The 72,089-nt window shown below is 35.6% G+C and overlaps 4 protein-coding genes across 4 annotated transcripts in view; 3 read left to right on the top strand and 1 right to left on the bottom strand.

The window, feature by feature from the left end:
• Nucleotides 1-4,304: 4,304 nt before the first annotated feature.
• On the bottom strand, nucleotides 4,305-5,383 carry LOC105056761 (uncharacterized). The gene has a single exon (XM_010939064.4). The coding sequence runs from the start codon at nucleotides 5,302-5,304 to the stop codon at nucleotides 4,723-4,725; it is 582 nt and encodes a 193-aa protein (XP_010937366.1). The 5' UTR covers nucleotides 5,305-5,383; the 3' UTR covers nucleotides 4,305-4,722.
• Nucleotides 5,384-51,569: 46,186 nt separating this feature from the next.
• LOC105056696 (protein WHAT'S THIS FACTOR 1 homolog, chloroplastic) lies at nucleotides 51,570-59,119 on the top strand. The gene is made up of 3 exons (XM_010938998.3): nucleotides 51,570-53,532; nucleotides 54,944-55,068; nucleotides 58,764-59,119. Exon 1 carries the CDS (start codon nucleotides 52,158-52,160, stop codon nucleotides 53,520-53,522), a length of 1,365 nt encoding a protein of 454 aa, XP_010937300.1. The 5' UTR covers nucleotides 51,570-52,157; the 3' UTR covers nucleotides 53,523-53,532; nucleotides 54,944-55,068; nucleotides 58,764-59,119.
• A 3,845-nt stretch (nucleotides 59,120-62,964) lies between these two features.
• Nucleotides 62,965-68,039, top strand: LOC105056695 (3-ketoacyl-CoA synthase 10). The gene is made up of 3 exons (XM_010938996.4): nucleotides 62,965-63,503; nucleotides 64,088-64,713; nucleotides 67,255-68,039. The coding sequence occupies exons 1-3, from the start codon at nucleotides 63,093-63,095 to the stop codon at nucleotides 67,799-67,801; spliced, it is 1,584 nt and encodes a 527-aa protein (XP_010937298.1). The 5' UTR covers nucleotides 62,965-63,092; the 3' UTR covers nucleotides 67,802-68,039.
• Nucleotides 68,040-72,077: 4,038 nt separating this feature from the next.
• The window catches only part of LOC105056694 (protein FAR1-RELATED SEQUENCE 5), a 7,838-nt gene continuing 7,826 nt past the window's right edge, over nucleotides 72,078-72,089 (top strand). Inside the window, exon 1 of the mRNA XM_019854601.3 lies at nucleotides 72,078-72,089. This exon is cut by the window's right edge and continues 140 nt beyond it. The gene's annotated coding sequence lies outside the window, so the exon portion shown is untranslated.

Genomic DNA, 72,089 nt, shown 5'->3' with positions numbered 1-72,089 from the left:
TATTTATGCTTGAATCGGAGAAGGAGATCTAGGAGCTAAAAATTTAATCTAACCATTCAATTGATGGGCCGGGGGTATCTATAGTTCCATATTATCGAATAAAATGTGTAGGAACAATCTGTTCGAAAATCAGAGGAGTGTATCGAAAGATACGCCTCTGTATCGAAACTTATTAATAATATTTTATTTTTTTTCATTTCAGAATGCTGGGATATCCGAATCTCACCATCAATTGCTAAAGAAGAGCAAGAGGACGAGGAGGATCTGACTGATTTTCTTTTGTTTTGATATATTATATTTTTTTTATACTACTTATAAAATTATATAATTTATATTTTTAATATAATATAATATAATTAATTTTTTATTTGTAATTATCATATTATCTTTGTATTTTAATTATAACAGGTATTAGGAACCATAATTGATTGTGATTAATTAAAATAGATTTTAAAAAATATTATTATATATTTTTAAAAAAATAAAATTAATTATTACTGATGGCATTAGCAATGACTTTAACCATCGTTAATAATCAAATATTATTATATTTTTTTAAAAAAAATAAAATTAAATATCATCAATCGCATTAGCGACAACAAAATCATCGCTAATTTTTTTAAAATTTTTTAAAATTTTATTTAAAAATAATAAAATAAATAGCGATAAATTTTAGCCGTCGTTAATATCGTTACGAATATCGTTACTAGTAATGACTAGAATATCCATCGCTAATAAAGGTAATTATTAGCGACTATAATTTTTTCGACCATTAATTAGCAATGGGGTACCGTCACTAATGTATTCTGTTGCTAATAGTATTAGCGACGGCAAAACGACTATTAGCGACGGCTAATGATGGTAATTAGCCATCGTTCATAGTCAAATTTCTTGTAGTACTATTAGCGATGGTAAAATAATTATTAATGATAGTAATTAGTCATTGTTAATAATCAAATTTCTTGTAGTGTTATTAAAATAAAAAAATATATTTGATATTATATTTTAACTATCTAATAATTATAAAAAAGATACAACTCAAATCTAATCTAAAATTGACCTTCGCATGATTTAATGGCCGGTTCATGTAAAGGAAGGTGAATCCTTCTTTCATACGAAAGACACAACCTCTGTCGCTAGCAACAAATACTGCACCTGATACATTGACTGATATAGTCGAGCCCTGCAAACATTGAACTTTATTCTAAAGGTAACTCTCAAGATGGAACATTAGAGAGTGCAATCCCCCTTTCCTTATATGTTTTTCTTAGAAGGAGACTAATGGATGAAGCCTACATTAGCCACTAGCATTTATTAGAAAAATAAAAGGGAATGCAGCCCCTCCTTTCAGCAAGTTATTTTTAGGACTTTTGACCTAGTAAGTGAAAACGAAATTGACCATGTAGACTTGGGATCCTGGTGCATGTTTTACACCTCAAGAATATACACTCTAGGATGGGTTTCATATCATTCATGCCAAAGAAGGATCCACCTTTTTTTAGTGCGAAGCCGCCGCCATGGACTCATGTGAAGGAAGGCGAATCTTCTTTCTTGCAAAAGATATCCTCCTGATCCATACATACAGCCGTATCGAGGCTAACAGCTATCACCCATCCTCGTAGAGATCCAAATTGGGTCAAAACACTTGAAACCTTTCACTACGACAAAAATGACTATTCACGATATTTTTAAATACCATCATAAACTAGAAAAAATATTATAAATATTTTTATCAATATTTTTATAATATTTTTTATATACCATCTTAAGATAGTATCGATAATTAATTTTTAGTATTTTCAAAAAATATGAATCAAAATTTTTATTTTAGCTGTATACATAAGTACCTTTAAAGTTTCGATTTCATTATATGTAAGTATCTTTAAAATTTTAATACCGATATTTTTTATATACCGATAAAAATTATCAAAAAATAAACTATACATCCTATAATTAAAAATTATCAAAAAATAAACTATATATCTTAGATTAGAATAAAAAAAATTATTTTAACTAATGATTTCTTATTTGAATGGCAAGCTCTTAACCACGAAACTATAATTTATATTATTAATATACAAAAATAATTTATTTAACTTATTAACATGCATTCATGTCATTAAATAAATAATACTAAGAATAGATATGTATAATAACATATTTTATGAGATTGGTATGACTAAATCAAGCTCTATATAAAAATTAATATTAAGATTTAATGATAATTTTTTTAAAATTTTATAAATTATAATATTATTTATCAGTATATTAGTTAAATGTCATAGTAGCGGTTCTGATTTCCAGTATGTCAAGTTATATGCGGTCAAAAATAAATTTATAGTGGCATTTATGATAAAATATCACTTATAAAAAAATATTTATTGAAAGATAGCGGTATTTTTATCAAAATATAATAAAAAAGTAACGCTATATAATAAAAAATGTTACAAACAATTTGTTGCCAAAAATTATTTTTGTTATAGTATTTGAAAGTGTTTTTCAAGTGTTCGGATGGAGTAATCCTCGTATCATTTCTTTAAGCTAATGCTCTTTACTTGTAATTACAATACTTCTGCTGCAAAATTAGTGTGTACTCATTCTCTTCCTCTTTGGAGTTCAAAAAAGAATTTGGAAAGTGTTTCTGTTAGACAAATGATCCATTTTCATCATTTTTTTGGTGGCTAGCCAGCAATAATAAACAAAGTACTTGTACATCGATGAAGTGCTTTCCAGGAGATGAGAGCAAATTAATCAAGGATGTTTTTCTGTTCCATGATCTCCAAAGTTGAGTTAACATTTCTAAAATACCAGAGAGGTTGCCAGAAGTAGATGAACTCATATATTAATTAAACTCTACAGATCAGACGCGGGTCTTCGCTTAGTTGAAGGCCATCTAAGTGGACGGATGGAAATATGTTTAACGACTTCGTGCCAATTTGGAATCGGCCTTTTACGATAATTCTTTTAGTCTATGGCCTGAAAGGAATGCTAAAATCTCTTCCAAGAAATCTTGGAGTGTGAATAGAGTTCTTGCCAGCCATCGAGTGAAGTAATCTGGAGTGTTATTTTTGGAGAGAGGTTGGTTGACCTGCTCTGTCTATCTTCGGTGTGTGTGTGTATTCTCCTCTTCATTCATTTTATGAGCTTGCTGGGTTTAATTGTCTCTCCCTTTTTCACAAAAAGAAGAAGAATCATGAGGACTAGGAGGTGGAAATCCCTCTCGCACTTTAGTATCATATCGCCTCTACCGAAGGTTGCAATCAGTGCTGGAACTTTGCCTTCGCAAAAGAAATAGATTGTACACTGTTCAATCAAAATCCCAAATGCATGGTTTGCAATCTGTTTTTCATGTCTGTCAGATTCCACTCTCAAACAATCTCATACCCTAGTCAATCGTTTGTTTTTGTATTTTTAATGTAATGGGTGTTTTATTAAAACAAAAAAGACAGGTTTGAGTACAAAATCAATGCTTGGCTTTGCTCCACAGCAAAATTGGCTTGACATGGATAAAAAAAGATTAATTTTTTTATTAGGATAACCAAATAATATGAAAAAAAAGAGTACGGCACACAAAAGTAATATTTTTGATAAATTAGATAAAATCAAACTACACAAATATAAATACATCCGTAAAAATCAGCAAATAAAATATTTAACAAAAAAAAACTAGAAAGATATGTCATAGAATCCTATACAGTTGAGTTTATGTGATTGGCCACATAAGAAATCATTCAATCAACTGCACTACTAGCTTCTTTATAAATATGAGTAACCTCAAAAGAGAGCCATGAATGAAACAATCTCCTAACAATCTAGGAGAATGGAATTAAGTAATTGTCTAGACCGTCTCCTTCCAAATAAATATTAGCCGTCTTCGATATTTGAATAGCATGAGAGAACCTTCCCATAGTACTGCATGCAATTTTATCATTGGAGCAATTGTATTATTGGTCCAAACACCATCTGAAACTATTAAAATGCCAATAGTACTTCTAATGATAAAGCTAGCTCGACCAAAAATACCGCTCTCCTATATACTACTATCAAAATTGAGCTTGAGTAAGCAAAAAGGGATGGCTTCTAAGTAAAATAAGATGCCTGTGAGGACATACAAACTGCCAGAAAAATTTTGCAGGTACATAAAACCTTTGCATGCATGAACTATTCTTATGTCTGATAATTCATGTTATACACCGTGCATCTCTCTTTGGCGTGCCACGGAAGATTTTTTGTTCTATTTTTCTTCAAAAATTCAAGAAATTCACCGGGTGCATGCGCAATTCTACCAAAGCTGAGACCGAAGGTCAGCGTCTATCAAACAAAATATTCATTATATCACTTTTACACTACTCAACATCTTTTATTACATTATATATGACTCACTCCTTCTTTTTTTTTTTTTTTTCGGTGAGTAAAGGACTCGTACATTGTTTGGAGCACAACGTGCACCCTTACTTCTTTTCGCGGCAGCTTCTTGAAAAGTTTTGTCAGCTCAATTGCCAGCAACCTTTTCGAACATTATTCCAACATACTCCAAAAAGCTCATTTTTCAGCACTTCCGTAGGTTGCAACATCCAGCAGCCGCCCACAGTTTTAAAAACGTTTAAAACCCAGATCACATGCCCTCACAATACCCATGCCCTGAGAATTAGGTCGAACCATTTTGGCTCATTCGCATTCCCATGAAAAAATCATGGGGACGACCCAATCATTTTAATTCTCTTAATCAAACTCTCCGTCAAAGCTCCAAAGACGGAATGGTCGATACGTATCTTCATTTCCACCATCGTCATTGTTGTCATCATCGTCGCTGCCACCACCACCACCACCATGACTGCCAGTACCTGTGACGTCGTCGCACCTCGCCGGCAAGTAATAAATCTGCGGCGAAAGCAACTCCCGCGGCATCGACGTCGACGTTTGCACCACCACATGATCCTCCGCCGCCGCCGCCTGCCTCGCGTAGCTCGACCCCGCATCACCCTGCGGCTCGACTCGAGGAGCCTCGTACGCGTGCCTGGTGGCCGCCGCCCGGATCTCGTCTCTTGTGAGTCGGCCTGGTGATCGAATGTTGGGCGGGTCGGCGGGGAAGTTGAGCGCCGCCGTGGTGCCGCGGAGGCAATACGAGGCGGCATCGTAGGCCCGTGCCGCCTTCTCGGCGGTGTCGTAGGACCCCAGCCAGATCCTCTCCCTGCTGTTGGGCAGCCGCACCTCGGCCACCCACTTCCCCCACTTCCTCATCCGAACCCCTTTGTACTGGTTGCCACTGCTGGCCGCCCTCGGCCCAGACGACGGGTTCTCCATGCACGAATCTCCCTCCAGCTGACCGGAAGAATATTCCTTCTATTTGAAAGTATTCTGAATCGCTATCCAGTTGAAGGAGCGGAGGCAAGGGGGTTATATATAGAAACGGGGGAAACGCGTGGGGTCGCTGTTACGTGGGCGTCCTTTGACGTTCGAGGGACCAAGTATACCGACCTGGACAGCGGGTTGGAGCTGGACGCGAGCCCACGCGGGAGCGCATGTGGACGGTGGGGACGTGGAAGCTATTGGGTACTGTTTCTGTCGGGAGCTTGACTCGGATCCAGCCACCTGGGACGGCAAAGGTGAGTACAGCGCCTGGGCGACTGGTTCCGTACGCCCGCCAGAGTACTTACAACCGACGAGCGAGATTTCTGACCGAGAGGCGAGCGATGTAACACGGTTTGGCTCTTCGTGATGGATACCGGCTGCAACTTTCGCGCTGAAGAAGGATTTGCACGAATCCACCGTTGGATCGCGCAATGATCGCTTCCAGAGCTGTGCAAACAGACGATGTAAAGTGTTCGCGGTGCCTTCCGATCCGTGTGGCGGGCGATCCGATGGTCGAAAGAAGGTCAATCATTCTTTCGCGCGAAGGGTGCAACTCTGAGGAGGAGATGTTCGGATAAATCAATTCCAAGTCGCCGTGGTGGTTATGTGGCAAATGAGAGTATGACAGCTGTTTCATTCGCTTTGAAGGGTATTAAACCGCGTTGCACTACCCCCAACACCCTGAATGGGGACATTAGGAAGTTGAAATATATATGACCTCATGGCTGACGTAAGTCTTGAATCGTTCCTATCATCTATCTTCAGATGGTGGAACTGGTTTCAAAATTTAGAATCTGATTTCAAAATTAAAGTTAGCAAGGAAAGACCCAAAAATAATTCAATACACGCAGAAGAGAAAAGAAAAAAATAAAATAACTTGATGTCACTATATTTTTAAAAAATTTGACTTCAAATTGAACAAAATAGAGAAAAATGATCCATGTAACCAACAACAACTAGTTTGGGATTAAAATTTAGTTGAGTTGAACTGAGTTGTGCAGTGATTACTCCAACAAAACATCCAGATCACCTCGTGGGTTCATCAATAAATTATTCTTATTGGAACCTCTCTCACTCTTCTCCACTCCAGTTCGGGGTCTTATTCATCAACCATGACTTTATAACATCGCTTAATTAATTGTGCACGTACTTTTAGATTGGTAGCTCCCCAAAAACTTAAACATCAAACATTCATATAATAAAATAATTGGTATGTGCAGACATTTCAATGCAGCTGCAAATGACTAAGAGGATAAATAGATGTTGGTCGCACTCTTCTAGGTGGATAACTTTGACTCCCAGGGCTTGCCGTCAACTCGAACGTTCGAATAAGCTTTTTCCACAAATTTATGTAATCTGGGGGAGCTACATAGATAGTTGAATAGAATAAACAATGTTCAGATACTAGCTAGATATCGCTGACTCAGATTAATCAATTTCTTTTTAGAAAATCTTAGGTCAAACAATTTCAGTTTGTAGATTCAATCCATTTCAATTTGGAACATTCTCTTTTGGTGAGGACGATATGCAACTATCTCTGGGATTTTTTTATTAATTAGCATCCAAGTTTGAATGCACTATGACTAAATCACTTTAGCTTCTGACCTCTGATTCCTACCAAAGAGTTGCGTGTGCTGTCACGGTTGCGTTGCGTCCCTTTGTCGTCTTTCCTTTAATATTTGGTTACTTTTAATCACTATCTCGGGTCTTTTGTCTTTCTTTTAAGAACCAAAGTCTTTAATACCAATCCAAAGGATTTTACCAACTGCATTAATGGGCACATATTTCTTCCGTGATCCCATTATAACATAATAGGGCGCGGATTCTTTGCTGTGCACTAACTGTATTGTATGATGCGACGCATCATATGCATCACCTATTTATGTGGTAGATAGCCACATACGATCGTATGCTGCGTGCATCGCACAACTACTGCACGTGCAATAGTGCATGCGGTGCACCGCAGGTATAGCGCACAGCAAAGAATCGACACTCGATATAGCCGGCCGTATTCCTTCGTCATTTTTGCTCTACAGCATACTTGGTTTTTGCTAACAAAAAGCCTCTTTAATAACAAAAATGGACATAAACTATATACAACTGCTATCAATACTTCAATTCTGGGGTAACAATATTATTTACAGTGAATAAGGCTTACTCTACTTCTATTTAGAGCAGAAGGTAAACAAAAACTACATGATCATTCTTCTAATATATGCAATCCAACATGAGAAAATAAAGCTAATTCTCAAACCATATATCTTTTTAAAGCTTCACATTTTTAATTTTCTTTAATAGAATTTAGAATATCCAGGCTTGAGAAGATGGTGGGAATTAATCAACTGAAATCAAATAGAAATAAATCTAAAAGAGAAAATGGCGCTATCAAACTAATCACAGACATCAATGTGCTCGAAATTGGCACATGTTTTCGTTATAGAAACACAAAATCGGTCAAAAATATTTGTTTAGGAAAAACTAAACCTCAAAAATATTTGTACGTGGCAGAAGAAATGCTGGATTGGAGAACCAGAAGCCCTCCAGTGGGGAATGACTGTCGGAATTTTATAGAAAATAAAGAATCTGATGTAATTATATGTTCTATTGGTACCACAATGAAATATTCATTTTATGCAAATTTGAGCTAGTCCCAGGCATGCTGGTTACCGGTACTAGTTCAAAGTTGAGAGAAGAAACATTGAAGACAACTCCCGGTTGAAGACAGATGTCACAGCTAAGTGGCTGATACCCCAGCATTTGCTTTTCTACGTCTAGTTCCAACTGATCATAAATGTAATTATTTCATAACCCCCACCCTAACAAATATAAGTGCTACAAATTAACGATCAACCAAATCTGTCTGTCAAATTATGCTCGGGGAGATGCAAAGTATTCTATTTATGCTATTTATTATAATAGAATGCACACATAATCGTTTGTTATTTCATATTAGCCCTTCATGACCAATCTAAACTCATAGATCTAAGCTCGACCTTTGCTTGAACTGTGTTATTAAGTCTAGGAAATGGTGTGGACATAATTGTTAAAGATACTTTTTTTTATTTATATTATAATTTTATGTTTAATACTTAATTTATAAATTTCTATATATAATAAATTAATTAATCAAAGTTTGATGTTATCATATGCTTTGGAAGATACTTTTCTTAGAGTAGAGTTTGCTCTATCTAAGTGCAAATAGTTGATGGCAGTCTACTTCTAAGATACAATAAACTACTTCATATTTTTTTTAAGTATACTCTAACAAAATAGAATCAGGATCGAACTTGAACGAACCAAATTCAAATGTATTGAAAATTAGCAAACTTGATTGAAATAATTTTTAGTAATTCCCTTTTATATGGGTACAATTGTCTTCTCACGTGCTTACTAGGTGCACTTGAGTTTACTCAATTAGTATTCTCAATTCTCCTTCAGATAGAAAGAAATATTAATATGATGGATAAAAAATACGATTCTTTTCTTATGAAAGAGTGAGTATAATTAGATGTTTAGGCATGATACACTACAGCAAGAAGGGGGTTTAGCGACCCTTTTTTGCCGACGCTTTTGGAAAGCGTCGGCAGATTGCGCTGACCTGCCGATGCTTTTAAAAAGCATCGTCTTTTAACGATGCTTAAAAGCGTCGTAAAATTTGAGCATTGTCAACGCCGACATTTTTAGCAAAAGCATCGTTAAATAAAGTAAATGTCGACGCTTTGTTACGTCATTATGTAACGACGCTAAAAAGCGTCGTTAGGTTCGTTTAATACCCCCAGCCTCCCGTGCCCTAATCTATCTACCGCCGTCCCTTTCCATCCATTCTTCCGCCGACCCCATCTCCACCGCCGGCACCGCACCCGCCGTCCATGCCGCACCCGCCGTCCACGCCGCACCTATTCTTTCGTCCTCCCGGATAGAGACATTTATTTTCGTCCTCCCGGTGTCCCATTTTGCTTTCGCCTCTCCTCCCAAAAATATATTATAATCTCTCATATCCTTCGCAGCATCGATTTGCATTGCGAATCGTCCAGGATTTAGCTTCAGACATTTGTTTCAATTCTTCGTCGCCAGTAGTCGTCGGGCCTGAAAAGGTAAAAATTTCAATTTTATTTTGATTCTGGCATTCTTCTCACTGTGATTCTATTCTATCGGACGCAGTTTTCTCGATTTTTTTTGTGGAGGTTGTTGTGATTTTAGGACGAGAGGATGTGGAAGTATTTTATTTTTTTAAAAGAGAATTTATTGTCTTATGGATTTCTTTAAGAAACATATCTTTATGGATTAATCTCAAGATAGAATTAGACTTCCCGTATGTTCGCTTCTTTTTTTGGGTTAAATTTTCCTTTCAGCGTCCATTGCTTTATTGCCAGCATGTGTGCGTTAATGTCCATAGTGCAAACATTACAGCATGCACAAGTCAGTCGAGAGCAATCTATTTTGAAATTTGAATTTGAAATCAAGGCCATCATAATGTTTATGTTATGATTCCCAAGCAAATCTAAAGTTAAATTTAATTTGTAATGCTTACATTACAGAATCCCAGCTGACTCTCTGGAGGTATTGTTGTCATCTGGCGAAAAGGGTTGGGGCAAATAACCTATATGCATGTTAACCGCCAAGTGTGTTTTGGAGTCTTCTCACTATTTTTAGGATCTATCTAGATACTGGGAGTTCTATATGCTAGCACTAATGCCTTAAGGTGCAGAATGCTTTGAGAGTCAATTGATCATGTCTTTTCTTTAGGTCCTCCCCTTCTATTAGTAGGAGACTTCAATTGCATCCTTCATTCTTCTGACGAAAAAAGAGGCAGACCTGCATCCTTCATTCTTCTGACGAAAAAGGAGGTAGACCCTTTAGGGTGAATAGGGACATTAGAGAATTTCGTACTTGCATTCAAAACTCAGGTTTGATCGATCTGAGCTTTGATGGCCCTTCTTTCTTGTTTTTTGATAAGAGAAGGCCCTTCTTTCACCTAGTGTAATAATCAATATGATCTAGTTAGGGTTTGGGAGCACCTCAACAGAGCCTTTGCATCATAGGGATGGCTCACTCTTTACCCTGAATCTAGGGTTCTGCACCTTGCCAGATTTGCACCTGACCATTGTCCTATGTTAATGGCTCATTAATATCAAAGGTGGCACTGCTACCCCTTTAGATTTGAAATATTTTGGATCTTGTGTAGTGTCCAACATGTTGTAGCAAAAGCTTGGAAAGGACATGATCACCTGCCTCTCGATGATAGACTATCTATGCTTCTAGATAAAATCAAATGAGAGGTTGCCAAATGGAACAAATTTTAAGTTGGTAACATCTTCAACAAAGAAAAGGAATTATACCAACAAATCTTGGCGTTGCAAGCTCTTGATACGGAAAATAACCTTCCATTACAGATAATGAATCATGCACCAGTCTCACCATCCTTCCATTACGTATCAAAATTCATCTTAAGGATACCACAGGGAGTAGGTGTCCAAGAAATAATAATTTAGGTTGATGAAAGTAAGCTTACAGAGTTGCAGATACCTCAGTACCATGGTCTCATTATGTCATTGAACCCATTTTTTTTTCTGGCATCTAAAACCTGAGCAGTAAGTCTGTGAATTAAATTGGATATTTACTTGGGATTGCTCTGCTGACCTTATAGCCATTCATTCCTCTTCAACCATAGAACCCAGCCGACATGGCTTATCATTGTGCTTTGATCTTCTCTTGTCCTTTGATCAGTCAATGTATAACTTCTGGTCAAATTAATGGCTACCAAATAATGCAAGGATAGACTACCTTTGAGTACTTGGGGCTAAATATTGCTTTGTTTCTATCCCCATGTATTTGAAGGATAGGAGACCAGATCTTGGTTGGCTTGGTCCCCTTAATCTCTGCTCATGGGGTGTCTCATGTTCCATTAGTAATTATTCTTTGATGTTTGGATTTTTATGAAGTTGCCAGACACATTCTTCTGGTAGACACCTTCATGATCTGTGTAAGGAATCTAATTGCATGATAGTTTTTTGAATAGATGACAACCGAGATAAATTCTAAGAGTTTGTTCAAATATTTAATGCAATAGGATGCACCAACATTATGGTAGGAAAGGAGGATCTGATGCCCGTGAGGAAGTGCCTCACATATACCCGACATGAACCAAAGAAATGAGTATGTTTTAATATGGTCATCTGTTATGTGTCTATTCTTTAACAAATATCAATGAATCAAAAACTATGTTGTGGCAGAAGTCATGAAAATTAGAATACAAAAAAAGCCCGAAATGAGTCATTGCAATGACAAACATTTGCATCAAAGAAAGAATGTATCAATATAAAACATAGTAGATATTCCTAAGAACAAATAAGAGCATCGCAACTCATTTATGTCATCACCGGTTGAAAATTTAAGAATCTTAACCAAAAGAATGGAGCATTTGGAATCACATGTAGGTGTTGGCTGTCTAATCCTCTCCTGCATATCATGTCCAAATAGATAATACCACATCATCCAAAGAGGAACATAAGGTCCACCAATTTATTCCTACAGGCATGCATTGAAAACTTTCATAGCAATTGAAAGCAAGGAGTTCCCAACCACGAGGGACAGCCTATCCAAAAATCGATAATAAGTACAATGAGCTAGCTACATAATTCAAGCTGTTTATTCTTTTAACAGACATGTTACAGATCTGTCTTGCTTTTCAAATAACTTAGACATCTTATTGATCAAAGAAAAACCTTAGACATCAATCTTTGTTTCTGTTATCACACATATTTGTTTATTTTTTATACATGATAGCAAAATGGTTTTGTTGCCATTAAAAATCAGCTTAACCAAAATGCCGAATTGATGGGAGTTGCTAGAAATCTCGATTTGTTTAGATGAAATCTTGCATGTCTTTATGGTGATATTCTGGTGGCTGCTATGCTACAATATTCTTCTGCTAGGTAGGCAGCTGTTTCACGCTGTTCATTTTGAAAAAAAAAAAACTAATTAGCATGGATTTAAATTTTAAAATCCATGCTAAGTAGATTTTCATGGGTGTTTTTGTGATGGTTGTGAATTTCATGCCAGGCAATGTTAATTATGAATTAATTTTAAAAAAAAATAGCATTGCATAGAAATATAGACCCGTCTTTTGATTAATATACATATTCTATTGTATCTGTATATTTATTTATTTTTGTACGGATAAAAAAATTATGTATATTGATCAATTGATTGTCCAGTATGGACAGTTTGAAAAATGTGAGTAATTCTATAGGTCATTACCATAATCAAATGGTATGCTGAGGGTTCGAAAAAAATTTTGGATGATATTTTCCTTTTGTTCTCCCTATACGGGAGAACTAAGGAAAAATACCGTCGAAATTTTTTTCGGCTCTTGTTGCATATCATTTGATTTCTGTAATTGACCTATAGAATTAATATATTTTCTGAATGGGATAGGACTTTCTTTACCTATTAGTTGATGATAGCAAGCATTTACTATGTAAACTTTATCTAGCTGTTATTTTTTTGGATTTTATGAAATAACTGATATTTTTTACTCATTGCATTAATATAGATTGTATAATTTTTTTTTATTTTTAGATAAATTGCAAGTTCGATCATTTTTATCCTACAATGGACAAAAGTTGGATAAATAAACCAAGAAATAGTAAAGAATATTTAGATGGAGTTCATGACTTCATTAAATTTGGTATGGAGAAAAGTAGTTTGAATGGAAAGATTTTATGTCCATGTCGGAAATGTGTAAATAGTTCTTCTTTAGATCCACAAATTGTTGAAGAACATTTGGTATGGAATGATTTTTTAAGAGGTTATACCGATTGGATTTTTCATGGAGAATCTATGTTGCCATCATCATGTAACCAACCCCTGACTCATTTTGGATCCACTAGCCTACAAGATAATTCTGCAAGAGATGATGATATAAGGGGTTTGATCACAGATGCTTTTGGATTTGGTGTTCAAAATTTAGGAGAATCCAGTAGTATACAAGAAATAGTTGGGATGTTTGATGGATGCACGCATACGGAACGTATGCATATTGAGGAGCCTATACATACATCTAATGATGAGACAGCTCATTATCACACCTTAATGAAAGATGCAGATGAAGAATTATATCCGGGTTGTACGAAATTTTCTAAGATTTCTTTTCTTATACATTTATTTCATATAAAATATTTGAATGGATGGTCTGAAAAGAGTTTTACCATGCTGCTCAAGTTATTAAAGGATGCATTTTCAGAAAGCACTCGTTTACCACCATCGTATTATGAAGCCAAAAAAATAGTAAAGAAATTGGATCTTGGATACGAAAAGATTCATAGTTGTCCGAAAGATTGTATGTTATATCGGGGTGAAAATGCTAATCAAGAGTCATGCAATATATGTGGATCTTCAAGATGGATAACACAAAAAGAAGATCGAGATGATGTACTGAATGAATTGGATGCAACGCGGAGTAAAAAGAAACCGACCAAGGTATTGCATTACTTTCCTCTTATACCTAGATTGAAAAGGATTTATGCATCATCAAAAACAACTTCATCAATGAGATGGCATGATGAAGGATGTACAAAGGATGGAATGTTGAGACATCCAGCAGATAGTCTTCAATGGAAAGCATTTGATGATAGGCATCCTGATTTTGCCTCTGATGTTCGCAGTGTTAGGTTTGGCTTAGCTTCTGATGGCTTCAATTTATTTCGGACTCTAAGTTCTACCTACAGCACTTGTCCAGTCGTTTTGATACCTTACAATTTGCCACCGTGGATGTGTATGAAACAATCATCACTTATCTTGTCAATGATTATTCCAGGAGATAAGGGTCCAGGCAATAATATTGATATTTTCCTACAGCCTTTAATAGAGGAATTGAAACAGTTGTGGGAGGGTGTTGATGCATTTGATGCTTCCAACGGCCAAACATTTAAACTACGGGCAGCTTTGTTATGGACTATTAATGATTTTTCAGCATATGCCAATTTATCGGGCTGGAGTACAAAGGGACGGGTCGCATGTCCTTGTTGTGGAGATTCAACACATTCAATTTGGTTAAAATATGGAGGTAAATTTTGTTACATGGGACATCATCGATAGTTGGAAGCAAATCATCCATTTCGATTTCAGAAAGATTTGTTTGATGGTACTATAGAATTGGGATGTGCCCCTATTCCACTTTTTGGAACTGATGTTCATAGACAAATGGATGGCATCAATTACAGCTATGGTAAGCACTCAAAGTCCTCTAAAAAAAGTGAAAGGGATGATGTTGAAAGCTCAGTGCATGAAGGGTTACCAGAGGAAGTCAGTATCAGTACTATAGATGCAGAGGTGTTTCAAGATTCAGACAATTATTTCGAGGATGAAAATGAAGAAGATACACAGATAGCATCTACACAACAGCCCAGTAAATATTTATGGAAAAAATGAAGTATCTTTTTTGACTTACCTTATTGGAAACAAAATCTTATTCGGCATAATCTTGATGTCATGCATATAGAAAAGAATGTTTGCGATAATTTACTTGAAACATTTTTAAACCTTGATGGAAAGAGCAAAGATAACATGAAGGCACGTCTTGATTTAAAAAAAATGAGTATCCGACAGAAATTTTATCCTAAAATGCTTGCTAATGATAGAATTTATGTGCCTCCTGCATGTTACACAATGTCTGCTCGAGAAAAGGATAATTTTTTGGAAGTTTTGAAAAGTATCAAGGTACCAGATGGATATGCATCAAATATTTCACGATGTGTGCATCTAGAGGATCGAAAACTTTCAAATCTTAAAATTCATGATGATCACATATTGATGCAAGATATTTTTTCAATAGCTTTAAGATCGTCATTGCCGAAACAAGTTGTTACAATTGTACTTCGATTATCATCATTCTTTAAGGCATTATGTTCAAAAGTTATTGATCCTCGAGAACTTGATCAGTTAGAATCCGATATTGCAATTATACTTTGCCAGATGGAAAAAAATTTTTCTCCTGGATTTTTCATTATTATGGTACATCTACTCATTCACCTAGCTTCAGAAGTTAAAGTTAGTGGATCGGTACATTATAGATGGATGTATCCTATTGAGAGGTATTATTGCAAACCTTAAATCTTTTGATAATTTTATTAGAAACAACAACATACTGATATTTTAATAAATATTTAATTCTTGAAGGTATCTTGTGCGTCTTAAAGATTATGTGCGAAATAGAGCCTATCCCGAAGGCTCGATTGCTGAAGCATATATTGCGGATGAATGTTTGACATTTTGTTCAAGATATCTTCAAGGTGTAGAAATTATTTTTAGTCGACCTCAACGGCATAATGATTTTGTGGAGAATACAGAACTGTATAAGTTCTTAACTGCTGGAAAATTCTTGGGAAGAGCTGAAAGTATTGTACTTGATCAAAAATCCTTAGCACAAGCACATCGTTATGTGTTACTTCATAGTGACATAATATCTGACCATCGCAGGTTAGTATATTTAAGGCATGATATCAAGATTTAAATTTTATATTAGATATAATAGTCTATATGATATATTTATATTTTATGCAGTAAATTTTTAATTTATCAGAGACGAGCCAATCATAACATTCGTCCTAATGCAAGGATTGAACAGCGATGGTTGGTCGAGTTATTCCCTATGTGGCTTTCGAATCAGGTGTGATTTATATTTAATTATGGGATACATTAATTTTTGATACATATTTAATATCAGATAACTCAACAGCACTTCGTTATATCATTTTTTTTAGGTATCAAAGATGATGGAGACAAATAATTCAGATGAAATAAAAGCTCTTGCTCGAGGACCTAACAAGATTGTGAATAGATATAACGGTTTCATAATTAATGGCTTTAAATTTCATACTAGAGAATGGGAGAAATTTAAAAAAATACAGAATAGCGGTGTTATGGTGGAAGCGGATGGAAAATCCTATTATGGTGCACTTAAAGATATCTATGAGTTGGATTATTATGAAAAATTTAAAGTAGTATTGTTTAGATGTGATTGGATAGACATAAACTCACCAAGGGGTTTGAAACAAGATACAAATGGATTTACACTTGTAAATTTTTCAAGGTTGATACACACTGGTGTGTTATTGAAGGATGACCCATTCATTTTTTTATCTCAAGCTCGTCAAGTATTTTATGTACAAGACGCAAAAGATAAAGATTGGTTTACTGTCATCAAAACAAAACCTAGAGACTTATATGATATAGCAAATCAAGTGGAGGATGATGACGATGACACTTATACACAATGTATGCCCTATAATTTTGTGCCAGCTGATGATTTAAATACTACGACGATGTTGGTTAGAACAGAATTTGAAGGAAATACTATTGCTTGATTGTTACTGGTAATAATTATTTATGATGTATATATTTTGCATTAATTATTATGTTATTTTACTCCATATATTAACTGATTCTACCTTTTATTTATATAAATGCTAGGTGACATCATGCGTCGCAGGGGACGATATACTGGTGTGCAGTTCCAGTTTTCACAGACAGAGATTGGTACGTCTTCTTCAGCACAGCAGCTTGAGGCCAGTTCAGCTGCACAGCATTCTGAGCCCTGTCCTTCATCATCAGCACAGTACGATGCTCCTGTTCATCAGCCAGATGATGAGATACACGTACAGGGTATATATTATCTTTTATGTAATTTTATTTTTATTTTATTTTATGTATATTTATGATATAGTTACTTTTATATATTTTTTGCAGATGGATCCGAGAGAGTACGCCCCAGACGCGGACCCACAGTAGTACGAGATGTGTGGCAGATGCGTGAGGGCGAGAGAATTGTTGTGGAGTGCAATCAGCTAGGTCAGCCAATTAAGAAAGCTGCCTGTTTATTGACTTCATTTTTGGAGACTGTTGCTCGGAGGCCTCAGCTATGTCCGTTGGGCTATGCAAAATGGAATGGCATGCTTCCAACGTATAAAGTTGAGCTCCTCCGAGTTATAGAGATAATGAATTGATGTTCATACTGTATATTAATTGTTAATCACTTATATAATTTATTTTATTTAACTTTTTTTTTATAGAGCAAGTTTGTTCTCCCTCCATCCACTCATGATTTTGTAATGAAGTCTCTCAACCGTAAATGAAAAGAATATAGAGTACAATTGAAGAGGGACTATATGAGACAAGGTATGACAGAGGAGGAGGTTGCTAGGAATTGTCCTTCTGATGTACCCCCTCATCAGTGGATGGAGTTGGTTCATTATTGGTTCTCCGAGAGGGCACAGGTATATTATCTGCTCATTATCTTTTTTTTCTAAATATTTTATAAAAATATTGATTTTTATTATATATTATACATATAACAAGTTTTTTACTTTATTTTACAGACTTATTCTGTTATTGGTAGAGCTGCACGAGCAGCTCAGTCTGTTCCTCATACATCGGGGTCGAAGAGTTATGCATGACTCCGACAGGAGTTTGTATGTTCCTTAAACTTTCATAATTAACTTTTAATTTTTATGTTAAAATATTTATATAACTAATATCATTATGTATCGTGGACCATGTCTGTATCATGATACTCATATATTTTTTTAAATTATTATAATTATTTGCTTAAAATTAAAATTATTTGTGTAGGTGGATGAGCATGGGAGGGAACCCGATAAAGTGGAGTTTTACCGGATGACTCATATTCATTAGGATGGTACTTTTGTTCGAGATAAGTCGAGAGATTTATATATACGACATTATTAATATTCTATTTTTTACAATGATTTTAATTTAATTTTGTTAGCTATTAATGTATAACTCTTGTTTTCAAAATAAATACAGGAGAGGGCTACATCTCTCATTGCGGAGCGTGACGACGAGTCCGCAGCATCTACACAGCAGAGCCATATCGAAGTCGAGGTGTTCACAGAGTTGATGGGACCAGAGCGCTACGATCGAGTGAGGGGTTATGGAGTAGGAGTCACCCCCACTCAGTTATCTGAGGTTAGTAGATATACACAGCATGCTGCAGCAGATGCTCAGGATTTACGCGTTCGCAGACTCGAGACGAAGATACCGGAGATTAGACAGAGTTGTGCCGCTGAGATGGAGGAGATGCGACAGAGCCGTGCCGAGATGCAGGCCATGAGGGGACAGATTGATCGGCTTACATCTTTATTAGAGATGTATGGCCCATCTCAGGTAAACACATATTATTAAATATACATTTTTGTATTAATTTAATAATTTATATATTTTTATTTATAGATATACAAATCATGCTTTTGATATGTTTCTTGTAGGCTCCTGGCACATCAGGCACCCGTCGAGACAGCGGCACGTCACGTGGAGACAGCGACGACCATCCGCCTGTGGATTGATATTATTTTATTTTTATTATATTTTTATATTTATTTATATTACTCTTGATTGTAATGGACGATTAGTACTTTATTTTTATTTATATAAAATAATATCTTTTGGTTTGGTTAAATTTGCTATTTAAGTTTGCTTTTGGTGTGAATGGTGGTGATTGTACAGGTGTGAATGGTGGTGATTGTATAGGTTTATGTTTGAATAATTGATATAATTTTATACAGAAATGTATGTAATCTTTTTTTTTGTATATAAAATCTATATTTTTTTAAAAAAAAAATTAACGACGCTTATAAGCATCGTTAAAATAATTTTAACGACGCTTATAAACGTCGTTAAAGATAAAAAAGCTGACGCTTCGAAAAGCGTCTTGATAGAGTGGAGGACGTGTTGTCATTAACGACACTAAAAAGCGCCATTATAATTGAATTTTACGATGCTTTAAAGCGTCGTTACAAACAGTATTTAACGACGCTTATAAGCATCGTTAAAATAAGTTTAACGATGCTTATAAACGTCGCTAAAGACTTAACAGCCGATGCTTCGAAAAGCGTCTTGGTAGAGTGGAGGACGCATTGTCATTAACGACGCTAAAAAGTACCGTTATAATTGAATTTTACGATGCTTTAAAGTATCGTTAAAAAATAACGACGCTTTTAAAAAGTATCGACGCTTTTCGTCTCCACTCTTACATAGGCGACGCTTTCGCGATGCTTTTTGAAGTGTCGTAAACATTATTAACGATGCTTATTAGCGTCGTAAAATAACTTTAATAGCATCGTCTTTTACCATTTTCACTGTAGTGATACATCTTTTCGCATAATCCATTTATTCATTAAAAGTTGTATCCTTTGGAATTACCATCACATCGCATGCATTTTTTCATTAGAATGCATCTCTTCATTTACGGAAGTCTCCCAAAGAGTTCATTTGCAATGCATCCGTTCAAAATATCTTGTAAGAATAAAAAAAAACTCCGTGTTAGAAATAATTAGAGATATGTTTGTGGATTTTCGTAAAATTGTAAGAGAGGCACTGCAAGAAAAAGGACTATTTGTGAGGGATTTTTCGAGAGAAAAAGAAAAAAATTCATCAAAAATTTGTATTTTCAATGGATTTCCAACGAAAGTAAGGTTGTCGAAAAAATCCTTCTCGAAAATTTTTTCCAAGGGATTTTTTTGAGAAAATTTATTTTTCAATGGATTTTCTGACAGAATTTTTTTCTTGGAAACTTTCGATGGATTTTTTGAGAAAAATTTTTCAAAGGATTTTTTGAGAAAAATTTCCTGAGTAATTTTCAGAGAAAATCTTTCTGAGAGATTTTCAAGTGACTTTTCTATATTTCCAAAGAAATTATCCCTTGCTAAATAGTTTTTCGAGGGAATAATCCCCTGCAAAATGACTCTAAGGAAAAACAATCCCTCGTAGAATAAAATTCTGAGGAAAATATTTCAATGCGATATTTAAATCTGACCATTAAAAAGAACCTAAAATATCTTTTTTTTTTAATACACCTAATCATATACAAATAATCTATATAATAACAAATTCATATTCTTAAATATAGCATATTAATCCTAACAGAAAATCATAATCATCACAAACATCATCCTTTTCATATATCCAAATCCATAAATAAAAGAAGTTTCATAAATATCTTCATCCTCATCATATCCAAGTCCATAACCAAAAAAAGGTATCCACAAGTATCATCATCCTCATCATATCCAAGTCCATAACAAAAAAAAAGTATGACAAGCATCATCATCACAATCATCACCATTTGTAGGGGTAGCAACTGAAGGTGGTGCTGAAACTGTAGACGAAGGTTGCGTTAAGATAGATAGATTGATGCATCTTCTCCATCATAAGATGCATGAACTCCTCCGTACAGAAAACACGAGCAGATAAGTCACTATTTTGGATGGCTAATTCATTGTTCTGGACTACTAATTGACTATTCAGAGCAACTAACTCCACATTTCGAGTAGATACAGTCTCAAACATATCATAAATCCTCTCGCTCCTGAATCCACTCCTCAAAGACTCATAAAAATATACGGTCAAAAGATGAGAAGCTTGTCAGCAAGCTAGCCTGTGATCCGAGTCTATAAATCCATCCCTTATTCACTCCAACTATTTTTTTCCTTACATGCATCATGGACGGCTGAGGCACCATCCTCCCTAGTCGAGCTCTGACTTGATTGCACCTCTTGTCACTTTTGTGTAAAACTAGTCTGTAAAAGACGTTAGATACAATGAGTAAACATACAAATAGCATAAATATGTGAATTAAAGTAGAGTTTTTTTGAATACTTATACACGCTGTCTCTGCCCTCTTATTCACCCATTGATTGCCATCCTTTTTTCTTTTTGATGGATGTGTCTGAGCTCATCCAATATAGGTACCCGATTCAACTTCTGCATCTGAAATTCATAATACAAACAACATTAGCAACTTTAAAAATAAAATTATATTATTAACAATATGAAGTGGATTAAAAATATATATGCATTAATAATAAATAAAAAATTATATCACAAAGAATAAACCAATACCAATATTGTCGCATGGTCATTAATGCTAATAGAACCACCAGTGTTAAGTAGAAAGGCTAATTCACTACAATCGGACGCACGATTCTTCTTGTTCTTCTGATTTCTGGCCTTGAACTCATTACTATCCCAATATTTCTACAACTCCTACCATACACCCTTTCCAATCCAATCTGGCTTGCAGTTACGATTTTTATGAGCCTCGTTAAAAATGTCAGTAAGATGATTTGAACCACGATGCTCCCAATTCCTTCGGACATGCTACTCATCCTTTGGATCCCATTGAAATTTTTTCTACAAAAAGGAAAAAAAGTTCAATATCAACAAAATATATAGATACTTTAAATCAAATAAAAGCAAACAAAGGTGCTTAATAAACTTAAAAATATTCTTGCCTCAAACTCATAAAACCACATATCTCATGACTTCTTTGGAATCTTCTTTCATGAAGAGTAAGGACCGTCTACTTGCTCTTAAGGATTTCAACCAAAGCACGGGTCACCATATGATTGTCATTGAAACTGTACAAACTAACAATAGTCAAATAATTATGTATATTTATTTCAACTAAATAAAATAGTGCAAGGAACTAAATGTTATATAGTTTTATCCATAACCACTTGAAATTAATGTTGCCCTCTCTAATGTCTGTGTATGCAAGCCCTCTTAGCTAGAAGTTGTAGTGGCAGAAGTGTGCATATGTTAAACAGATGGTAATTGCTCAGGTGGGACCATAATATGGGAAGAGGAAGGGCTGTAAGTACGGCTAGGTGTGTGTGGCATGGTATTTAGATACTGAAAATAAAGTAATGGATATGTAGGAAATGATGATGACGTAGTAAAGGAAGAGGGTGGGGTAGCGAAAATAGTAGGAATTGAAGGTAGAATAGAACCGGAATATGGTAGTTGAGTAGTAAAAGCCCCTGAGGTCATAGTAGGAAGATACGATGGAATAGGAGGAAAAAGAGGCATCACGATGAGCATGACTCGAAAAACAAATCGAGCTAGTTGAGCTCAATTTGAACTCGATATTAATCGAGCCAAGTTGAGCCTGGATTAGAGTTGAGCTCGAATAGCTTACGAGCAGCTTGACTCATTTGCAGCTCTATTCATTCTATACATTATATATATATATATAAGAGATATAAGCCTGAAATCATCGAAAGCTTTTTTTGAACCCAAGAACAGCAATCGTAAAATAAGCCTGAATTCCCATATAGTGGCGTCATGGTGTTCCCCACAAATTTTGAACCCGCCAGAACGACCCTACTTATTCGCCATATATATATATATATATAAGAGATATAAGCCTGAAATCATCAAAAGCTTTTTTTGAACCCAAGAACAGCAATCGTAAAATAAGCCTGAATTCCCATATAGTGGCATCATGGTGTTCCCCACAAATTTTGAACTCGCCAGAACGACCCTACTTGTTCGCCATATATATATATATATATATATATATATATAAGATGTGTAAGACATATTCAATAATCAATATACATTACTTTCTAGCTATTAATTATGTATATATAATCAAAATATGTAATAGTTAATTAATATTAAGAATATATTAGATAGTTAAGAGTTAAGAATATAGTGGATAACTAATTTATTGGCAATCCCTCAGAGATTCCCTTAGAAAATTATTAAAAAATAATTTATTAGCAATACCGAGGCAAACTCCCTTGAAAAACCATTAAAATAAAAAAAAAATTGAAATCTCCTAGAAAAGCCATCACAAAACCATTTAAATAAATATTTTATTGGCATTCTCTCAAAATTTTTCCATAAGAACTCATTCATGAGGGACAAATTCCTCAGAACATCCCTTGCAAATTAATTTCTGAGAGATTTTCTAAGGAAATATTTTTTACCAAAATTTTTTAACTAAGAACTCATTTATAGAAAAAATCTCTTAGAAATTTTCATGCAAAAATAATTTTCAAAAAATCTTTCGAGAAAATATTTTTCATCAAAATTTTTCTCATAAGAACTCATTTATGAGGAAACAATCCCTCGGCAAATCCCTCACAAAAATAATTTTTGAGAGATTTTTTAAGAAAATATTTTTCATCAAAATTTTTTAAATAAGAACTCATTTATGAGAAAAAAATCTCTCAAAAATTTTTTTACAAAAATAATTTTTGGGGGAGTTTTCGAGAGAATATTTTTTACCAAAATTTTTTTTAAGAACTCGTTTATAAAAGAACAATCCCTCAAAAAATTTCTCACTAAAATAATTTTTGAAGAATTTTTGAGAAAATATTTTCCATCAAAATTTTTTGACTAAGACTCGCTTATGAGAGAAAAATCCTTCAAAAAATTTCTTGCAAAAATAATTTTCAAAGAATTTTTTGAGAAAATATTTTTTGTCAAAATTTTTTTCCTAAGAACTCATTTGTAAAAGACAAATCCCTTGAAAAATTTCTTGCAAATTATTTTTGCAAGGATTTGTTAAGAAAAATTTTTTTCTTGAAAAATTTTGATAGTTAGTATTTTTTGTCAAAAAATCCATCAAAATTGCAAGGGATTTTCTTTCCTCAATAAATTTTCTCGATAATCACCTTTTTCTAGTAGTGAGGAGAAAGAAAGAAAAATAAAATACTAAACCATATCTATCTAGAAAACTAAGTTATTTGAAAGTTTAAGATAATATTTTATATTTAAATAGGTTTATATTTATGAAATTCTAAAATTTAAAAATTTTTTATTAAATATTTTTATTAATAAACCAATAATAATGATCTAAAAGGATTTATATATATATATATAAATGGACGATGATACCATTTTGGTGTGAGTACAATCTATAAAGTTAAAGAATAAAAAGTCCGACGGGGTCAATGGCTACATATCATCTTAACACTAAGTCCAGTCTCTGGAGGGCCTTTTTCTTTTCTTGGTGGTAGAGTATGGTCCCAAAAAAACAAAGAATATTAAGCAAAGATATAACTACTACATTATTTTTTTTTTGGTAAGAAACTACTGCACTCTTTCAACTAGCTAGAAACCCGAGAAGAGATGCTTATGCCTCTGCAGAGACATTCCTCGCTCCTTTGCCCCTGTTTGGAATAGTTCCAGATATGATGTCGAAAAAGGTCGTGTTGCTCTCTTCTGGATAGTTTGTTGGATTACAAGCTCTCCTCTTTGCTCCTTATTTCTAATTATCTTTAAAGCCTCAAAGATCAGCTTCTTGGTCTTCTTTGCAATTTAAAGCTTAGCTCAAACCGTGGTAATTGTTGCACATGCACTACAAGAAAATAGGCTATAAGCAGCGGCTAATTTACCATTACTAATAATCCTATTTAACGACAGCTTTTGATGACAGAAAAAAAATCCATCGTTAAAAATTAAAAATTATTAGCGACAGTATTTTCTTAATTAGCAACGGCATCGCCATTGCTATAAAAGGATATTAGCGACGGCTTTAGTGACAACAACAGAGTCATCGCTAATAACCTTTTTTATGCGATAAAAGGTAAAATTATTAGTGACGGCTTGTTTTATCAATAGCGATGACTTTAACAATGAAGTTTCATCGTCGCTAATACTATGCCCTAAATATCGATCGAGATCTCAAATTTCCACCTCCGCCCTCCTCTTTCCCCCACCTCCGATCCTCCACTTTCCCCCATCCTCCTACCGTCTGACTTCCCCGAGCTCCCAGCCTTCCCAAGCCCCCGACCTTCCGCCGTCTGGCTTCCTCGAGCCCTCAGCCTCTTGGAGCCCCTGGCTTCCCGCCGTTCCACTTTCTCAAGCCCCCGGCCTCCCACCGTTCGGCTTCCTGAACCCCCAGCCTCCTCGAGCCCCCGGCCCCTCACCGTTCTACTTCCTCAAGCCCCCGACCTCCCTGAGCCCCTAGCCTCCTGAAGCACTCGGCCTTTGATCCAACATCCCCATGTCGAATTTGGCTTCCCCGAGCCCCGACCTCCCCCTTTCTTTTTCTGACGCACCACCGAACCCCATCTCGGTGCCCTTTCCTCCCCCCATCGTTCCTGCCTCTCCCATTTTCCCCGCCTAGGGCTCTCCCCTTCTTCCCCGCCTCCCCCTTTCCTCCCCCACCGCCGTCCTTGTGCCGGATCAGCTGACCCTGCATCGGATCCGATGTCCCCTACCTCCTGTCCTCTATCTCCCCACTTCCCTGTAGAAGCAGACTGCAGAAGCGCAGCCTGCAGTCCCTCCACCGTCTGTTGTTTGATCTAGTGAGTATTAGCAATGGTGACGGTGACAGTGGCGATGGCTCTATAGCTATCACCAAATATCATTATTTTTAATTTTTTAATATTTAAATTAATATTTATTAGATTTAGTTAAATTAGATTTAATATTTAAATTAAAATAATAATATTTAATTAGATTTAATTAAATTAGATTTAAATTAATATTTATTAGATTTAATATTCAAATTAATAGTATTTATTGATCTGGATCGAGTTTTGTCCATCTTTGATGAGTACTAGCAGCAACCACGACGACGACAGCTCCATAGCCGTCGGCAATTGCCATTGCCCATTTTTTAAATTTTTAATATTTAAATTAAAATTTATTAGATTTAGTTTAATTAATAATACTTATTGATTTGGATCGATTTGATTGGGTTCAAGCCGATCTCAGGTTTAGATCCGGATTGGGCTCGGGCCTCTTCTTTTAAAAGATTCTTGGGCCTAGGTCCTGTCCGAATCTTGAACAAAAATTTCGAACCAGGTTCAGGCAGAGGTGTGGCCCGACCTAGCGCAACTTGTTTCCAATGCTATTTGTAATATTGTTCGGTACTGCAGAATCTCGAGGGTGGGATTTGCTTGGATGCCCTATTGGGGTGCTAGCATGGCTTAGTCGTCTAGCACGCCCCAAGTTCGCATGCACGGGATCCGCATCCCGACTTTGTTCATTTGCAATGCTGCTCGATATTTTGGTAGATGGTTAATTTAAAAATAATAAATATATTACATTACATAAAACTATAAATCCATCTTTTAATTAATGTACATATTCTACGGCATCCGTACATTTATATATTTTTATACGAATGGAAGAACTATGTACATTAATCAATTGATTGTCTAGTATAGACAGTTTAGTAAATATAATTAATTCTATAGATTATTATAGTAATCAAACGATATGATGAGAGTTCAAGAAAAATTTTAGATATTATTTTTCTTTAGTTCTCCTCACACATCTTAAAAGACAATTCTATCTAAGAAGAGGAAAAAGATGAAGAAGTAAAAGAGAGGAAGAATCGATCGAAGAATCCGAAAGGTACCAAATATCTGAAGAGGCCGATGAGTAGTGCTCTTTGAAGCCCCACCTCTTCTTTCTTGGATTTTTTTTTCAAGTCCAAGCACCTCTCAGCAATGGTCTCCACCTAGGCATCCAAGCCCTTATCTCTCAGCAACGGACTTCTGATATTATTTTATTTGTTGCATTATCTTGAATCATTTTAAATACTTATCTTGCATCATTTTAAATCTTATATTACTATCCATAATTATATAATTAATCTATGAATCTATTTATTTTTATTTTTAGAGATTATAGATCATGTCTTCCAGAGGTCGGAGCCGTTACAATCGAGGAGAGAGCTCTCATGCAGCCAGCTCGCATGGTTCTACACCACACATACCATGCGGTAAACTCTAATACTTTATATATTTTTTTAATATTATTTTATTTTTTATTATCTAATATAACATTCTTTATGATGTCTTGATCTCTCACATTCGGATGATGTGGGATCACCAGTGACCCCACAGTCACACAGAGCAGCATCCTACTCTCAGAGTCAGTGACGTGGTAGAAGACCCACCTGACTCGTGGCACCTCTGACTTGATTAGAGAATAAAGAGTTCGTCCACATTCAGAGCCACTCATACGTACTATATCTTCACTAAATATATTTAAAATTTAGTTATTTTAAAGTCTAATATTTATTTTTTAAAATCAATTTTACAGCACATTTAAAGAGTTTGGGATGCCTCGTGTGGTTATCGAGATCATTTGACAATTGATGCTGGGGTCAATGAATGAGTTCTTCGATTGACTGTCGGAGGCTCATGATGCAGCCTGGGAGATGTTCCTGATAAGTTAAAGGTGTTTTATTTTTAAATTCATGGTAGGTTTCTATTATATTTATTAATACACGCTTGTTTTTACTTGCAGAAGTATTGCCTATTTGAGACTCCTCAGGATGAGGAGACTGACCATCGAACCTTTGAGGAGGTGGCTACACGTAAGCTTCAAGATGGGCTATATAATCTTAGGCAGTCCGTCATAGAGCACTCCAGTTTCGAGTCACCATCGGACTGAAATTCTTATACAGATCATTGGATGCGGACGAATATATGGTAGGCCCTCTGTGACCCATGGAGTACTGAAAATACTCTGATAGGCGGCAGATGGCACAACAGAATCGGACCGTCCAGTAGGATCCGATCAAGCACACCAGTGGCTCCGTTGGCACACATGTTGTGGCTAATAGATTAGTAAAAATTCTATACTTAAATTAATTTTATATTGAATTGATCATATGTATATTTTAATTAATTTAATTTTATTACTTATTTATCGTAGACAAGACAGCTGGGTCATGCACCAAGGTAGCTGCAGATATGGGAGGTCACTCACCAGTTTAGGAGGACTGGTGGTTACTTAGATCCTATATCTCGATAGATCATGATCACAACTTAAAATATTATTATTAAATTTTTATATATACTGATATATATGGATTAATAAATTTTTAAACTATACAAATGGATTATGCAGAGTATCTTATATCACGGCATGGTAACGATCCATCCTCTCAACCTCTCCTTGACCTCGAGGGATGGCTCAAGGCCACCGAAGGGGTGGGTAGAAGCCAGGTTATAGGATTCAGCTATAGCTTCGACTCTTCAATAGCTTGATATGCTTCGATGTCCTCATTTTAGGCCTCGACAATCCAAACATGGGGTGATACACATGTGGAGGAGATCGTGCAGAGGTTTAGAGCAAACAATCTCAAAGCTTTCGAGACACCATCCATGATACAGTTATTGAGACTCTTAGGGATCCATATATGTGCGATCAGCTGGGCTCATCACAACCATCATAGTAGATAAGTCTATTAATAATTTTTTTATTTATTTTAAATTTTTATATTTAGAAGCTTTATATGCTTAGGTTTGAGTTCGAAAAAAAAGTTTAAGAAATAAAAATTTAATCTAACAATCCAATCGATATACCGAGAGTGTCTATAGCTCTGTATCATCGAATGAAATATGTAAAAATAATCTGTTCGAGAATTGAAGTAATATATCAATATATACATAGAATTGGCAAAATATGTCCCGTTCTACCAACCCGACCTATGTTCGACCTATCATAAACAGGTTTGGATTTAGGCTAAACAGATTTGGGTCATAAATAAATTGACCCATTTAATCTGTTTAATAATTAGATCATATTTAGATTTTGGATATCTGATCCATTTAATCTATTTAATATTCAATTCAGATTTAGTCAAATAATCTATTTAATCTGTTTAATCTATTTAACCTATTTTTAACCTATTTAATCTGACTTGTTTAACTTATTTAAAATTTGTTTAACCTGCTTAAAATTTATTTAATCTATTTTTGACCCATTTAATCTGATCTGTTTAACCTGTTTAATCCGTTTAACCTATTTAATCATTTAATATAATTTAATCTATTTAATAAATAGATTAAAAAGATTAGATCAGATATCTATTTAATAAGTAGGTCAGATTCATATTTGAATTTTTGACCCATTTAATAAACAGATCAGATTTGGATTGATAATTTTTTGATCCGACCAACATTGACCCGATCCGTTTATGATCCAATCTGATCCTATTACCATCCCTAAATATACACCTCCATATCGATATATGTGCTTTCATATTAAAATTTATTAATAATTTTTTTTTATAATAAAATATTAAGATATCTAACTCTTATCCATCAACTGCTGGAGAGGATGTACAAGAGCAGGAGGAGAATGAGGAGGATGATGAGGAGGATCTCACTTGATTTTTTTTTATATGTATATAATTTGATATTTATAAAGTAGTATAAATTTATAAAATTATATAATTTAAATTTTTTATGTAATATAATTAATTTTATATTTAAGATTATGATAAATAATTATTATTTTATTTATAATAAATTTTAAAAAATATAATTACTTATTACTATGATTAAAATAGATTTTAAAAAATTTAATTATAAATTTTAAAAAATAAAAAATATTAGCAATAATATTAGCGATAAAAAATACCATCGCTAATAATTTTTTAAAATTTTAATTAAAAAATAAAATAAAAAATTATTAGCAATGGCATTAGCGATAGAATATACTATCGTTAATAATTTTTTAAAATTTTAATTAAAAAATTAAAATAAAAAAAATATTAGTGATGACTTTATTATCGTTAATACCATCTCTAATTATGTGTATTAGTGATGGAATTGTTACCATTGCTCATAATTGTAATTAGCGACAACCTTATTTTTGATGAACTATTAGCGATGGGAGTCCGCCACTAATAGTATTAGCAACGATGATTAGGTTATTAGCAACGGCATTTAGCCAACACTAATAACCTATTTTTTTATAGTGATGTGATGTGTACGTGCTAGTGAAGCACGTGTAACACCAAAAAAAAGGGTATTAGGGTTTTATTTTTGGGGCTAATGTGTGACGGCTTGCATTGCGGCCATATAAAAAAAAGTAAAATGACTCTCTTGAAATCCTTTCTTTCCTTGTTTGCCACCAAAAATTAATAATAAAGCTATGGAGATCTTGCCCATGGACGTAGGCCGACATGCCGAACCATGTAATTCCTCAGTATGCTCTGTTCTCTTTTCTTTTCACATTATTTTTAATTTATTGTGGTATTCTTTGAACTGTTGCACGTCGCGCTGTTTTTGTATCAATTTGTATCAGAGCCAAGGTCGTGTAGAGCAGTTTAATCTTGCAGTACTATCCAAGATAGCAAGAAAGAACATAATCAAGTTCGAGATCCTTCGATTTGATGGGACAAACTTTGCACTATGGAAGCTAAAGATGCATGAGGTGTTGGTGAAGGATGGTTGTGCTGTTGCAATCTTAGACAAAAGACTAGAAGGGATGATAAAGAAACAATTTGTAGAGAAAGATGAATTGATATTGGCAAATCTTCTCCTTACTTTGGATGATTCGATGTTGTTTAACGTCAAATCTGAAACAACCGCAAAAGAGTTATGGAATAAATTGAAGAACATCTATGAGGGAAAGTCTTTGGTGAATAAGATTTTTTTGTAACGACAGTTGGACAACCTAAAGATGCAAGATAGGGCATCAGTACAAGATCATTTTAATCAATTTAATTTTCTTATCAGCAAATTAGTAGCCGTTGGCATAAAAATTGAAGATGAAGAAAGAGTCAGCATTCTTCTTTATTCTATGTCGGATTCTTGGGATAATCTGATTATCAGTCATAGCTTTCCATCATCTTTGGATATGGATTCCGTGGTCGCTTCACTTCTTACCAAGGAACTTAGAAAAAAATCAAGTCCTGATCCAAAGGATGATGCGATGGTTGTACGGGATAGATCCATTGAGAGAGAGATAATGATCAAAGATCTATATCAAAATTCAAGTCAAATAAAAAGAAGCAAGTAAGATGCTGGGGATGCAAAAAGTGAGGCCATCTGAGAAAGGACTACAGGCTGAGAAAGGGCGGCGGTAAAAATTCAAAGTTCGAGTCAAAAAATTTTCAAGGCAATGTTGTAGAGAGTTCTATTATGTATGAGGATGGAGATGTCTTATTTGCATTAGATAAAGCAGAAGTTTTAAATCAATGGCTCCTTGATTCTGATGCATCTTTCCACATGAGTCCTCATCAAGAGTGGTTCCACACTTACAGATTGATTAATGGTGGTGTTGTCTACATGGGAGACAATGGTGCTTGCGAAATAGCGAAAGTTGGAGATATAAGAATCAAGATATTTAATGGTTGTATTCACACTATTATAGATGTCAGACATATCCCAGCACTCCGAAAAAGTCTCTTGCCATTGAGAAAGTTTGCTCAACAAGATTTGAAGTTCATTGGTGAGAATTATCATTGAAAGTGGTGAAGAGAATCATGGTAGTGGCAAAAGGAGAGTTAGTTGGTAATCTGTACAGATTAGTTGGTGAGACTTTGGTGGGAGAAGCAGTTGTTACAAGTTTCAAGTCAGAATCTCCAGCACTTTGGCATAAACATTTAGGGCATATGAGTGAGCACGGGCTTCAGATATTATCTAAATAAGATCTTCTGTCTAGTTATAAGTCAGCATCACTTGATTTCTATAATGATTGTTTGTTTGGCAAACAGCATAATGATGAATACTTAAATTAAGTCATTAGAGGTACATAACTCTATTTAATTATTTTTTATTTATTAAAAATTTGATACTCTTTAGTCTATTTTATAGATAATTAAAAGCTTGGACTCACACAACTCAAATTGGACTCAATTTGGCTCAAATATGAATGAACCAGGCAACCAACTTCCATCCAATGTGAACATGACTTAGTCATGAAGGGATGAGATGCAACCTATCAAGATCAAGGGCCAAAATTTTATTTCAATGTGAATGTGACTTAAAGATCAATAGATCAGATGCAAGCTACAAGATCTAAAGGCTGAGAAGTGATGCTCCAATCAAGGGCCTAAGCAAACAACTTAAGATCTAATGGCTTGGATTTAAGCCACCTCTCCAAATGAAATCCTAAGAAGTCTCATGTTAAAACTCTCTTTCATACTAATAATATCCTCATGCCTCCCTCTATCCCTAATCCTTTAATTCTTACACACTACACACAAAACCTACGCTCCCTCTCTTTTATTTCTTACATGTATCAAACTCCCAACAAACCCATGCCAAAAAAAAAGGAAGTCCTTCATGCCTAAAACTCTTCAAACCCTAATGTCCCTCCTCTCTATAAATACACACCTAGCCCTCTTTTCTCAAGACATCAACCCCTTTATGGGGATCATCTCCCTCTACTCCCCATAACCTAAGGTTCCACGCCATAGCCCTTCTTCACGCCAACCCTATCTTCCCAGATTTTTAGCTAACCATAGGTCTAATATTTTTCCCTCAAACTCTACCATCTCAAACCTCCATCAGTCCTCTACAAATCATAAAAATCTCACATCCAAAAGCCTCCAAAAAGTCTTCCAAACCTTTCTCTCTTTCTAGCCCTACAGACTGCAGCCTAAAAATTTTAGCACACCTTTCAACCTCTTTCAAACCCACTTCTCTTCTCCACCAAATCTCCTTCTCTTACTGCTGAAGGTCTTCTCTAAGTCTGAGGAAAGGAATATTCAGAGTTTAAGATATAGATCGTGGTGAAGAGCATCCCCATGATTGGCTAGTCGTCAACTCTCAAGAAATATTTGTAATCTATTCAAAGATAATATTTTTTTTACTCTCAATCTTTTATATTTTTTTTATTTGTAATAAAGATTTGCTTTTCATGCTTCATATCTTTATGTCTTTATTTTACTTTGTATAAGATCTTAATCTAAAATAGTTTATGATCCTTGTGACAAGCCATGATCTACAAGTACAGTTCGTGCTCTTGAGCTAGATTATCTTTAGATAAGATTTTTTTTATTTTACATCTAAACAATTTTGACTAGTCTATATCTTGAAAAGATGAATCGTAATCTATGGGTACGAACTGTGCTTTCTAAGATAGGTTATATTTTTATTGTTTAGATACAAAACAAAGACATGTTAAGAAGGGTACCAACTATCAAATAAGAAAATAGTTGAGAACCTGAGAATCCATCCTCATACTTAATATCAATCTTAATTAGTCTCTATTTATTTACTCTTTTATTTAATTACTAATCTTTAATTAATCCTTATCATACTTTTAACTTAAATCCAAATCTCTCAAATGTAACTAATATGATTCCTGTAGATAAGAACCTAACTTGCACTATCTATATGGCAGTAAGTTAGTAATTTATTTTTAACCACCTATGACAGTGATCATGCAAATTGACTCTCTTTGTCTAGTAGAAGTAAAAAAATTTTTGATTTGATTTATGCTGACACATGTGAAGCACCTAATGTTTCTTTAGATGATGGTTCATATTTTGTGACTTTCATTGACAATTTTTCTCGAAAAATATGAATTTTTATTTTTTAAAAAAATCAGATGCATTTGAAAAATTTAAAGTTTTCAACACTTTGGTTAAAAATAAAAAGGATTTGAAAATCAAATATCTTTGTACTGACAACGGAGGAGAGTTTTGTTCAAAAGAGTTTGAAAATTTTTACAGTGTGCATGGCATTAAGCGGTATCTAATTATTTTTGAAACACCACAGCAAAATGATGTTGCAGAGAGGATGAATTGGACTCTGATGGAGAGTGTTAGGAGCATGTTGAGCACTATAAAGTGCTAGGAGCAAGTCAAGCACTATAAAGTGTTAGGAGTGTTAGGAGCAAGTTGGCGAAGAGATTTTGGGCTGAAGCTGTGAACGCTGCATATTATTTAATGAACAGGTCACCAACTATTATATTAGAACTCAAAACTCCTGCAGAGGTTTGGTCCTATAAACTGACTATTTATTATTTCCTTTATGTGTTTGGTTGTGATGCCTATGTTTGGTTCCAAATGAGATGAGGACTAAGCTTGATATGAATTTCAAAAGATGTATTTTTCTTGGCTATGCTACAAGAACAAAGGGAGACAGATTGTGGGATCCTACTGCCCATAAGATAATTGCTAGCCGAGATATTGTTTTTATTAAAAATCTTTTTTAGGGCACAATCAAAGAGCAGGAAAGCAGAAATATTCTAGTTGAGCACATTGTTGAAGAAGATCATGAGTAGGTTGATGGTGTCATTGATAAGGAGGAGAGAGTTCATGAGGAGCATGAGCCTGAAATTGAAGATTCACCCCACGGGGAGACTCTAGTTGCTGATGCACATACCGATTCAAGTCATCCAAGAAGGATTATCAGGCCTCCTATGATGCATAATGATTATATCACTTCTTTCAGACTCGAATCTAATTCTATCCATGCATTTGTTGATTTAGCAAAGGATCATGAGCCTACTTCTTTCAAAGAGTTTGTGAATCAGTTAGTGCAGGTAGATGAAGATGCACCTTGGAAGAGAAGATGGAATCCTTGCATAAAAACAAGATATGGGATCTTATTCAATTACCAAAAGGGCGAAAGGCAATCGGAGGTCGTTGGGTTTACAAGCTGAAGAAGGACTCTGAGGAGAATGTTGATAGATTCAAAACTAGATTAGTGGTCAAACGGTATGCTCAGAAAGAAGGTATTGACTTTGATAAGATATTTTTTTCTATTATTCGTTTGACTACTATTAGAGTTGTTTTAGCTTTGGCTGTTGTTCTTGATCTAGAATTGGAACAATTGGATGTAAAAACTATATTCTTGTATGGTGAACTAAACGAGAAACTTTATATGACACAACCTGAAGGCTTTATTGAGAAAGGTAAAAGAAATTTGGTTTGTCGACTGAACAAATCACTGTATGGTTTGAAGCAGGTGCCTCGATGCTGGTATAAGCGATTTGATTTCTTTATTAGAAGCTTGAATTTTAATAGATGTGAAGCTGATCACTATGCTTACTTTTATGATTATGGTGATGGTAGCTTTTGTATCTTGCTATTGTATGTAGATGACATTATTGTTGTAGATAATAGTACGAATAGAATTTCTACACTGAAAGCTCGATTGGCTGAAAAATTCGATATGAAGGATCTGGATACCGTAAATCATATTCTTAGGATGAAGGTACTGAGGAAAAAAAAGAGTAGGAAGATCTAGTTGTCACAAAAAGATTATATGGAAAAGGTTCTTCGGTGCTTCAACATGCAGAAAATAAAATCAATGAGTACTTTATTTTCTATTCACTTAAAGTTGTCTTTGAAAAATTTATCCGGCACTAAAGCAGAGAAGGCAGACATATCTCTAGTACCATATTCATCAGCAGTAGGGAGCCTTATGTTTGCTATGGCGTTTGCAAGATCAGACATTGCACATGAAGTGGAAGTAGTCAGTAGATATATGGCAAATCCTGATCATGGTCATTGGTCAGCTATGAAGTGGATTCTCAGATACTTGAGAGGTACTTCTAATCAAGCTTTGTGTTACGGAACTATGAGTTTGAATTGTATCGGATATGTTGATGCAGATTTTGCAGGCAACAGAGATAGGTGAAGGTCTATTACAAGTAATGTTTTCTCCATGGCAGGTGGTGCAGTTAGTTGGGAATCGAAATTACAGTCAGTTGTAGCTCTTTCAATAACTAAAGTAAAATACATGGCAGCCACACATGCTTGCAAAGAAGCCATCTGGTTGGACAGACTATTTGGAGAACTGAAGGTGAAAATGAAGAATATGCATGTGTTTTGACAAAGATATGTTGACAAAGCCTATTATAGAAGATTCATACAAATTCAAATCATCAAGATATGTTGACGAAGCCTATGACTTGAGAGAAGTTCAAGCACTCAAAGATTTCTCTCGGACTTCAAGTCGAATGATGAACAATTTGGTGGCAAGATCTCCGATTGGCTCTTAGTTGATGACAAATATGCTTCAAGTGGGAGAATTGTTGCACACGTAATATACACGTGTTGGTGAAACACATGTAACATAAAAAAAAGGGGGGGCATTAGGATTTTATTTTTGGGGCTAATATGTGACGGCTCGCATTGCAGCCGTATAAAAAAAATAGAGTGTCTCCCTTGAAATCCTTTCTATCTCTGTTCAGCATCAAAAAATCAATTACAAAGCTGTGGAGATCTTACTCATGGACACAGACCGACATGACGAATCACATAATTCCTCGGTGTACTCCGTTCTCTTTTCTTTTCATCTTATTTTTAATTTGCTGCGGTATTCTTTGTACTGTTACGCGTCGCGATGTTTTCGTATCAGTAATCTTCTATGGAATTGGATAATGTGGGCACATTTTCTACCGCCTTTCTTTGTAAATTCTTGATCTCTAGAGATATTAAATAAGGCCCCACCAAAGTGATATGGAAGGCCAATTTACCTCCCAAATGATGCAATAAGCTGAACACTAGAGATCAGCTTGGAAAAAAACTCAATAGATACTAGGTAGGGTGATCTCTTTGTGGGGGTTCTTTTGAAACTCTGGATCACTTATTTTTATCTTGCTCCTTTTCTCGACATATCTAGAATGCCCCCTATTGCGGGTTGGAAAATAATCATCCGCATGACAAACTAATGTCCTTGTGCACCGCTTGGTTGAATTCGAACTTTCCAAGGACCTGAAACCTACTGTTCTAATGCTAATTGTTGCCATTTTGTAGTTCTATTGGAAAGACAGGAACTGTAGGCTGTTTCCCAACAAATCTTCATAAGTCTTCGACTGTTCCTCTGAATGCTGTGTAGCTATTGAACGATTGATCTGTCCTTTGCGGCATCAAGGTTCTTCCTGGAGTTTTAATATTCGGATCAAATATTAAAGGCTGTTGGCTTTTGGCTACTGTAGTGTCCAGCTAATTGGCTTTACTATCAGCACTCCAAGCTACATCAAGTGACTAGCTGTGTTTCGCTGTCTCTCTCTGTGCTTCTTGGAGCTTAAATATCATGATGCGCTTCAAACTCAAAGTTGGATGGTGCGACCTTTCCAGTAGTCTTCATGTTGCTGAAATTTTAACATCCGTGTTATCTATCTTCTGGTAATCTTTTTTTTTTTTGAGTAGGACAGTACATTCATACTATTCTAATATAAACACAATCAAAAATATCAAAAAATAAAACACCACAAAAGTCACATGACATGGAGGTCATATCAATTCAGATCACATCCCCAAAGTGCTCTGCCACAAAGAAGGTAACCCAATATATGAATGTATGTATGTATGTATGTGTGTGTGTGTGTGTATAAATATGTATGTATGTATGTGTGTGTGTGTGTATATATGTATGTATATACATATATATATATATATATGTGTGTGTGTGTATTATATATATATATATATATATATATATATATATATATATATATATATATATATATATATATATATATATATACATATATGTATGTATGTATGTATATATATATTTGTGTGTGTGTGTTAACCGTTGATATAATCCTCCTGTATATTTTTTACCTTACACATCTTCCACTGTAATATTTTTTGCTAATTAAAGAGGTGATTGTTAAAGGTTTAACCTTCGTAGCTTTTGTTGGGGAAGTAAGCCATTTTTTCGACTAGCACAACTCGATCACCAGATGAAGAAGTGACTCACCACTTTGCCTGGCTAAAGAAAGAGCACAGCGTCAGACAACCCTAGAATGACCTCGACTTAAGGAGAAATATGATTTCGGACATCAACTAACCTTGAATCTAGATACCAATAGACCAGAAGGATCTACTGACATCAAATTTAGCCGAGGTCCCACTTCGACTGTGCACCGACTAAGTCATCAAAACCTCCCATCATTTTGATGACAAGGTTCAAATCCTTAGGGATGAGTTGTAGAGAGCGAATCTCGAGTTGAAACCCTACTAAGGCTTCTATGAGCACTGACAACATTGCTAGCAGCCTCTCACTTTCTCCACATGGACATCCGGGCCTATCAAAGCATAGTGCGATGCCACATTGAAGAGCTGGCTTGATCAACAAATTACAATTGACCGACCTCAGAAAGCAATGATGACTAATCAGCTCTATGAAAAACTGAAGTTGATGGCTTATTTGAGGATCTTAAGGTCATTTCCCCTAATCACATACATGTGTGCTTAACTACCATATATAATCATCGCGAGTAACATACATAACCCTCGCTCATACTTGACGCATGTAATGAGTGCCCCACTATCTCTAAGGGCTGCAGATTTTTCGAAACCATTACCAAGCTTGGTGATAATGAGTAGCGCCTCTCCCTCTATATAAAAGAAAGCAAACAAGACCCTTAGATAAGTAACTCTTCTCTAAAAATCTACTATTTGCTGAAGCTTTGGTTGATTTACGTATCGAAGAGTCCTCTATCAAAAAATCTCCGGTGAGTGGACTTCCTTATAGGTGTCCCTAAGGAGGGAGCCTCTTCACTTCAGTGAAAGCTAACTCCATATTAGTGAATAACCGAGCTCCATCTTGGTAAGAACCTGAGCCCAGCCATGAAGACCAAAGACTCTTGGTAACAGCTTCCATATTCATGAAGAAAAAAAAACTATGCTCCTAAGAATACATAGCCATAAGCCTAAACCATCAATAAGGAATGAATACGGTAGGAACAAAAGTCTTAAAATACTAGGTAAATTATGTTTCCATCCCTAAACTAATGCACATTTTTTAAAGGGTCTCTAAACTACAAAAGCATAAAATTTTAGTTTTTATACTATCTGAACCATTTTAATGTGGCACATTTTCAATGACTTTCTCTCACCAAAAATCCTATCCGGTAATCTTAGATGCATATGTGGCGATATATGGTGTTAAAATTTAAAAATATAATTGAAGTGGCAAAAACAACGATGTTGGAAATCTTTTTTTCTTCTTTCGCAATTCTATTTCCCTTTCTTCTTCTCTGATTACCTTGCGGCCTCTCTTCCTTTTTTTTCTCGCTAAAGAAAATCATCATTTGAGGACACAAGGGTTTGATGGCAGGAGAAGATGGCGAAATCAATGCCGATGTGGTGGGAGGTAAGGCTGTTCATTCGATTTTAGCCGATCCGACCCAAACTGACCTGATCCAAAAATAAAATAATAAAAAAATAAAAACTGAAAACCAACCCGAATAAGAGAGGAACTGAACCGAAACCGAACCGAGAATTTTGATTCGATCTGGTTCGATTTTTTGATTTTTTTATAATTTTTTTTATTTTTAATTATTCATTTTTGATACAACATATTCAAATAATTATTATCGATTTATTGTTAGTTTGTTACATTATATTTAATTAAATTCAGGATCTGTAGAATCTATTGATTGATAATTTTTTATATTAAAAATCAATAATTGATAAGTAATGGTATATTAATATTTGATAAATGATAAATCGATAATAAATAAAATATAATATATCAAAAATTACATCATCTACAATACAAATAAGTAATCAAGCATCATAGTAAATTATAACAATAGACTAAATCTAAATATCCAATCATCCATCCATGTAACCAACAAGTTCTCAACATAGTAAACAATATAAATTTAAATTATGATTTCAATTTTTTATTCGGTTTTTGGATTTTTTGATTTATAACCGAACCAAATCAAAAATCAAAATTTTTGAAAATAAAAATTGAAAATCAAACCAAACTATATTCAGTTCGGTTTCAATTCAATTTTTTGATTCAGTTCAGAATGATTTTCGATCTAAAATTGAATTATGAACAGCCCTAGTGGGAGGCATTAAAATGAGGTGAAGGAAGATAAGAACCGAGTAGAGGAGGATGGGGCTATGAAGGGAAGAGAGCTTTCCTTCTTTCTCTTCTTTTTTTGTTGGAATTTTAAGAATGAGAAGAAGAGAGATGAGAGATTTAGGGAGGGGTAGGTGGGGAAAGTTCAATGAGATGGAGTGATGAGAGATTAAAAAAAATGATTGAAATGAGAGGGAGGAGGATGGGGCCATGGATGGAAGGGAGCTTTTCTTATTTCTCTTCATTTTTCACTGAAGTTTTAGGAGAGAGCAAAGGAGAGATGGGAAATGGGAGATGTAGGGATGGGGTGGGTAAGGAGAGTTTAGTGAGTTGGAGCGATAAGATATAAAGAAGAAAAGGTTGGGAGGAGGGAGGAGGGAGGAGAAGGATGGGGCTGTAAAAGGAGCTTTTCTTCTTTCTCTTCTTTTTTCATTAGAATTTTGGAGGATAAGAAGAAGAGAGATGGGAGATGAGAGATCTAGAGATAGGATGAGTGGGAGAGTTTGGTGAGATGGAGTGATGAGAGTTGAAGAAGAAATGGTAGAGGGCGGATGGGGCCATAGAGAAGGAGAATGGGTGTCGCTTCTATTGGCCTGCAATGCCAGCTTCTCTGATGGGGGATGGGGAAGGATCTCAAAAATTGAAGAAAGAGGAAGTAGAAAAAGAAGTTCTATATCATCAATTTTATGTAATTATTTTTAAATTTTAATATCACTTAAATATCAGTTTCACCATCTATGTAAAATTTACACCATGCACATATCTGAGATTGCTAAATAGAATTTTCAATGAGAGAAAATCATCAAAAATCTATTTGAGAACCACATTAAAATTATTCAGATGGTATAGAGTCTAAACTTTAGGTTTTTATGGTTCAAGGACCTTTTAAAAAAATGCATATTAATTTAGGGACTAGAAATATAATTTAACCCTTAAACTTCATGATGTGCTTCAACATCAAAGTTGGATGTTGGTGATCTTTCCAATAGTTTTTGTATTGCTGAAATTTTAATATCTATATCATCTATCTTCTATTAACCTACGATTTGATCCTCCTGTACATTTTATTTTACCTTATGCATCTTCTATTGTATTTTCTTCTGCTAATAAATGAGGTGGCTATAAAAGGTTTAACCTTCATATCTTCTATTTTGACAAAAAAAAAAACTATACTCCTAAGAATGCATAGCCATAAAGCCTCAACCATCAATAAAAAATACAATATAGTAGGAACAAAAGTCTCAAAATAATCAACATCTCTCTAACACCCCTTTTTGATTGGTTCTACAAAGCAATGGTAGACTCCATGAACAAAGAAGAGCAATTAAGCACCACAACTATGCGACACTACATAAGAAACCTGGCATAGGTGAAGGAGAAGCGGTAGAAGCGCCCCTTGTGCAATGACAACATCGGGCTCCTATGCTGCCCCACTCCATTCACTAGCTTTGCAGTCATCCTCTTCGAAGTTCCACTGGTCGCTGGCAGTGGGTTCTCTGATTTCATCTTCTACTTTTGAGACTGCGATGGCTAGCGGAGGATTGTTGAAAAAATAGATGGTGGTAAAGGAAGGTCTGGATTTCACTCGGAAGAGGGGGCGAAGTGCTCACTTTCTTCTTTTTTAGCCTTTATGCTGAAAAGGTTATTAGTTGAACTAGGTCCACCACATCATTTTTGGACCAATTCAACCAAATTTCAATATGTTGATTGAAAAAAATAAATTGTTGATCAATGGAAAGAGGGAAAAAGAAGTAATCGTGATTTTAATCAATTGTGACCTCACCTCACTTGCCTCTACCCTCTGCAGCAAAGCCACCATCGGATGCTTCACCGTCGTTAGCCAGGTTGCCACCATCTCCACCCTCTAGCAAGAAACCTTCGGTGCCTCAGACCCCTTTCATCCCAATCTTCACACTCGAAGACCGCATGGACATCTTCCCCATGCCCAACCTTATCGAATTCCCCCCTCCTTGGAACTCAAGGCTAGGGCTCGAAATCTGTTACCTGTCCTTGGCTATCTCTCCTCTCCTTCCCGTCAAAAAAATCAGACTGAGGTGATCAATACGAGCACTATGGTTAGATGTTGCAGATATTCCACTTGTTGGGTCCTATGAGCTCAGCTAGTAGCCTCCAGCAAGAGGCTACATTGATAGGGAGCACAATGAGAAGGGAAAGTGCTCACCGGTCAATGGCTTAGTCCTTCTTGTTCTTCGACTCTGACAGTGGCGGAAGCATCATCCCTTCTCTCTCTCTCTCTCCTCCTGTTTGATATTTTCCTCCCTCTCTCTCCTCTCCTCTGCCCCCGATGGCTGTGACCTAAGCTGTGGTCATCGATAACGACACCACATCATCAAGGAACGCGATGAGAAAGGAAAGGGCTCGCTGGCTGAGGGCCTGGTCCTTCCTCGACTTTGGCAGCGGCAAAGGCATCGCCCTTTCTCTCTCTCCCCCCTCCTATTTGATCTTTCCTCCCTCCCTTTATGATAGTCATTTGAGCTGCCATCGTGGCTAGCAACACCATCACCACCATGATGCGCTGCAACCTCTTTGCATCCTCGGCTTCTTGAGCTTGCTGGCTCAAGCAAAAAAAGTCACGATTGATTTCCTAAGAGAGAGAGAAGAAAAGGTGAAAATCACGATTATTTTTTTTTTTTTTAATGATTTATCTTTTTTTCAGCAATGTGCCAGAATTTAGTTGAACTGATCCAAAAATGATATTGTGGATCTAATTCAACTAATATTTTTGAATGCAAATTCTCAACAATAATCATGAAAAATCGTATGGTGTTGTGTATCATATGCATCATTCATTGTACGATGAATAGCTGCTCGATACGGCCATCCACCATCTGATGGATAGTACATGTGACACATTGGATCCTACAGTACCGTAGAGAATCGGCGCCCGATAATTTTAACTAAGATGGTTGTAGGCTTGTAGCGATACATCTGGAAGGATTGAATGGGCCCAGCGCAGGATATAATTTCTCCGGCCCCGCTCGCTCCTTCCCGTCCCCCGCCCGCGACTCCCCATTCCCGCGCTTCCCTTCCCGCTATATAAAACGCCGAGCTCCCCCCCCTTCCCCCACAAAAAATCTCTCACCCAACTTCACTCTGCCCAGTGCCCACCATCAGAAGCCCCACCCAAGATCTCATCCCACCGTACGTGTCATCACTCATCACCACGGTGCTCAAGCCATGAAGCCGGCGGCCAAGAGGAGGAGGACCGCCAAGATCCGGTTCGGGGGAGTCAGAAAGCGGCGGTGGGGAAAGTGGGTGTTGGAGATCCGGTTGCGCCACAGCCGGAAGAGAATTTGGCTGGGTTCTTATGATTGCCCGGAGAAGGCAGGCCGGGCCTTCGACGCCGTCGCCCGCTTCAATTTCCCCGACCATCCTCCTGACAGCCCCGCCGCCGTTGCCGCCCTCTCGCCCCAATCCGTCCAGCCAGCTGCTGCCCACCATGCCAACCGTCCGTCACAGCCGCCGCCTCAGCACTCGACCGCCGACTACTTGGCATCGGCGGTGCCGGAGTCATCATCGGACGGGTGTCTGGCGGTCCATTATGACCGGTCCTTCGCAGATTTGGTTATGGCCGCCACTGCAGATGCTGAGTTCGCAGCCTTTGAAAATGGCTTCGTGTACGAGCTTTTTCCGGCGGCTGCGCCGCCACTGCCGGATCCTGAGGAGGAGAATTGGGGTGGTGCTTTTGATCCTTGTCTGATTCTTTGGAACTTTTGAGGAGGAGATCGGAGAGGAGCTTCTTCTTGGAACTTTCTGATCCACCACAGCTGTGAGTTTTGGATCCAGATTCGGTTGGAGGAGTTTTTCATTAGCCTTATTTGCAGCTGTAGAACAAGGTTGTGTTGGGAGAAATGCAAGTGTTGATAGGAGAGCAAATTTTGATATTACCTAATTATGGAAAGGTTTTCGTTGAGGACATATTCCCCTGTTTTGCTATCGTTGGTACGGTCTAATCTAACATTCTCAATTTTCTGGCCTAATCTTATGACTATTTAGTTCGCAGAAAAAAAAAAATTTTTACTTAAATATTTTTTAAAAAATAAAAAAAATTATTTTTTTTTTATTTTTGATGAATCATAAGAAAATAATACATTCTAAAATAGTTTATGTTTCATTGAGTATATAATTTTTTGAAAAAATTATATATATTATCTATTATATTTTTAATAAAAAAATAATTTTATTTCATTCTACCCAAAAGCTGAAGGGTGCATATGAAAAAATTCATCTCAATTTTCAGTTGTTGGGAATTGAACTTTTTCATATCCTATATGAATTTTATTTTTTCATGACATATAAGAATCTTATTCCCATAAAAATACTATCTTTCCATCTCTATTTTGAAAACTCTAATCTATGAGATCTTTCTTAATTTTTTCATTAACCATACGATCTTTCCTTCTATTCCCGTCAACAAAACAAGCTCTCAATTTTAGCATCTTTTGCTGGCCAATGCTTTTGATTGGCCGATCAACGCGCTTTGTTGAAGTCATACTTGGTGCCAAAAGCTCTGAGTTTTATGCACATGCAAAGCTTTCTTGCATGAAAAGTAGTGGAATGCTCTGTTGCTAAATTAGCATTAGTTAAATAATAATCTCTATCTTACCCACATAATTGATCATTGATGATGTTTTTTTATTCTTTTTCTTAATTTTTGATAAATCTATTATAATATTTACTAAAATAAATCTATTGCTATATTTATAAATATAATTAAAACTACAGTATTGTAACATTTAGCTAAAAATGCTGTATTAAAAATTTATCAAATCACATCCACAATAATATTTATGGATAAATGTACTAACAAAATATTTATGGAGATGATCTTGGTGAAATAATAAATATGGAAATAGATCATATTTGTAAGGGTGGCAAATGGATCGGATCGGTCATAAACGGATCGGATCAGAAAATGGTCAACTCAAAGCCGATCTATTTATTAAACAGATCAAAAATTCAAATCTGAATCCGATCTGTTTATTAAACAGATAATCCGATCCGATTCGTTTAACCTATTTATTAAATAAATTAAATTAGATTAAATAAATTAAATAGATTAAATGGATCAAGTTAAATCGATTAAAAATAGGTTAAACATATTTTAAATAGATTAAACGGATCTTAAATGGGTTAAACAGGTTAAACAGATCGGGTTAAATAGATCAGAAATAAATTAAACAGATTAAATGAATTATCTGATTCAATTCAATCTAAATATTAAATGAATTAAATAGATTAAACGGATCATATATGTAAAATTTATATCTGATCCATTAATTAAATGAATTAAATGAATTAATTTTTAATGATTCAAATTTATTAAATTTAAATTTAAATTTATTTATAATGAACCGAATATAAATTGAGTTGATAGATTAAATTATATTTTATCAGCTCTATATATTTGATACGATGGTACTCCTAGCTAGACTAAGTTGACATGTTTTGGTCTTTATAAATTAAAAATTGTGAATGATTGTGCCGACGAGGTTCAAATTGGACCTTTTCTTTTTCAACGCGCCATTGAAGCCCTGTCAGTCCGTAGAAGTTACGGCAATGGACAAACAAGACCCAAAGTTATTCCTACACGCTTGTCAGGTTCACGATGAGAAATTTTTTGTCAAAAAATAATTTTTAAAAACTAATTTTTTAAAAAATTATTTTTAAAAAATAAAATTTTAATATATTTAATTAATCATTAAAAATAATTTATTATAAAATAATTTATATTTAATTGAATATCTATTTTTAAAAAAAATTATATAAAATATCTATTATATTCTTAATAATATTAGATCATATTTTTTTATTCCTAAACTTTATATAAATATAAATATTATATTTATATTAATATAAATATAATATAAATATATTATAATATAATATTAGATTATAATAATTTATTATATCAATATAATACTAATATATATTCATATAATATTAATATTTTAATACAATAAATTTATTAATATAAATATAAATATTATATTGATATTAATAAAATATTATATTAAAATAATATTAAAATATAATAAATATTATAATATTAATATTATATTTATATAAATATTAATATAATATTATATTACTATTTAATATTTTATCTTAATCATTGATTTAAAAAAATTTAAAAAAAAAATTTATCGTCACTTTTTATCTCATACCAGCATCTGTCTCTTTCATAAATTTTTATTTTTTATAAAATATAAAAAATAATTTTTTATGATAAAAATTTTTTCTACTCCCACTTTCCTTCAAATTTCAATCAAATAAAAAAATTTTTGTTCATTTCTCGGAAAGTGTCTCCTCCGTCCTTCATTTTCCGTCAACCAAACGAGTCTTAGCTACAGGATTGCGTGTGGATCACGCAGACGATGGGCTTACTGCCTCTATTTTGTCTTGCTCACGTGGGGAGCACTGCTTGTACATATGGAGCCCACCAGCGAATGAGCTCCAATATACCAAAAGAAAATATAATTAGCGCATCGAATTCAAACATATGGGTCTATAAGCACAATGTTTCTTGGCATAACATAACACGTGTGTGCCACACACCTAGCTTTGTCGATAGATCAGGAGACTTGAGAATGAAGTGATGCAAGGATATGCCAGAGACCTTGAGAATGATATCTGTGTGAACCGTAATCAAGCTTGGCTAGTGATTATGGCCGTATGATCAAGATGAATCAATTTATATCAGAACAAAAATGTTTGGAAGCTTGATTATTATGGCTATAATAATATTTATATATTCATTTGTATAGTAACAAAGTATGGCCCGTTTGGCACTGCTGCCAATTTTCATGTTGTATTTTTATTTTCTAAAATACAAAATCAAGATAGAAATAGAAGTTGGTAGCCTAATTTCTTTTTGTACTTTTTTTTTTGAAAAACCTTTCTCACTTTTTAAAAATTAGAAAAAATAAAAAATAGTTTTTTCTTTTTTTGTGGAAAAGCAAAACCATCTATGATCACACTACTACCTCTCTAGCGTGCCGCCATCGTCATCACTCTCGAAGAGCTCAGGCTGTTGTCCACGTCTAGCCATCACGGGTCTTTGTTGCTGTTACTATTGCTATTTGTCGCATGGTTAGCCGGCTCTATTATTGTTGCTATTACTATCGTTTCTATCATCAATAAAATCCGATGGTTTAGCAAACAAGGAATAAAAATTGGGAGTGATGACAAACATAACCTATGTTCCTAGTTTTATTTTAATAATACTTATTTTATAAAGTAGTTTGGAAGATACTATACATATTAAATAATATTCATGTGTTTCTAAACATCAACCGGCATAGAAGTTTTGTGAAAAGCTGTTCTATGATGCCCATATTGTACAAGGGTCATGGACGTTTAAATTTTGATATAGTTGAAACTGGTCCGTTGCTTGGAACACCAGAACTTATTCAAACTTGGCATATTGAGATTGTTTGCAGTCCTATAATTGAAGTTGTATTGCATTTTAGTCATATTTTAACTTAATCTGCAGTAGTTGGTGATTTACAAGGAAGGTCATTATTTACGTTTGAAGGAGAGTTTTAGAAAAAGAGGGCTTCTGAGCACATTAGAGCACCAGCGAAGCATGGAGTTGAGGATATTCTCAGCCAAGAGATCAGACTTGAAGTTGTTAGTGGCAAGGGCCTGGGTGTGGACTTGGATGCCCATAAAGAGGGAATGGTCAATGGTTAGGCCTCGAACAGGGTGGAGAAGGTGAAGGAGAGGGATAGGGTTCAAGGCCAGAGATAATCCACGAGGTGTAGAGGTGGAGAGAGTGGGCGATGGTAGGGTAAGAGGCAAGAAGAAAGAAAAAAAATAATAACAAAAAAATTAAGATACATATTTGAGCAATTGCAATACTTCTTACAGCTAATGCAAGTAGAACTATTATAAGATAATTTTGAATTACAATCTAAAAAACAACTCAACTTACATGAAATTTAAGTTGCAGGCATCAAAACAAGCATGCCATCCCTGCACTAGCTACATGAGCTGCTTGTGGCCCCATTTACGTGACTCCAAATGGCACCATCCACATCTAATAAGAAAAATTATTATGTGCATTGCATGCATGGTCATACTGGTGTACACCATCAATCACCGAGATAAATTAGCATGATTTCTATCTATCTCAGGGCTTGTCTTGTTACTTGGCCTATAACAGTACACCTCAGTTATTAATAGAGTGTACGGTCATGTTGGCGCATGCATGCAGTGCCTATTATAATTTTTTCGTCCAGTAAAGACTTAATTAAGATGCTCTTAAGTATCCATATGCTGGGCAATGTTCTTCTTGAAAATAAATAAGTTGATAACCATGGATCATGCAGATAAGGATCCCAAGTATTTATTTTGAATAAAATTGCATGGACAAGTTAAGAGGACAAATGAACAAAAATAAATTTTTTTTTTATTTATCTTTTTTGACTTTTCATTCTAAATTCTTACGTTCAAATCAAACTTTCTATATTAGTTTTGTATGTATTTATGTCTATTATTTACATATTATGGGGTATTATATATGAGTCATGATGATGTAAATTTTTTTTGTATATATTTATATCTATTCTGATATAAGGTAAGTGGAAAAAGAGAATGGATTAAGAGTATGATTGAAGATGGAGTAAAATTAGTAATATAATAATATATTATCAAAATAATTTTTTTACTTTTAGTTTATGTATTATCTCTTTATATTACTTTTGACTATCAAAATCATATTAGTCTAAATTAAATCATATTTAAAAATTAAGAGATCTAACTAAAGATTTTTTAAACTATAAAGCCATGGTTGAGATCTTAATTAAGGGGTCTATGCCAATCGGGCTACAACCCAAGTGGAACGGGACTTTATTTCCATGCGATGGATCTGGGTTTGAAATGCGCACGCATCAATTAAATAAGAGTGTAGATGCCCTATGTCCTGGTCAATCACACAGAAATGCTATCTAGTCCACTTAGTGGCTCGATTGGTATTGGGGTGGTGTAGTCACATGAAGAAGTGTAGTCACATGAAGAAGAGGAATCCCCTTGACCCAGTTGGAGAAAACCAGCCATTTTGAGTGCCTTGTGGTGCGATCTTGTGACTCGAGTGAGTCAGCTGTAAGGCGAAAGTCATTCAAATTGAATATTTCTTGATGGAAAGGGTTCCTTATGATCACGCCCAGAGAGAGTTGCTACGTAGGTAGCCCGCCCCTTCTTTTTCTGTACAAAAAAAAAAATTAAAGGATCTATTCTACTCTAGCCAGAGCAAACGCTTGAGATTCTTAGTTGTATAGTCTATGATTATCGATCCATTCTTTTTCAAGAAGAAATTCGACAATAGTAACAAGCTTGACAACGATGAAACTGAGAATGTCAAGATTGCATACTTTTTTATTGTCACCGCTATGTTTATAATAATGATCTTCGTATCTTCAAATCAGTCTGCTTTGAGACCATCTTCGGATTTGGATTCGGATCTGACTCTAGCTCTCTGTTTTGAATACTACTGTTAATTTTGATTTTTTAAATGTATCTAATGAGTTGTTCCGCATCAGAATCATCACCTTCTCTCTACCATCATACCGGAGAAGTTAAACTAAATCACACTAAAAAAGCAAAGGATTCAATTAGATATTTTTTAAGTATAAGGATCGTTTAAGAATATTCATGAAACTTAGGGGATGCAAAATATAATTTATAATATTTGAATGATGATATGGTATAGGTGATGACATGGCATATGTGTGCTGATGTGTCATTTGGAATTAGACACTTTGAAAAAATTCATAGTACATACCACGTCATCACCTAAATGCCATGCCATCTATACCATGTTACTTATGGGTGCTAATATGTAATTCGATAATTAGACACTTTCGAAAAAAATTTCACATCAAATGCCACGACATCATCCATGCAACACATCGTCTATGTTGCATTACCTATACATGATGACATATCACACGGTATATGAATACTTTTGAAGAAAATTTCATAGTAGATGCCACTTCATCATCTATGCCGCATCATCTATACTACATCACCGATGAGTGTTGGTATGTCACTTGGTGATTGAATACTTTTGAAAAATTTCATAGCAGATATCACGTCATAATCCATGGCACATCATCTATACCACATCACCTATGAGTGCTAACATATTACTCAGTAATTAGATACTTTCAAAAAAATTTCATAATAGATACCACATCATCACCTATTGTATGTCAATAATATAAAATTTTCATCTATTATATAACATCATCACTCATATGCCATATTATTTACGCCACATCATCTTCATTAAATTTTTTTACCACGTAAGTACCAGTAATCACTAGTTGAGATTTTCGGTGAGAAAAAAATAGTCAGAATCTGAAAGAAAAGATCATATTAAAATGGTTCAAAAAATATAGGGATTAAATTTTAGCTTTTTGTAGTTTAAGGATCTTTTTTTTAAATCTGACTTCATTTAGGGACTAGAAATATAATTTATCAAAAAAATTATCTCATTTAACCACCTAAAATGTGTGAATATTGTGCATGAGCTCAAGAATCTTTTGATATGGTTAAAAGGCCGAGGTGGAGTGTAGGGTTGGGAGGAGCTAGGGTGGGAAGAAGATTGTTGATGCGAGAATTCATCCGACGTCGAGATGCTAGAGTTGATAGCGAGATGGGTCTCCTGGAGACGTGATCTGCACAAAAATTCTAACCGAAGATGGCTCCGATGAGGATCCTTCGATGCTCAAGTCAGAACTCTCGTTCAACAGAAGGAGCGTAGAGGCAGAATGATAATGTAACTTTTTCGGAGGTTCTTTTTGAGTCTTCTTTGTAGTGGAGAGTTGGAGCTTCAGTTGGCAAGTGGTTAGCACGATCCCGCATGATTAAGATGTAATTTGTGGGGCACGAGATTGTTGCTTGAGATTTTTGGGATGTGGTGATTGTGGTTACCTTATCAATTCAGAGACAGTTATTGCCTGATAGGTATTGTATTTCGAATGAGATTACCAACTGAATGTTATCGGCGATGACCAAGGGTCGGTCGTCTTAAGGTACTACTGGATAGAGATATCCAGGGCCCAAATTTTTTTACAGGTATGAAGCTGGTCAGCCAAACAGGATTGGCCAATGAGGAGATATTGACAAATACGCACAGAGGACGTGGAGCGATGGTCGGCCATGATCTGTTTGCTCAGGATGTGAGATATCGATCATGCGATTGCAGAGGACTAGCTGACAGGAGCCGTAGCTGAATATGAGTGGGCAATGGATCTCAAAATGTGAATCTGTCGGGCACAATTATCTTAGACTCCGAGTCTTTTTAAGTAATGCAAAATTTGTTTCAACAAAATCGAAGAGGAGATCACCCTTTTTTTATTTTTCAAAAAAGAAAGTGGGCGTAAAAGTTTCCATTTTTTATTTTTTTAAATAATAAAATTAAAATAATAATCCAACATATTTTTACATTGGATGCCATGTTTTCATTAAAAAATTAAAAAAAAAAATGCCAGATAAGCCTTAAGTTCGTGACACTGGCTCTTTTCCAGTGCGCACGATATACCGCAGTGCACGCCGTATGCATATGCATTGTCCGTATCCGCAAATGCATTGTTTATTATCATCCATCTTGCGATGGACGGTCAGTATGGTGCACCATGAGGGGCCTGTTCAAAGGACCATTTGTTTAGCCCCACGAGGACTATCATTATTACATCTAATTTACTGGACTTTTTCTGGAACTCTACTTCTCGTTCCTCCGTCGCCGCTTTTTCCATTGCTGCCGTGTTCGTAAAATAAAACTCGACGGCCAACCCCCACTTGATAGCGTATAAGCAATAGAGAAGGAAGAAGAAGAAAGCAAGGGCCTTCTTTCTCGGATCCAAAATGGTTCCGAGGTGGTGACGCCGGCGGCGGTGGATCGGCTCTTCCCCCAGAAGTTCTGTAATTCCTCTTTCTCCTCGTTTCTTATGGTTATCTTCCCCTTAGATGACTGAATTTGGAATCAGAAAGCAATCAGAACAAAGTTTTATAAGAGCTAGCCGGTGATCCCTTTCTTCTCCAATTCTGTTTCTTCGTTTCAGTTCATGAAGGAAGTAATTTGTCTGAACTGCGTGAATAAGTTACTGTTTCCCCGTTCATCCTTTGTCCAGTTCCTGTCGTGAACTTTTTAGTTAAAGAAAGCTCTTCATTTGGGCATTTTAGCGAACATGCTTTGAGCATAAATATTTGGTGTATTTATTTGATTCTTACCACCGGCACATTGTCGGCTTTTTCTTATTGTTCTTTGTAACTGTCGTCGGGGAAATTCGTGATTTTTAAATTTGTTTTCCCACCATTGACGCTTGATATTTAAGACAGCCGATTCGAGTTCTTCTGAATCCCATAAACATATGTATTGTAAAGATACTGGTGGAGAGTGCAAGAAGAGTGTTTGCTAGAATGGCAGGTACTCCGGCTTTTGGTTTTAAAAAGTTAACAAACAAAATCGGTGAAGGGTTTCTGATTCCTGCTGGTAACATGTTGAGAAAAAGCACTGGGTTTTCTTTTGATTGGTTCTTCATGGCCTCACAAAAGCGCACGATGACAAAGAGTAGAAGGGTGCAAGATCGCAGCAAGAAGAAGAGGGTGCATGATCTTGAGATAGCCACAGAGCGGTGGAAGGTCCTTTCAAAAGTATTAGCTGTGATGGAGGCATTGAAGAGAGAACCTGAACAAGTGATACCACTTAAACGATTGGAGCAGTATCGGCAGCAGATTAATCTGAGTAAGCCACATAAGGTTGCACATTTTGTCCGCAAGTCCCCAAAGCTATTTGAGCTGTACAGGGACAAGAAGGGAGTGATATGGTGTGGGCTAACTAAGGAAGCAGAGGATCTTGTGGAAGAAGAGGCTAGGCTATTGGAAGAGCATTCAGAGAAAGCTGTTGAGCATGTTACAAGGTTGTTGATGATGTCAGTGGATAAGAGGCTTCCAGTTGATAAAATTACGCATTTTAGACGAGATTTTGGCCTTCCTTATGATTTCAGAAACAGATGGATCCATATGTTTCCAGATCACTTCAAGGTTGTAAGAATTGAGGATGCTGAGTATTTGCAGCTTGTTTCTTGGAGTCCCGCTTGGGCTGTTACAGAGCTAGAGAAAAAAGCTATGGCAACAGGAACAATCTCTGATATTCCTCCTGAACCTGGAGTTTTTTTCCTTCCTTTCCCAATGAAATTTCCTCCGAATTACAAGAAGCTCTTTAGATATGGTGGTAAAATTGAGCATTTTCAGAAGAGGTTATACTTGTCTCCATATGCTGATGCTAAAGGGCTCTCACCTGGCTCACAAGAGTTTGATAAGAGGGCTGTGGCAATCATGCATGAGATATTGAGCTTTACGATTGAAAAGCGGCTTGTTACAGACCACCTCACACACTTTCGACGTGAATTTGTAATGCCTCAGAAGCTAATGAGGCTTCTTTTGAAGCACTTTGGCATATTTTATGTATCCGAAAGAGGGAAGCGTCTCAGTGTTTTTCTGACAGAAGCATATGAAGGTTCTGAGTTGATTGATAAATGCCCCTTGGTTCTCTGGAAGGAGAAGGTCCTGAGGCTTACTGGTTACAGAGGAAAGAGAAAGAGAATCAAGAGTTTTAATGAGTTCTCTGATGTTGAGGGTGCTGTATTTGACGGTGACTTTGATAATCAAAGTACATTTATGAATGTCGAGGATGATGAGATTGAGGGTACCATAGATGATGCTTCCCTTGCAGATGATTGTGAGATGAAGTTAGGAGAGCTATATGATTCTTATAAAGATTGATCCAGTTGAGGTTAGTAGTCTAATGCTAAAAAGAACTCTTACTGTATTTCTTGATTAAGTCTAGAATATTTTGTTTGTTTGCAATAATGCATCCATGTTTATGATGGTGTCATCTTGATATTTTGCTGCACAATTTTGAAATCTTGCAAGTTGTCATTCCTTTCTTCTCCATCTCTTCCATGCTTTACATGTTATCTCCAATCAGTCTGGGCTCCAGGGTGCTCTCATTATTCTGCATTCTTAATTTGAAATTTTGTGTTAATAAATTTTGACAGTTTTACCATCTTTTGCTTAAAAGAAAGAAAAAGAAAAGAAAGAAACTTTATTAAACTTATGAACCACCCTACAAAAAAAAAATTGCCATTATCCTTTACATTTGCAGAGTTTTGTAATAGATTTAATGGTCAAAAGGTTTGAAATATTGGGAGAGCAATGTTAACAAATAAAGGTTCTGTCCACAATGTTATTGACTAGAAGGAGATCGTTGGTTCAGAGAAGAACATTCATGACCAGAAAGTTCGGACTTAACCTCAATAATAAATACCAGGCAGCCTTCAGGGACCTTGGTACCATTAGCTTGACAAGTAATCCTACTGAATAACCTCAGCAAACATCAGAATTCAAATAGGCAAAGATAAAGAGCTTTAATTTCCACTGGTATTAATGGAATCAACCCCCAATAATTTTGAAGTGACTCCTATAGAATCCACTACTATTGCCATCTGATCCATGCTCACCAACTACATTCATTTTTCATATTAGTGGATGTTCCACTTGAGGATATGCTTACTTTTTCTAGGCTTGGCATACATTTCTGTCCTTGCACTGCTCAAATCTGACTTACTGAAATTACCTTTTTGTTTCAATGAACCCAAAAGTTCAAGCTGTTCGGTATACTAACCATAAGCAAGCCAATGGAAATGTTGTTTTCGTTTGGGTCCTCTTGTTCCACTTATCTATGAAGTCCCTAGATGGATACACAGATAATGTCTACCAGAAACATTAGCTATGCTGAAGCTCTTCTGACCTATATTAGTGAAGTGTCAAGCTTAACAATACTCATGAGAATACCAAAGACCTTGGCAAAGTGCCAGTTCTTGCTAGCCACGGAGCAAAGAAAAAGGATGGCTTGGTGGTGAGGTGGGATTGATGTTTGAAAAGCACCAATGTACATATTACAATTCGGGAGCTTTAGATATTTTTTATGTTCTACTGAAACATGTCACAGAGGGGTAATATGTTAAGCTACCAGCATCCAATACTTGAGGAGCAATCCTTTTCCAAGAAAGACACTTGAGTTTCCATCACCATATTCAGGAGTAGACAACTCTTAAAGTGAAACAATTCACTATTTTGACTCTGCTTTGATTTATTTGGCTTTTTTGTTTTTTGGTAAACTGAGCTTGTAGCTTGTGCTGCAGGCTGAGCAATGGATGGATGCTGGCTGAGCTATATATGAGGCCTCAAACAAGAACCACCATGTAGCCTATATTGGATGGGACACTTATATGGCATGTCGAAATTCTCATAATTAGAGAATAAGGAGGTAAGAACAACTTCTCCCTCATCTTTAATGTGTTTTTATGTGCCTTAGAATTCAATGACAGTTTAGTCTTCTGTATAATAGATTTGATATACAAGTTCTTCAATATGTTTGGTAACACCAAATCAAAATCAGATCAGACTTTAAAGGGAGATTTCTAAATAGAAGCACTTTTAAAAAAAAAAAAAAAACATTGAAAAGCTGTTAAGATGCATTGCTACACCAATGAAATCCAATATTGCTATGTGCATATGATGGGGATTATGGAAGGTCGTATATGTGTATCTATGCTATGAATTGATTTAAATACATGCAGTAATGCACATATACAAGTATATATGTAGCTGCATACCTTGTGTTAGTAAACATTTTCTCAATAATTGAAGACTGGCCATCCAAATGAATAGCACAAAACTAAGATATATTTGAACCATCCGTTAGATGCAGCCTCCAATTTAAAATCGATAGATGGACAATTTTAATTGTGCACAAGAATGAGGCATGAAGTTTTTTCAACCTAGATGTTACAAAGTGGAAGTCAGTAACGTTCGGTGAAAAGCTGCTATCAATTTTAAGTTTCATTATCTCTAGTTTTCTCTAAGAAAATGTCATGATCAGACTCCCTTAATTCAGTCCTTGTGTCCATTCTTCTTGGTTTCCGTGCTTGAGTAACTACTCTGCTGTATAATGGTCTGTTTTCACAAAACTATATTCTCTTTTTACCACTATTAGAGGAGCCTTGGTACAGCAAATTCAAAGGTGAGCTTGCTAAAGCTTTCAAAAGACAAGCCTCTCCTTATTTAAACTCAAGTTGGGGACTATGCTATCTGTTTCTCTGCTTTAACTGTGTCCATTATCCTCATCCAACTGTCATAAACTAAAAAGGCTCCATCTAGTTTTTCCCATGTCCACATTTGGAGTAGTCCAAGATTTCTTTCATATAAATGCTATCTGTTTATTTAGGAGGAACAAAATCCCTAGCAGTGTATGAACATGCAACTCTGTACAACACCGTGTATGGTCTTTCTCTAACTTGTCGTATTCCTCCTATATGTTCTGCTTGTATATTACTTTAGATTTGTGTGCCAGCATTCTCATCACCTTAATTTTTAAAAATCTAAGGTAAAAGTGGGAACTTACTGCCTATAATTTGTGAATCACAGAGTCAGGAGGTAGTAAAGTTTGGGGACATTGATGCCCCACTTCAGAAAAAAGGCAGAGTCTTCCCTGTTCAAAGGGTAGGAAAAGAGGGAAGGTACTAAAATGGAGTCAACCCAAAACCAAATAAGAAATAAATCTGCTTTAAAGGACAGACAAAAATGGATGCTTTCACACTAATATCAACAATGCATACCACTACATTTCTTGTGATCAAGACCAGAGACTGGATTCCCAACCATGAGAAAGGCATCAAACAGCAATTTGCATGCCCTTATTACTAGATCATACTCTCTTCCATTAGCCTCAATAGGTAGGATACCTTGGGCTTCCTCCGGAGGATCATGACTATTATGAAAAATCGTTTTTATTTCGACTCCAGCAATAAAAGGCACGAGCGGTTCTAGTCATGCTTCAAATCTTGGGCAGGTTGTTGAAAAGGGTTTTAATCAATTTGTTATTCCATCATGGACTTGTGTTCTTTCTGGTGTTGAATATCTTTCTTTTCTTTCCTTTGCATGTGTTTAAACTTGTTCCTGGGGACATGATACATATTCAGCTTTTTCAAGTTATTAGGTTCAACTCATCTTGCCCTCTCCAATGCTAGCACTTCTCTGTATTGAAGCTCATCATGTACCACATTAAGAAAAAACTGAATGTGTGATTTTTTTTTTCTTTTTTCCTCAGAAAGATGTGCTTTACAGAATATTTCTATAAAAATGGAAAAGAAATTTACCACTTCTTGTGCAGGGGTTTGCTGACATTTATCGTTTCTATATTAAATAAAAAAAATTTTCTCAATCCTGTGGTGCAATAAACAACTGCACATGGTCTGATTTTATGAGGCCACATGGGATTCATGTCAACTTGTTCTGTCAGATGTGTATGAAATATAGCCAATGAAAAATTTTTCATCATCTCACAGACGCATAGCATTTGTTTGGCAAGACAAATTTATTGTTCATTTAATGTTCACTAAAACCTTGGGCTATGGGGATCTACAAACTTGGTAGTTTGACATAACCAGATTGACAGGAATGACTTCTGTATACACTGGATATAAATAGAGAATGTTTTTCATATGCTACTGATGAAGAATCTTCTTTATGCCGCTTTTGTTCGAGTTTGGGGAGAGCTGGGCTGTCGATCTAGATCTCAATAGATGAGATACATTGTCATGGACCCATCGATGAACGGTAGATTCAGACTAAGTAGAGGAAATGCCTTATCATGGATCAATCCAGCAAGGTTTGTTATATTCATATAAATCATTATTTTTTCTTACGTATCAATATAGAATATAGAATAATGGGTACAAAACACGGAAACAGTCTCTCTGCAAGGGTAAGGCTGCATACATGTAACCCTCTTCAGATCCTACAGTGCTAGGAGCTTCATGCATTGTCGTGCCCCTTTTTTTCATGGATACTGGAAGACAGAACTGATTTAAAACTAGAACTGCTTGATAGCTCTGAACCCTTGCCTCACTATAATCTACTGCCAGAAAGTCATCCATTTTTCACTGGTGGATACCAATATGTGTGGTTGTTGACAGCTATATATTTTAAGTCCTTTAATTTTGAGTCCTCGTGTAGTTAATGATTGTACCATCAAAGTTACTTCTCTCTAATTGGGGTTTCTTAGCATGGTTTATGTAACACAAGGCTATCTTTATGTCAGTTAAGGCACACATGCAAGTCTCAAGGTCTTAGGGGAAAAAGTACATACAACTCTTAAGGTCTTAGGGGAAAAAGTACATACAACTCTTAAGATCTTAGGGAGAAAGCACTCTAATAAGGGATTTTTATACCAGATCCTTGAATTGAGACTGAGTATTGAAATTGCGCACCCCTGTTTCTACATTCATCTTTTACAGACATGCCTATTATTTAGAAACATATGTAGGAAGGTGAATATATTGTTTTACTATGCAAATTTTTCAAAATGATATAAACTTCAGGCATTCCACAAACCATATGATGTGTGATTAGCAAAAGAATAAAAAGATAAAAGGGAAAAACATATGATGTATGTCGTACCACTGTATTCATCCAAAATAAAAAAAGATTACCTTAATCCCTTGTTCTTAAAACTAAATGAAAAATGTTTTATTTTTTTGTAATTTCGCCATGCCAGTCTGAAAGTAGGTAGATAGTAATTTTTGCCTCCAATTCAGCATCCACCAAATGTCCGCAATATGGGTGGAATTAATAATACATCAACAGCATTTAGCACCTATGGTGCACACTTTTATATTTAGTTGCTTGATTTTTCTTTTTTTATTCCATTTCACATTCGAGTGTGTCTCTGTCTTCATAACGTGTCTATATCTTTTTTTATTCCATTTCCGACTCTTATTTATTTGTTTAATGAATCCTTCACCTGCCAACAAATCCATTGAAAACACTGCTAGACTCTCGACTCTTTCTAAGCTCACTCTCTCTTTTTCTTTTTTGGGCATCACCGAAGGGACTGGCGTATGTGAACAGGTTATTACTCATTACCAACACCTAACCAACCATGTTGATTCATTTGAGCAGGTGTCTCAAGCCCTTGGATGATCCATGCAACTTTCTGACCACCTTCAAGCCGAGCTTATCATAAAGATGGTTGTCCATTCTGCCCGCCATATCCAATCAAATGCCATCACAGCCTGGAACGGTAGATTACACTTCATTCTCTCCATATACCCTTGTAATAAATTTATGGTAGGTTGTTGGGGTTTGGTTTCAGAAAAGTATTTAATGGCTCTACGAGACTTAGCTCTACATGATTTCTGTTTTGAACGGTGAAGTCTATTTATTCAGACCATGTGGGTGGAGATCCAAAGTAGGATCTATGGGTCATGAAACTAGAAAACTGACTTAAATGACAAAGCTATTGCGCATTAAGTTAACAGGGAGTGATGAGGGCTTGTGTCAGTGCTTTCCAGAATGATATTAAACCATGATGGAAGTTCTACCAAAACAAAAAACATGATGGAAGTTTATATTAAGCATTAGTTTATGATGGGTCCGAGAAGAAATATTAAATATCTGGGTAATGGTGGGTAAAAAGCCTTTGAATTGTTGTTTGTTATATTATTTTTCAGACATTTTTATGTTCGTGCATGTTGCATTTAAAGGGTGTGAACTGTGAAGGAAAGTCGTCTCTTTCTGGAACATCGTAGGTCCACCTGGCTGCAATTTATTACCCCCATGCTTGACGTTAGTCGATCAATTAATAGGGGCATTTATTTGAGTACAGGGCTTATCTTGATATCTCCGTGCTTCCTCTTTTAACCCAAATTTAAAAAAAAAAGAAAATAAAAGAAACTTGAGCTTCCTGTTGTTCATCTAAAGTGTGAGATAAGATGGATGCTGATCATCTTTAGTATGTGCAGAATTTTATATATACACATATATACATACATATATTATGTATGTATGTATAAACACACTGTATCATTTCATTGCAAATATATACTTTAAATAACTTAATGTATAAGCTAGGAGTCCCCAAAATATATGATCTTTCATAGATTGATGTTATATATTGCTCTATTGATATAATTTAATATCCCTTTTGCTGGTGATTTATGGAAATCTATTAATCAAAATGATCTGATTTTGTAGAGATGTATGAGATAAATAATATACAATCATTTGGTGTGTAAATTAGAAGAGGCAAGATTAGGTGATTTGAAACTTTGTGGAATTGACCATTCCCCCATTATTTTATACTACTAAAATCAAATTGCAAACCGGTTATGCCCGCAGCAATACACAGAACAATTCATTCAATGAAATACACAGTTGTGAGTTTTCTTCGGTACCCAATTCTAACTTTTTAGGGGGACTACATGAGCTCATAAGCTTGAGTCTGTAACTCACAGGCCCATGAGGAGCCACTTGTGGATCTGACTTAGCCCTAGAGTTGGCAACAACGTGCCAAGCTAGGAAGAATTTTTCAATTCAAATGGTAGCAACTGGTAAGCTACAATTGCAAAATCACCGACTGCATACTTCATGTTTGTTTTTTCCCCTTTTGTCACTTCATTATTTTGTTTTGTTCCACAAATTACAGTATTGCATTGTTTTTGTAGTTAACATTGCAGAAAGAACTTGTCTAGTTTGCAGGAATAATTTTTTTTCTCAGAAAGTAATTTTTCAAGGAGTTATTTTTTGAAAAATTATTTTTTGAGAATAAAATTTTGACGTGTTTGATTGATTATAAAAAGTGACTTATTGCAGAGTAGTTTATATTTGGTTGAGTGTCTATATTTTTAAAAAAATTATGTAAAATATCTATTATATCCTTAGTAAATATAAGATCATATCTTTTTTTTTAGCTCATAAATTTTATATAAATATAAATATTATATTTATATTAATATAAATATTTTATTAATATATTATAATATAATATTAGATTATAATAATTTATTATGTTAATATAATATTAATATATATTAATATAATATCAATATTTTAATATAATAAATTTATTAAAATAGATATAAATATAATAGTAAATATTATATTATATTAATATTAATAAAAATATTATATTAGTATAAATATTAAAATATAATAAATATTATAATATTGATATTATATTCATATAAATATTAGGATAATATTAATATGATATTATATCACTATTCAGATTTTTATCCTAAACATTCATTGATATTTTGTAAAATCTTAGCCGTGGATCTAAAGAAATATTTTGGAAAAGAAAAAAGTAGCACCACTTTTCATTCCATGAAAAATGCCAAAATTCATCTTTTTCATGAATTTTCATTTTTCATGAAATGTAGGAAGTAACTTTCCATGAAAAGAATTTTTTTCATTTTCTTTTCTCTTAAAACTCCAACCAAATAAGAGATTCTCTCTTCACTTTTGAGAAAGTATCTCTTTCTCCCTCCACTTTTCATCAACCAAATGAGTCCAAAAAAAAAGTTGAGAGATATTGCCGTTGGTTCCACGGAGTGATTGGTTTATATTGTTGGCATTGTATTGGTTGGAGGATGGTAGCTTAACTGCCCCTGGCCTACGTTATGGACAGCTGATGACTAGGAGGCTCTTGACCTTGATTTCCACCAGAGCTCTTGAATAGAAAGAGGAATCAAACAAGGACTCTCCACCCCAAAGGTAGCATCATCATGTGAAAGTAGAGGAAAAACCCTATCTATTTTTGGTCACTGTAGGTGAACACTGGTGCCTAAATACCATAAAATATGTTCGACCTAAGCCTTTTGAGTTGGCTGTTGCTTTGCTTCGTTTGAGTCTTGAAGGGCCACCTTCTCTCTCTCTCTCTCTCTCTCTCTCTCTCTCTCTCTCTCGAATGTTGTTTGACTTTATTTGAGCTAACATAACGCACGATTCATGAGACCCCTGTCCTTTCTATTTCGGGGAGGGGGGAGATCATCCGGTAAAGGATTGGGAGCCAACTTGGCCATATGAACCATCATTATAACCACTTAGCAAATTGAAAATAATGCTACATTTCTAATGATGTTTCAATTTGGTCCAAGTAAATTTCACATCTAGATACTACGACTTTTAGATGCCACTCTAAACCCCTTCACTTGATGGACATGCAGATGCAACCAAGAAAGGATGAGATTTAGACGCAATCAAGACAAAACTTTACATTTCCAGGATGTTTTACTTAAAGACCAAGTGATATCAACTCCGGATACAATGACATTTATATGCTATTCTAGGCCTCTCAACTCCAATTGACATCCACACGAAATCAAGAAAGGGTGAGTATGACTATTAGATGCAATCCAAAAAAACAAAAAATAAAAGAAAAGAAAAGAAAAAACGTTGTTAATGATGTTTTAATTAGGGGACCAAGTGGTTTCCCATCTGAATGCAACGACATTTAGATGCCGCTCTAAGCCTGTCAACTCCAACTGGCATCCCGATGCAATTAAGAAAGGATGAGATTTAAGTGTGATAGAGACGTGTATCATCGATTGCATCTCAAATTTCAGCTACTTGTACATTTATTAGTTGTGATGACTGAGAAATGTCCCTTATAATTGAGGTGGTGAGCTACATAATTCTCTCATCATATTCTTGAGATGCAACTAGTTTAATAGAAGTACAACTGATTGCTACCAAAGAGAAGCTAATAGCAAGTACAAATCCCTACAGCTCTGGTTGGAGGAAATTTTATAATCAGGATATGTGCTATATTTTTGTTTACCATGCAGCTGGCCCTTGTCAACTCACTGGTAGGTTAATATGAAGTTTCTGCTTAGAATATCCTTTTTAGGCCAATCAAACCTGTCACATAATCAAATTTCATAGCCTGAATTTTAAAGTAGTGTCCATTGCTCATAACAGCATAATGTTGCTAATCGATCACGTCTAACATGCACGTATTCGGGGTAAATTTGGTTAATTTCCGTCTCCTCCTTTTGATTGAGGGCGCAGCAGGGTAGACTTGTAAATCCCCACACGAAAAAAAGGCATCCAAACAATGGAAGAGGGTACAAAAGCCTCTTCCATGAGAGCAAATAAGTAAAGAGAAAACTTGCACACTTTAAGAAGTCCAAGAACTTTTACATCAAAAAAAAAAAAAAAAAGGTCCATGAACAGCCTGCTTTGAATTCAACCATTGTGCCTTCAATGGCGAATTCATGGCAGTTCCAACCACACACCTCCTTGTTCGGTGCAAACATTAACTGTCCCTCACCCACCACCCCCTTCATATAAATCATCCCTCTCCCAAAGCCACACCCCTCATCCCCCTCCTTTCCCTCCCCTACATAAGGGAATAGCAAAGGCAGCAACAACAACAACAACAATATATGAAGAGTAGCTTTTTTGTTAAATAAGAAGCCTCGGAGAAGTGAGGATAGGGGAAGAAAGATGGCCGGAGAACACATTCTCCTGTCGACCGAGATCGTGAACCGTGGGATAGAGGCCACAGGCCCTGATGCAGGTTCACCAACTTTCTCCGTTAGGGTCCGGCGAAGGCTACCGGACTTCTTGCAGTCGGTCAACCTGAAGTATGTGAAGTTGGGCTACCACTACCTTATCAGCCATGGTATATACTTGGCGACGATACCGGTGCTAGTGGTGCTGTTCAGCGCGGAGGTGGGGAGTTTGAGTAGAGAAGAGTTATGGCAGAAGGTGAGGGACGAGACAAGTTATGACCTCGCCACTGTGCTGGCTTTCTTTGGCGTGCTTGTCTTCACCGTCTCAGTCTACTTCATGTCCAGGCCCAGGCCTATCTACCTCATCGACTTCGCCTGCTACCGTCCCTCCGACGATCTAAAGGTATTACGGCTGGTGCATCCTTTCCATTCATGAAACCAAACAACAATCTCTCTTCTAGGTTTCGTAGCAAAGGAAAGGTTTATGAGATTCTAACTATTCTGCCTTTTTGTTGAGTTTTTTATCGTGGAGTTTTGGACAAGTGAAGAAATTTTTTTTCTATTTTTTTTTTGGCAAACAGGCAAGTAAAGAAGTTGACGAGCATTTTAGATTACATATTTCACCTGATTTTTTTGATATTGTGATGAGATTACTAAAGCTATGTCAGTTTTATCGGAACTATTGATCACACAGACACACACACAGACCTACACTCATGTGGAGCAAATGGGCCTGTCATCAAATTAAACTTAGAGTTAAGACAACATAAGACCGCGGTTCAAAGTCTGGGTCCAAATCCAACTCCAATTCTCTGACACGTATCACCCTTCTGGCTCATAAAATTTAGTCCCAACTTGCATCCTGTCCCAGATCAGGACCCGATCTAACAAAACCATAAGAAAAAGTGGGTCGAGTCTGGTCCAAATTCCAAACCCGATACCAAAACTCATCTTAGCACCAATTACGTGCCTCCTTTCCCTCACCAGGTCTCCAGAGAGGAGTTCATGGAGCTGGCCCGGAAGTCAGGCAAGTTCGACGAGGAGAGCCTAGCCTTCCAGTCTCGGATCCTCAAAACCTCCGGCATCGGCGACGATACCTACGTTCCGAAATCCATATTCTCCCCCGGCAAGTGTGCCACCATGAAAGAAGGCCGTGCCGAGGCCTCCATGGTCATGTTCGGCGCCCTCGACGAGCTCTTCGAGAAATGCGGCGTTCGTCCTAAGGAAGTCGGCATTCTCGTCGTGAACTGCAGCCTCTTCAACCCGACCCCATCCCTCTCGGCCATGATCGTAAACCATTACAAGATGAGGGGTAACATACTGAGCTATAACCTCGGCGGCATGGGGTGCAGTGCCGGAATCATAGCCCTCGATCTCGCCCGCGACATGCTGCAATCCAACCCAAATAACTACGCGGTGGTGGTGAGCACGGAGGCAGTGTCGTTTGCATGGTACACGGGCCGCAACCGGTCGATGCTGATTCCAAACTGCTTCTTCCGGATGGGTTGCTCCGCGGTGCTGCTCTCGAACCGGAGAAGGGACTTCCGGCGGGCCAAGTACCGGCTGGAGCACATTGTGAGGACTCACAGGGGTGCCGATGACCGGAGCTTCAGGTACGAATCCATGCACTCGCTTCTCTTTATAGTTGTTTAGATAGGCAGTGGTGCGGGGACCACGTGGCAAGCACTCTTCCAGGGCATGGGCATGGGCCAGTCTGGGCCACTCTTCCAGGAATTGGTTTGTTAGCTCTTGGTTACGTAAGCCACGGCATGGGCCAGTCTGGGCTGCACAAATGCTAACTTGGGGCACGGATCCTCGGCGGTACTCGCAATACATCGCAAGTACCACCCATCACATGATGGATAGTTGTTTATGGCCACACGTGGCGTGCATCATACGGTCTGTATTCACGTGCGGCCGCATATGATGCACCGCACGTACTGTGCGGTGCACCATAGAGGATCCACGCTCCTTAAATTGAGAACAGAGTCTAATCTGGAAAATTATCTTGGCTAAGAGCAGCTGGAAAGGCATATTTGGAGTAATAAGTACTCAGTACCTTAAATTAGATGGAAATTGATCAGTTTGGCTATTGTCTACGTAAGGACCATCTGGTCTGGATCAGATTGGTAAGATTACTGGCTTGGATCACTCGCCAAATCGCTTATATTTGTGTAAATGATTCGGTCAATAACTTGACTATCCAACTCAGTAAGGTGGCTGAGTTTTTGAGTGGATAAATGATCTAACTCGGTTAAATTTTCAGAACTATTCTTGTAAAAATATGTTTAATTTATGCTATATGTATGCTTAAGATTATTATGTAATAATTATTTGACACTTTATGTTTATATCTTCGTATTACTTCAATATTATATCATATATTCCATTTTTATATAATTTATTTATTTATATTTTTGTTTAATAAATTAAATATATCAATATATATTTATCATGCTATATATATTCATGTTATTTAGATATTATATTATATATTGTATATTTTTGTTAACTTGTCCGAGTCGCTGAACCATTCGGATGATTACAAATCCGAGACAACAGAAGTCAGGATCGCAATTTGTGCAACTGGTTAGATGCCTACCATTAATTGTGCAAATATGCAAAAGTTAATGCACAAGACTTAGCATCTTAGGATAATGTCTGGATTGAAGATGATTGGTGGATTTGAGATGCATGGGTTTGCAACCGAAATGCAACATGAGCTTTTGCTTTTAATTGAATAGGCCACCAAGTGGGGATGGGGACATGGCCAAACCTCTTATCTCTCCACAGATAAAGACACAAGGGAGAAGACACCCATTGGCAGCAAATAAAATGTGACTCGCTAGATATTTTCTTTTTCTTCTCAATCAAGTGGTTCATATGTTTAAATCATTATCTAGAAGAAGCTCAGCCCGTGAACAAAGTCACGTGAAGTCATTTATAGTCCCTATTAATGCTAAATGAATGCACCTAAGTTCTACTTGGTACGTTTCTCTGCCATTAATCATTCCTATTGACGTCGGCTCAGCTGTCTCCACTCGATTAGTGAATCGGATTTTAATATCCAGTCTGTCAAGCATCAACTGATAGATATATTAGAAGGATCCATAATTTCTGCCCATAATTTTCACCTGCTCTCATTGTATCTGCCATCTGTAGCTTAACAACCCCATCAAAAAAATTATTGGTTAGAACTATTTTACTATACATATTTTACATTATTTAATAAAATATCATCAATTATTTAATAATTTATTATTTTAAAATTTTTTATTTAATTAAAAAATATGAATAAAAATAAAATACAACTTCTACTTGTACATTTTTCTGTTATGAACCACTTCTATTGATGTCGGCTTAGATGTCTCCGCCCGATCAGTGAATTGGGCTTTAACATCCAATCCATCTGGTATGGGGACCACCAAATCCTGTGCTTTTATTATATCTGCCATTTGTGGCTAACAACTCCACTAGTTAATAAAAAAAATTATTGATTAAAACTATTCTAGTATATAAATTAAATTATCTAATAAAATAACATCATATCATTCAATGATTCAAAGTTTCAGAATTTTTCACTTCGTTAAAAAATACATATAAAAATAAAATATACAGTAAATCATTGTTGGTCATTTTCAATCCAATTTTTTTTAGATTTATTTTAATCTTGCTAGATGATATGGTGATATTTTATTGCATAACCCAATATTTATGTGGTAGAACAGTTCTATGTACATGTTATCCAAGTTTAGCTGACCCAATCTCCTTGATCCCTGGACCCAGCTTGACTTCAGCCAGAGCTTAAACAGAACGTAGCCTATAATCCTAAACCAGACAAAGATCATTCGTTTGCACCCTTCCACTTATACAGACAAGTTACCAAAGCTCAAAGAAAAATTGGTTTGAATAAATCGTTTGATAGTCTAGCCTTCAATTTACATAATATTGTGATGCATGGAAAGCTTGCATGCATTGCATATTAATACAGATTACGAAGCTGCATTAATTTGTTGTGAATCTCGGTATCTTATATTGATCAATGGCCTCCGTAGTACCAGATCATCAAGTGATCCAACAACAATGTACCAAACACTTCATTCTGTAAATTTATATGCAATTACCAAGTACTAATTATAATGAGAACTACACAGGTGTGTGTACCAAGAGGAGGATGAACAAAGGATCAAAGGCCTGTCCCTCAGCCGGGACCTCATGGAAGTCGGCGGCCACGCCCTCAAGACCAACATCACCACCCTGGGCCCCCTCGTCCTCCCCTTCTCCGAGCAACTTCTCTTCTTCGCCGCCCTCCTCTTCCGCTGCCGATCCTCCAACTCCGCCGCCGCCTCGAAGCCATACATCCCCGACTACAAGCTCGCATTCGAGCACTTCTGCATGCATGCGGCGAGCAAGGTCGTGCTCGACGAGCTCCAGAGGAACCTCGAGCTGGGCGACCGCCACATGGAGGCGTCGCGCGCCGTCCTCCACCGCTTCGGCAACACGTCCAGCAGCAGCATCTGGTATGAGCTCGCCTACCTGGAGGCCAAGGGCCGGGTGCGGGGCGGCGACCGGGTGTGGCAGCTGGCCTTCGGTTCTGGTTTCAAATGTAACAGCGCGGTCTGGCGGGCGATGCGCCGGGTCCGGTGGCCCAGCCGGAACCCCTGGCTCGACTGCATTGACCGGTATCCGGTTGGCCTCTAGAGTTGGGAGTTCATTGGACGTGCGGTAGCCAGGAGCCAGGGATCCTCTTTTGCATGCATGGTTGTTTTGCTCTCATGGTTGACTTAAGACTGCTTCTTGCTTCGATTAATGGTTTAGTTTTACGGTTTGGACGTGGGAATATTATGAGATTAGTTTGAATGTTGTTGCTAGCAAGTGGATCCTCGTTCCTGTTTTTGTTTTCCTTTTTTTAATTAATACTATATCTGCTGCTTCTTCATCCTCTTGGAAATTACAGTATTATTTGAAGTATATTATTAGTATTATTGTGGCTAATCTTCGGCGTGGTGGCCGGCCGAGAGCCGAGCTATTGCGCCTTAGTGTCGAATGGCAAAAAATCTGCAAAAAAAAAAATTTCTTATCGGAAGTTGCCCTGTGGAAGATCTTCCGATGCCTAAATCAGTCGGAGAAAAAGAACAGTCAAAAAGCCAAAATAAGAGCTCAAAATGGCAGAGTATAATCTAGCTTGATTTCACATACCTTGTCCCTCATTGTTTACTAGTATTTATAGGGCTATAGGGCTAGAAAAATCGTTATCATGCAACCCCATCCCTGAATCCTTGGAACATAGGAGTTATGGCATTTAGTGGGCGGTGATCTCATTAACTGCCATTAAAGCCAAGTAATGAGCCGCTCGTGAAAACTATTGCACTCCACATTCGCATATAATTAATGCTCATGTCGAATAACCATCGTCGATTCAGGTCGACCACAAACCGAAGTATGATGAAGGAGATCGGAAGCAAATCGAGGTAAGCATTCTGCTTACTAGCAGTTCTGGACAATCGATTAGCAGATAATACTGAAAAAGCAGGTCGGTCATGGGCCAATATAACTAGAGAAGCAGGTCGGCCATGGGCCGATATAATATTTAACCTAGATAATAATAATCTGTTGCCATGTTCAGGTGATGATGATGTTGAACTTATGATGAGGTCGGTCTTCCGGTGAACTCAGCTATCAGCCTTCTGATGAGCTCGATCTTCTGATGAGATCGGCTTTCTGATGACTTCGATCTTCTGATGAGATGAGCCTTCTGATGAGGTTGGCTTTTTGATGAGGTTAACTTTCTAATGAGATCAGCTTAGCGATAAGGATCTATCCCAACAAGTATCAAAGCGTCTTTCTCTTTCAAAAGACATCTGCATACTAGACGTATATAGAACCCCAAGAAAAGAGATGGAAGAAAAGAAAGAAAACAATACAGTAGATGATGTATATATAGCATGATGTAAGATAACTCAAATATATGTAAACAATATAGATGGGAATAACAATTATCCATTAGCTAAGATATGGGACACAATATATACTATCAAGCATATTTGTACTTGCAGACCGATCGCTTAATACCATTCACAACCATCATCCCTTATCCATCCCTTACCTTGCTCAGGAACAGCCCATGAGACTAGCTAGCTAGCTGCTGCCTGTGCCATCGGTATCCTATATCAGGGTGAAGAGTTGCGTTCGTATGGATACTTAATCTTCTGGACCTTTGACGTTTGTTCTGTTCCAGCTCTGGACGCGCTATAGATCTCCCATTCTTGTGCTTCGTGCAGTGGACTCTGATGCGATCATAACAACCATTTCACTGATTACATTGTTAACAAACATTCCATGATCAAGGTGTGTCTTGCCAGTAATGTACAAATCTAGACAACTTCAGCTACACATTGTTAATGACATCTCACTGAATATATATCTGCCACATGACAGAAATTTATAGGTAATCAGATAAATATATATGTGATGTAGACGTAAATGGACAGTTAAAATACATGGACTACAGTAGTTATAATCAATTCTTGCTAACAAGACATAGAGGACTAGAATGCACCAGTTCTCTTGAACAATCATAATACAAGACAGTCCACATTGCAGATGATATAAATAATCAGGAAATTATTTAAAAAAAAAAAAAAAAAACTAGTGCATAATGAGTAGCATATATGCATCCTTGATAGTAATGAATGCAGTCAACACAGCATTAATGTAAAGAGTAAAATTATCACCTTGATCACTCTAATCAGAATACATGTGCATCACGCAAGAACTAGCATCAAGGAAATTAAACAGGATACAGAAACAAAGTATTCAATCGGTAGCTCAGTGAATAAAAGTTTATTCAGGCTGTGCATCAGACTATCGGGTGCCAAGTCCTGTCCATATATAGCAAGTAATTAACATGTATAGTGCTAAGACATCACAAGTAGAATCAACAATTCCCTCCATATTCCAGAGCCCTCACACACTTGTCATAGATGACTGAGATGCGCATGTGTGATATGGATGGGATCAATCTATAATCAGCGAACACAAAGATTGCGCATTGCATGGAAATGAGGATGCTTTGGTGTACGAAATACACTAATTTGAGACCCTACACAAGTAGTCTCACAAATGACAACTTGCCCCTTACAGCTCTCTTATCATCGCGATGGGATAATCCATCAAATTTCAATTCCAGCTATGTCGAAACTACCATTCGTTTGTATAAATTTTTAGCATGAGCACAGTAATATGGTTGAAGAATGTGCATATTATTTATATTTTCATACCTTTGGATTTCAATATATTAGGAGCAATAAACTGAGTTAAATCCTTTCATGGGCATATTTACATGTAGGTAATTTTGGATATCACACCAAGAGGAAAGGATCTCCTTTTTATGGACCCCCATACAATCTGTGTGAAAGCATCGATAATTTAAACTAAGATGAAATACTAAACATTTTGCCCCATCGAACCCTAGACGGACATGAACATATTCGACCATACTTTTTTAACATAATCATTCATATAACTCAAAAATTGATATTTAATAGCATAGAAGGTATTTAGAGCCCCTTTTTTTGCAGATAAAAGATTTACTTAGGAAGCTGTATTTTTTTGAGTAAGTATTTCTCAAGCATCATTTAGACAAAAAAATAATTTACGTATATTCTTTTATATATTGAAAAATACTTGAAAATATGTTACCTATGTTCTTTTGTATTATTATTTTCGTGGATAAGTTGCAATGATCTATCTATATTTTTCATAATACCCTTTATTATATAAATATTATGATATATAATATTATAATATAATATATTTTATTAATATTTTATTTTAATATAATAAAATATATTATATAATATTATTATATATAATAATATATACTATTATATATAAAACACATTATATTATTATTATATTATTTTATAAATATATATAATATAATATAATATATTACATTATATTAATATATATATATATAATATAAGAATATATTATATTTTTATAATATATTATATAACTATTATAATATATCATTATAATTATATTATTATTTATAATATTATATTATAAAATATTAAAATAATATATTATTTTATTGTTATACATTATTATACTATATTATATATTATATCATATAATATTATTATATATTATAATATATTATACATATTAATATATAATATATTATAATATATTATAATATATTATACTATATTATTATATTATTATTGTATTATATATATGTAATATAATATATTTTATTATTATATATTATTTATTTATCATAACATATTATATTATATTATTATTATATTATAATAAAAAATATTAATATATTATATTATATTTTATTAATATCATATATTAATATAATATAATATATATTATATTATTATATATAATAATATAGTATGATATATTATATCATTATATTATTATATTATTATAATATTATTATAATATATTATATAAATATTTTATTATTATATGGTCAAGGATATATTAGAAATGAATTAAATGAATTATTTTTTCGATTGATGAAAAAATGATTTAGCCATTTTTTAGATGGGTAAGATTTTTTTTCATTGTAAAGATAAATATTATCAATGAAAAAGTAACTTATCCATCTTAAAAATTATAAGATCATGAATAAATTGATTAATAAAAAAATTGATTAATTTTTTAATAATATTTATTTATAAAAAAATAAATTTTTAATGAGATGAAAAGTATTGAGAAGGAAGAGAAAATATATCTAGTGGCAGTATGCTACGGCGACAATGGAACGTGAATCCATTTAGATACTGTTGCACAAAAATATGTTCTATTGGGTCTGCACATTTCCTAAGCTACCACACGCAATGCGGTTTTACGAGCTTTCCTACTTGGACACGTGTCAAAATCTGACTCGATTAACTCTGATGCAATCTACGAGGGCGCGTGTCAGACTCCGAGGTACTCTTTTCCGTCGTTTTGCTAACTAGGG

The sequence above is a fragment of the Elaeis guineensis genome, chromosome 13 (genome assembly GCF_000442705.2).
Source record: "Elaeis guineensis isolate ETL-2024a chromosome 13, EG11, whole genome shotgun sequence".
In the NCBI taxonomy this organism is placed as follows: Eukaryota; Viridiplantae; Streptophyta; class Magnoliopsida; order Arecales; family Arecaceae; genus Elaeis; species Elaeis guineensis.
The sequence above is the reverse complement of the archived record's forward strand: the minus strand, read 5'-3'. Positions and strand labels throughout refer to the sequence as shown.

What these genes read in the sequence shown, in the direction of transcription:
- LOC105056761 (XM_010939064.4), bottom strand. Translation starts at nt 5,304, where the DNA reads ATGGAGAACCCGTCGTCTGGGCCGAGGGCGGCCAGCAGTGGCAACCAG.
- LOC105056696 (XM_010938998.3), top strand. Translation starts at nt 52,158, where the DNA reads ATGGCAGGTACTCCGGCTTTTGGTTTTAAAAAGTTAACAAACAAAATC.
- LOC105056695 (XM_010938996.4), top strand. Translation starts at nt 63,093, where the DNA reads ATGGCCGGAGAACACATTCTCCTGTCGACCGAGATCGTGAACCGTGGG. An exon ending in GTCCCTCCGACGATCTAAAG is followed by an intron (nt 63,504 to 64,087) that starts GTATTACGGCTG and finishes TTCCCTCACCAG; the next exon opens with GTCTCCAGAGAGGAGTTCAT. An exon ending in GCCGATGACCGGAGCTTCAG is followed by an intron (nt 64,714 to 67,254) that starts GTACGAATCCAT and finishes AGAACTACACAG; the next exon opens with GTGTGTGTACCAAGAGGAGG.